At 39.6% G+C, this 72089-nt stretch overlaps 2 protein-coding genes and 1 pseudogene across 2 annotated transcripts; all 3 read right to left on the bottom strand.

Moving 5' to 3' along the window:
* Nucleotides 1-24055: 24055 nt before the first annotated feature.
* Nucleotides 24056-34775, bottom strand: OSTC (oligosaccharyltransferase complex non-catalytic subunit). The gene is made up of 4 exons (XM_041760163.1): nt 34569-34775; nt 30883-30976; nt 28688-28885; nt 24056-24620 (listed from the first exon to the last, which is right to left on the bottom strand). Exons 1-4 carry the CDS (start codon nt 34705-34707, stop codon nt 24602-24604), a joined length of 450 nt encoding a protein of 149 aa, XP_041616097.1. The 5' UTR covers nt 34708-34775; the 3' UTR covers nt 24056-24601.
* A 1549-nt stretch (nt 34776-36324) lies between these two features.
* LOC121494121 lies at nt 36325-36413 on the bottom strand (annotated as a pseudogene).
* A 21476-nt stretch (nt 36414-57889) lies between these two features.
* Nucleotides 57890-62466, bottom strand: RPL34 (ribosomal protein L34). Its single transcript, XM_041760044.1, has 5 exons — nt 62418-62466; nt 60774-60847; nt 60591-60690; nt 60188-60291; nt 57890-58025 (listed from the first exon to the last, which is right to left on the bottom strand). Exons 2-5 carry the CDS (start codon nt 60836-60838, stop codon nt 57941-57943), a joined length of 354 nt encoding a protein of 117 aa, XP_041615978.1. The 5' UTR covers nt 60839-60847; nt 62418-62466; the 3' UTR covers nt 57890-57940.
* Between the last annotated feature and the right edge of the window lie 9623 nt (nt 62467-72089).

Below are 72089 nucleotides of genomic sequence, written 5' to 3'. Positions count from 1 at the left end.
TAACTGAGTAATAATTATTTATTGAGTAACTGAGTACTAACAGAGACAGCTGTGACAAGATAGTTAAAAATATTAAGGGAGAGGCACCTGGGTGGCTCAGTGATTGAGCGTCTGCCTTAGGCTCAGGGTATGATCCTGGGGTCCTGGAATCGAGCCTGTGTGGGGCTCCCCGCAGGGAACCTGCTTCTCCCTCTGCCTGTGTCTCTGACTTTCTCTGTGTTTCTCATGAATAAATAAATAAAATCTTAAAAATATATATATAATAAGGGATACACTTGACATATCTGTGGGGCTTGTTTACCAGCTTTCTTCCTTTTTGACATGGAAGGGCTAAAACGAGAAACCCGGAAAGTTGGGGGGATAGCATTACAGAGGGGGCAGGGGAGGAGGCGGGGTGGATACATTCTCCTAGGAACCACCAGCCTGGCCCAGACAGGGGCCTCAGCAGCAGCAGAGGCATCCAGGCCCAGAGACAGTGCTCTGGAGCACGGAGGGCTTTCTTGTCCACACACCTACTCTATTTAACTTGACTTTGACACTTGTGAGTAAGACATCCATGAACACACACAAAATTGCAGAGGGGCAAGCTGACAAATTCAGATGGAATTTCAGCTCTGCTTAATAAATAGTACCTTCCAGCAAGAAGGATTCCACAGCTTAAACCAAAGGTCGTAGGCAAAGCGCGAGAACAAAATAGACTCGGAGACTAAATGACCCTTCCTGCACAAGCGGAAGAAAATCACTCTGCATTACATTCCACTGCCCCCAAAATCTCTGTGTTGAAAAAGCAATAGTTACCAAGCCCTAGCGGCACATAATATTTTATCCAACCACGTTCGTGGCCAATAAAGGGATCGGACAGCCCCTCGGAGTCCGTTCACTGCCAAGGGCAGGACTGTGTTGCAGGACTGACACAGGGCCAAGCCACATCGCTTCCTGCTCCTCCCCTCTCCGCGCTCCTCTGCCTCCCCAGAAATTGCCTGTCAAACCCAGTGAAAACAGCCGAACAGGGACTCGGAGATAAAACTTCAGTGAACATCTCCTCTTTCAACCAAATGTATTTGGACACAACTGGCCGAGGATGGACTTGCAATATGTGTTTGTTGAATGAATGAACAAGTGAAAGGATTCATTAACTTAAAAACAGCCTAGGAACTGATGTAAACAATGTGACATAACAGGAAAAAGACAAATGCTTGGTATTAACTCAGAAGTTCTGTAGTAGTTGCTCAATAAATGAGTGTGAAAAAAGTACTCTTCGAGACACTGATGACCAGGTGAAGGATATTTATTCAAAACCCCAGGGCCATGTTTCAAAATTGTGCCTAATACTAGGAAGCGTCTGGTGTTTTTATTAAAAATACAAATTCCCCGGGCTCCTGCCATGTAGATTCTATTTCTGCAGATCTACTGCAAGGTCTGGAAATGTAAAATTCCTGAATACCCCAGGGCCAAGGTGTTAAGGTAGTTTGCTATTTTTCTTCAATTTAGTGGAGTTTGACTGTCTCATTCATTCAGCAAACATTTATTGAGTTTCTACTGTATACCAGGCACAGAGTTAGGCGCTGGGCATATACAGCATGACCAAGATCCCCCTCCTTAGGGGGCTTACCCTAAGGGGGATCTGCAGCGCATTCGATGAAACAAGATAACAACTCAAGAATATCAGAGACTGATCCAGACACACAAAAACAGTCTGGTAGATGAGAAAAGGAGAAGGATAAACAGAAAGAAAACTCTCTAAAAAGGATTGAAATTCAAAGTTTAGGAAGATGCTGGAATTTGTGCAAATGCACCATCCTCAGCACCCGGGGTGGTAAGGCTGAGAAAGGCAGCATTCCCTGGTTTGCTCAGGGTCACTTCAGTGACAAGAAGTAACAGTGTGGCCATGGCTAACACTCTTGTCCCACATCCAGAACAGGAATGTGTCCCTCCCTGGGGCCTGTAGGATTTGACTTTAGAAGAGTTTTCAGAAAATAAATGTTGTAATTACTGCACCAGATGAGGGACGCTTTCTTTGCTTTCTGAAGAGCATTTGTTGCAAAGCTGCCCTCAGGGAGCCTGTGGAGAGCCTGGGGCCATGCATGTCTCCATCTGATCACCAGTAGAGAGTAAATGGGTCACAGGGCTGATGAAGGACCAAGCAGCACCCGTTTTGGACCTAGGGAGAATGAACTGGGACCCTGGCTTCTCCACTTATTTATTGCATTAGTCAAGGTTACTACAAGCCTGTTGTCTTGTCCCTCAGGATCACTGTGAACATGATATCACAAGATACATAAGAAGTGATTAACCCAGTTACTGGGCCATTGCTATTATTATTCTCATAGGTGTGCAAAAAGGATAACAAAGACCTATGTCTTTATGGATATCAGTTTTTGTGGCTTTTATCTTGACAAGTTCCCTACCTACTGAATCTTGGAGTTTCCATGCTTATCTTCCAGATTTTCTATACAGAAGGTATATATTAAAGCTTTCCTCATTCTGGGGCTGTGAGCTTGAGGATCTAGTGGCTTCCGTGCCAAAAGGAGGATCCCCAGGAAAGATCTAGCCAAAGATGAATTTCTAGAGACTCCACTTTGACCTCTCCTCCTTGCCAAGTGAGAATCATTTCTGGTGGGCAAATTTTGACCACAGGTGTTAAGGGTTCAAGTATTAACAGTATTGATTTTTTAGCTAAAATGGGACTAGAAAAAGAGTTGAGAGTAGCAGTGGATCATTGAATTTAAACTCTGAGAAAAAGATGGTTTCAGTGGGTGAAGGAAACACCTAAGGAGCCAGGGTCAGGATGAAAACAATGGGAATTGGGGTGAGAAGGATCCCAAGGAGGAAAACGTGGTCAAAGAGAGGCCAAAATATCTCAATTGCGACCTTGGGTATTTTGAGCCTTCACTGGGTATTACCTGAACCCTACCAGGTCATTTATTCACTGGTTTGTTCACTCACTTATTCATTCATTCATTCAACAGGTGTTTACTATGGGCCTAACATGTAGCTGCTCATCATAGCAGGTACAAAACAAATTCCTCAACAAGATTAACAGACTACTTCAGGTAATGATTGACGTTGGGCCAGTTACTCAATTTACTCATTGGTGAGATGAGTATAATAGTAGTACTTGCCTCATAGATATGTGGGGAGGAGTGAATTAATACGTGTAAAGTGCTTAGAAGACTACTTGGAAAATGGGAAATTCAGTAAATACTAGCTGCTGCTTAGTATTAACAGAAGGCCATTTGGGTGTCAAATTAGGAATTGTTATTTCTAGGAGATTATCAATTTTTCCATTCCCCAACCCCCCACACACACACACTCACACTGACACCCACACACCCACACACATACACACACACACACATACACACACTTTGGTCAGTGCAAAATTATAGGATTTAAAGTAGCTCAACTTTTCCAGACCTTAAAACTTCAGAGCCTTTTCCTTTTCCTTCCCTTATACATCTCACATAAGATTCTTTTGTTTCAGAAGATTCTCATTCATATTCCTTCCTTTAATTTTAGCAACTGTAGAGTTCCTGTATTTGTTCAGTCGTTTTATTCTCATACTTGTTGCTATCTCCTAGCACTTGCTTCTTTAACACCTACAACTGGAAACAGTTTAAAAGATGGAAATGCAAAGTCCTGGATAAAATTCTCCACCTTCTACCTTCACCATGTTTCCTAGCAAGACTTTCTATTCTTGAGATCTATGGTTTAAGTTAAAAATGACTGGCTCATCTTACGGTGATTAATAGACTTTAATTCATTCTTATGCCCCTAAACTGATGACTCTCACAGGACTCAATACAAGATTTACTTATATTTGAGCTATGTCTAGAATTTTCTTCAAATCTCCCTGTCTCATTTGCCCACTCTAGAGAATGGAAATCTCATCAAATTCCTCCCGACCCCACAAGGGTATTATAAAGGTTAATGAGGCAATTTCCCAGCAGTGCTTTGAGTGCTGAGAGTGTATGACCATTATTATTGCAAGATTATTGAGGACTTCCAGTGCTTATAAAATAGCACACATTCCCTTCAGGCTATTAGATAAAATTCTTAATTTTAATTTTTCAGATTTTAATAAATTCAAGGATTTTTTCATCTTTAGAGTTCTGTTAGGCATTTTACTGATATTTTGATGAGAAGGGATTCTGCAAGTCTTATGTAAATTAGAGTGTATACATAAGTACAAATACTTTTATGTATTTATACATATGCATAAATACTTACATTTCTATAGCACATCAGTGATTTTATGTATTATAACCAAAAAAAAAATCCTTCCAGACATAAGTTTCCAAAATAATAAGTATTAAGGGCTCAAAAAGGGAACATTTAACCCTTACTACATCCTCAATCTGATACTCGAATTCCCTCTAAGTCATCACTGGCAAATGTTCTCCAGTCTATGCTTAAATCTCTCCATTGACAACTGGTTGGGTTTTATAAACTTCTGAACATGTAGAGAATACCTGTTTTCTCCAGGAAAGAGCTGTTTCGTGTTGTCCCCTCTCCCCTGAAATCTCCAGTTCTCCCCGCCATCTCATCCAGTGGACAGGCTGGTTTCCCGCTTTGCTGAGGCAGCTGACGCCATCAGGAAAGCACTTGCACACACCCCCATCACCCGGCCCGTCTGCCTTCTCTCTGATTTCTGGGTGGGGATAAACTGTCTGTGCTCCTAGCTAAAGCCATCCCCTCTCACCTACTTTGGCACATTGCACCACCTTTCTCCTGTCTGTCATTTGCATCACCCACTTTTCTCTCTCGACCGAATTATTCCCATCAGCATGCAAGTAGATTGCTAACTTGCCCAACTTAATGTAACCTTTTAAACCCCACTTGACCATTCAGCTAATACTCATTTTTCCTCATCCTTTTTGGCAAAAGTCCTTGCAAGTATTACACGTACTGGTCCAATCTCTCTTCTCCCATTCCATTATAAACATCCCACCACATCTTTGAAACTGCTCTTCTCCATGTCACCAGTGACCTCCACACTGCTACACCCTCTGATCATCCCAGTGCTTACCTTACTTCACCCAGCAAGGGCATCTGACCCAGGGGATCACTTCTCCTTGAAATTCTTTCTTCACGTGGCTTGTGGGTTGCCTGCCATCTGGGCCGGATATTCCTCTCTTTTTTGTACCTGCTTATTCTCTATCTCTTCATTGGTTCTGCCTTTGACATATATCACTTCTAGGCCCTGCTAGCTGCCCTTTGTATAAGCTATCTCCATCACTTCTCACCTATGTTATTGCAACTTGCCTCCTAACTGATCTCCCTACAATGGCTCTTGCAGGATATTCTCATCACAGCAACCAAATTGATCCTGCTAAAATATTTCGAGTTGAATCATTCTTCTGCTCAAAACACTCCAATGGCCTCCCATCCCATTCAACATAAATGTCCTACCAGGCCCAACGTGATAAGATCCTATGTTATTTTTTCTAACCTCCCCTCTCCCACTGCTTTTCCCCTGAGCTCACTCTACTCCAGCCAAAGGAGGTTCTTCTTACTGATCCCCTGAACTCACTAGACCCACAATGACCATAGAGCCCCAAATTGCCTCATGGCTTCCTCACTTTCTTCATTTCCTCACCCAAGAATTACCTTCTAAGGAAAGCCTTCAATTGGCCATCCTATCAAAAATTGCCAGAACAACCCCCCGCCAGATTCATATCCCCCTTTTCTGCTTTACTTCTTCCTTAGTATTTCTCCTATCTACTCATATTGTACTCATTTGTTTATCCTGTTTTCCATGCTAGAATCTAAGCTCCAGGAGGATAGAGATGTCTTTATCTATTTTGTTTTCCATTTTATCCAATGTCTAGAGCAATGTCTAGGAAATAATAAGCATTCAATATAAATATTTGCTGAATAAGTTATGAATGAAACAAATTGATAAATCAGTTTATTATAATTGGTAAAGTGTTAGGAAAATATAAATCAAATATTGGCACCCAAGCACCTCTTCACTGTGGATTAAGCCATCTATGTGCCTGTGTGATCCTGGTGTTGATGACCTTCACCTCGACCCCACAGTAGCAGGGGCTGACAAGTCTTCCCTGCGGAAGCTCATCTTATCCTTAGAGAGGACTGGCTCTTCACCAGAAGAGGTTTGTCAAGCTCATGGTTATCAACTCATCAGCAGAGGCAAATAGGATTTTGTTCTTTCTCAATATGCTGTGAGGTTATCAGGCCTCAATCTTCTTGGCTTTTGCCTCTTAATTTTGTTCCCAAATGTAACTGGCAAAGATTCTATTCCGGCTTAATTAAACTCAGGGAACTGGCTCTATTATGATTCTCTGCTTCTATAGTCTGTCTCTCAGTGTCAGCCTGAGCATAAACATTTAAGTAAAATATCATTCATCATTCAACAAACATGGAGAGACTTTCAAGGTTCCAAGTACAGTATAATGGATGCAAAAATAAATAAGGCCCAGTCCTTGCCTTTGAGGAGATCAAAGTCTAAAGGGGGAGGGAGACTTTTAGACTAATTTAACAAGTGTAATAAGCCCAATAATGGAAAAAGGGTAACGGGAACAGGAGCAAGGAAGCCTGCGGGGACAAAGAAGCTTTGAAGGATGAGAAGGGGCTTGCTGGAAAGGGAAAATGCATTATATCAGAGTAATGACAAGAGATTTTTCCCCACCCACGGTGATCTCTGTTTCTCCCACTATGACACAAAACAAGTCACGTTCCTCTTTTCTAGAGGTCGAATGATGCTCCAGTTAAAAATGACTTGATTTATTACAAAATTTTATGGATCAAATTCATGTCATTTGATCCATCTCTAGCAATCCGCTGGGGTGATCATCAGGCTGAAGCAAGTGTCATAGGATAAAATAATCCCAGGAACCTAGTGGGTGGGTTTTCCACCTTGGGCTCACAGATTATTAGAGCTGTTACTTTAGAGACTAACTCTGCCCAAACTTGAGGCTCTCCACTGCTGAGGAAGCCAAGCCCTGAGATGGTGCTTGCTCTCACCAAGTGAGCGCAGTGAGTTAGGTCACCCTCTCTCTCAACAGGACCTAATTTGAACCCATATCAAGTAAATGAATCAGTTCTTGCAATTTACTTCCTGCATTTCCCAAGCCAGGCTTACTGCACTCCAAACCTAAAGTAGGCAGTATTCTCCTCCTATCCCGTCATTTTGGATACAAAGGGCCTATGTAGCCAGAAGAAGCTAGTGCCAAGAGCTCCAACCTTACCACTCTCCCACGTTGAAACAGTCCTTGCATGATGCCAAATTTTGCCTTTAAAAAAGCTTGAGTGGCTTTCAAGGGCTGTGAATCAAGCTCCAAAACTAGGTCTTTGTTGACCTATCACATCTAAAAAAAACAAAAACAAAAACAAAAAAACCTATCACTCTTGGCATTGAAGATTTTTTTCAGATTCCCCAGCAGATTCTCCAGAGTTTGTCCAGATCTAGAACAACAAGTGAGATGGAAAGAATGACATGTTCTCTGCTTAGTACTTTGTCTTCCCTGCCAGGCCATAGCTCCATAGAATAAATATTCGTAGCCACATATAGATGAGCATCAACCAGGGGCCATTTCGCTCTTTCAACTTCAGTTAAGTGGGAGTTATTGTAAAGTATCAGGGGTCAGTGAGAACCAGAAGCCTTCTTAGCAGGAAAACAATTGGCCTTGTGTACCCACTCAGGGTGCCACGAGGGACTGGCAGTCCACCAGGTCATTGTAGCACCTCTATTCTGTTACCTCGACCACTCCCCTCCTCTCTGCCTGGTTCTGTACCTTTTATCAAGGCTCTAGCTGCCTCTCCTGCTGCTATCAACTACCATTAAAAAATATTTGATTGCATCATTTCCACAATCTAATTTCATTTCTGTGAGTCTCCATATAGGCCACTAGTCAGTCTCTCTATAGCTGCTTTGGGCTTAGGATCATCTGCAGATAGGTTGAAATCAGGGCAACCAAAATATGGGATTCAGCACATGGAGGCCTGGGCATCAAGAACTGCCTGGAATCAGTTATCTCAGGGAAGGGGTGGTGTAAATGGCAGCCCAAATGTCCTATCCAGTACACATGGTTTCAAGCTCTTTGGTCTCTTTGGACCATTGCATGAAAAAGAGCATCCTTGATAAATATTACGTAGAAGAAACTACAAGAGCTCTGAACATGCATGAAGCAGGCAAAGAACTTCCTTGTCTTTTTCAGTTTTATCTTCTTAAAACATGGCTTTAAATCCAACTTACAGAACTGTTTGAGAGAGTTAAAAGTGCTAAACACAAGGCCAAAAGCATAATCAGAATTTGTCATGCATGATTATCCTCTTCCTCTGAAGCATACAAGCATACAAGTAAAGTCTTTGCTAAGTCATGGCTCTGGCCATTCCTTTGAACCTAGATTAAAGGAAGCAATAACACTTGGTGTTTTTTGAGAGCTTTCCCTGTATTGACACCTTTAACCTCCATACCCTTGCTCTGATTCATTTTTCTTCCTAACACTTGTCTACCTGATACTATTTATTTGTTTAAACATGTCTCCCCCTCTAGAATATAATCTTCATAAGGACAAGATCTTTATTTTGTTTAAATATTTGTTGAATAAGTAAATGTAATCCCCTCACATCCTATGATATAGGTAATATGATTACCTCTTATTTCAGGTAAGAAAATAAGCACTGAGAGGTCAAGTAAATTGGCCAAGATCCCCCAGTAAGTAGATGGTGGAGGCCAGATTGAAACTCAGATTGTGCCTACATCTCCAGGCTCTGCCTTGTGTTCTGCTGCCCCTCGGCGCTCTACCTGTGCATTCTGAGAAGAGAGCCTTCTTTTCAGTCCCTCCCTGTATGCAGTAGACTCAGATATGGTTTAAAAATAATAATAATAAAATAACTGCTCCCTTTGGAACTGATGTAATTTATCCTGAGAAGCAGCACAACTGCTTGAAGGGGGAATGGCATGGCAATCACTGCAGCCAGAAATATACCTGCTCAGAGGCCACTGCCACATCCAGAGAAGCAAGCCACCAGGGCTTGCTGAAAGGCTAGCTGAACTAATACCATAGCAGCCTCTCAGAAAGTGAAGGCGTGTGATCCCACACAGTGGTCACCCACTGGGCTGTAACCCTAACTATCAGAGAGGATCTTTTGACAGCGGATTCCTATTTTTCCAAAAGATGAACCATCAGCTCTTCATAATCAGTGAGGAAAAGTGTGCCCCACATGGATATCAGAGTGAAGAGTGTTAGTTCACTTCATTTGCAACCTGTTAGAACTTCATATGCCAAGACTGTCTCACAGGACAAAACCTTGAGTATGGTTCAGTCAACATGGAACCTGTAAGGACAGAAGTGGCTGGAGGCAAAAGTGTGATTGACAGGCAATAATAGTTGTGTCACAAGTAAACATGTCAAGAGAATAGTGTTAGAATTTAAATAGGATCCAAATTAGTGATTTGAAGCAAGACTTATATAATTCCGTGACTGATATTTACGGGAATCTGAAATGAATTCTGTAGTTCTGGTCTAACGGCTAATTTCTAATATATTTATATATTTGTAAAGATTGGTTTACAGATAAAAAGTTTATCTCCTTATCTGGAACTCACTTCAGATTAAGCTGGGGAGTGGAGCTAGGCACTGATGAATAAAACTGGCCATGGTGGGGGCACCTGGGTGGCTCAGTGGTAGAGCGTCCGCCTTGGCTCAGGTTGTGATCCCGGGGTCCTGGGATTAAGTGCTGCAGCAGGCTCCCTGCTGTCTATGTCTCTGCCTCTCTGTGCGTCTCTCATGAATAGATAAACAAAATATGTAAAAATACGTAAAAAAAAAAAAAAAAAAAAAAAAAGATTGGCCACAGGTTCCTAATAGATAAAGCTAAACAGTGAGGGAAGGGAGGCTTCAGTTTACTCTTCACTCTTCTTTGGCCTGTGTTTAGAGTTTCCATGATAAAAATGAAAAGATAAGCAAACAATGAAAACAATCTTTACACAAGACATATTGACCCATCCAATGTGCACAGTGCTATGTGATGTGCAGTAGGATGTGCCAGACCAGGTTCTGCCTCAAGGAGCTTAAAGTCCTAGCAAGGGTAATAGAGCCTATACTCCATTAACCCAAATCCTTAGTGGGGGTTGGTACCATAAGAGAGGGTGAGGGAAAATCCTAGAGGGTTCAAGTTCCAGTCTCCTGGCTAGTCCTGAGCTAATTGAAACAGCCCTGTTACCAAGATCCGAAATACTATTCCAACCTGCCCACACCTCTAGTCACATAGAAACAACATCTGTTATCTTGTGTGTCATGGGATATGGCAGAAAAATCGGGAAACTAATTTTCTTCCTGGACAGGACAAAGCTGTGCCCCAGCGTACTATTTTAAGTGAAATGCAAATATTTAGCTAGGAAAGAAGCTGGGGATTTTAGTGATGGACATAGTGGGTCCAGTCACAAAAGTGTCAGATGGAGAAGGTTTTACAGTGGTTAGGTGAGCCAAACAATGTCTCTCAAGAGTTTGAGGCACTTTTCTCCTTTATTGAAATCATCAGGCCAAACATGGAGATACTCAACTGGCTTGGAGGATTTTCTTTTTCATGGTCCGGGATGATCCTCCCCTATTTTTTCCTTATCCACCTGCCAACCAAACACATCACAAGGTGGACATCTTGACCACCTTGACTGGAGTTGGTGTTTCCAACCTTCAGTTCTATATTTAGAGTTTCCTGTTTTATGATCCAAGATGACAGACTACCTCCATTGAGGAAATCTTCTTTCAGCTTACTTAGAGTGCTCTTATTTTCCATTCTCCTAAGGTTTTAATAGCTCACCCCATTGCTGAAGCCATGAACCACCTACATGAGCAAATTCTTTTATTTGTTTTCTTCCCATGCCTGAACTTAGCAACACGAAATGCAGAAGCTATGTTATGAAAAGGAAGTAAGGGACGTACGTATAATCTGGTACATAGAATTTAACTAATACGCTTTCAAAGAAAAACTGTATTAAAAAATATACTTTTCTAAATCCCAGTGAAATGGAGGCTATGTTGAATATCTGTAAGTAGCAACAAGTGGAGCAGTATACATGGACTTTGTAAAATTTAAAGCATGCTCCATTATTTCTACCTAAGTCCCCTAACATAAATCAAGCTCCTGTTATTAGGAGTTAAATTCTGGGCATATTGCTTAGATGCAAATGAGCAAGATCAAACTGACAAAATGTAGCAAGTGCTACGGCAGGTGAATATGAATATAGAGCTAGAGCTGTAGTGCAGAAAATTGTGTAAAGAAGTAAACAAGAAACAGAATCAAATCCTGAACTCCAGCAATTTCTAAGCCAGTTGTCTCAATCACATTAAAAGTTTCCCTAATCCTTTGAGGCCAAATAAGGACGCATTCTCGGGGAACATTCCTTCATTGGGAGGCTCAGGAGCTGAGCTATAGATTCCCCCATCTGGTATCTGTGCAAACTATGGCAAGCGACTTGACCTGGCTGACCCTCAATTTCCTCATCTCCAAAATGGACGTAAATGGTTGACCTGCTGGCATTCCACAGATGCAAAGTTCATACATTGAAGGCTTGGAACAATGCCTGGGGCACAGCACGCTCTCAATAAATACTATTTTTAATACCTATACCTACTTGAACAACAAAGCTTTTGACAATAGAAGCAGATCCCCTCATGGACAAGAATTAGGTGTTTAAAGGGTTAAGAGCCCTAGAGAATCTAGTGCTGTGACTCTAGAACTAATGAATCAGCACTTTCCTCTCCCTTGCTTAGGCCCTGCGTGTTCAGAAACTGATTGACACACTCAGGGGAAGAGATCCAAAATGAATTTCAATGACAAGGAAAACAACAACCCTTGAAACAGGCAATTTCCTTGTTAAAACTTTACTTCAGTACAAGCAGGCTGTACCAGGGAGTTGGAGGGGAGGGCAAGAGAAAGAGAAAGCAGATCTGTATGCACCAGATCCAAAAGACCCAGAGATACAGTTTTAGTCTTCAGCCTTTTCTGGCACATATGTCTGTTCTGCTCAAAGTGCTGACCAGAGGACACCCACCCACGTGGTCCAGACAGATGACCAGCTTGTTGCAAAGACCTGCCCAGGTTGCACAACCTCTGGGTCCCTCGAGGAAGACGCCCTTGCAGGAAAGGGGAACGTGACCTTCCATGAAGGCACACATGGCCAAGCTTAGTAAGTAGAAGAACTAGTAGTAATTTGATCTAGCCTATTTAAATATTTGACAAATCTTTTATTTGATTGCTGACACAGTTTTAAGTGGTACTGCCAGCTGAGGTGCAGCTCCTGTCTCAAGAAATCTCTTACTTAGAAATGTTGAAATATAGTACAGTATAATCACCATGCTATAACTGAATGTGGCTGCTTATAAAGTAGTGATCATTGATGTTGGAAAGATATTGTAAGAGGGCTTTGAGAGAAAAAAAACAGTTTCAGAAACAGTTGGATTTTTATACTTTCTGTATTGAAACATTATTTAGTTGGTACCTAAAAAAAAAAAAGGATGGTATTAGCATCAGCATCAATTTATGAATAAAAGATACTAAGTGTTGAAAATGTATGTATAAATTGAAAATCGTCTTGAACTTTCTGTGGCTTCCGTATACTACATATGATCACAACAGCCTTGAGAAGATGTGGTTTCCAGCTCCTAGAAGGTGTTTGACATAACAGATCCATCACAAAGGAGTCACTGGACTCCTTAATTCTGGGCTTCAAATCAGGCACTTAAGCATTGTGAAAGGTCTCAATCCAACTTTCCACAGGGAGTTTTTTCCTTGGTAAAATAATATGTGTTTCTTTAAACCCTTACCACATGTAAAAACAATAATCTGAGATAGGCCTGATAGAGATAGAACATGATAATACAAATCTGAAACAGCAGCAGGATTGTGCTTATGCTGAGCCCTTGCACCGACGGCAGACAAGCAATAAACGCCTCTTCCTATTCGATTATCAAGAGCTCCATCTGCTGATCAAATGGAATTCCTTTGTAGGCCTGCAGATGCTGATTAGAATACCCATGTGTCCGAAAAGGAGAAAAGACAAAAAGAGCATCAAAAGTGAGCACTGGATGTTGTACTATATGCTAGCAAATAAAACTTCAATAAAATAAAATTAATTTAAAAATGTTTTTAATTTTTAAAAAAGTGAAAGAGGCTTTACAGTTCATCTGATCCAAACCCTTTTGCAAAGACACTAATTACAATACTGGCATATTCCTAATTAGAAGAAATGGGGAAAGTCAAATAATTTGTTGAAGTTATAGTTCACATATAGTCTAAAAATTCTTGACAGACAACAGGTATGACATTTGAAAAGGTGAAAGGAATCCACATTGTAGATGCTTTTGGTTTTAAATGGCTCCCCGATCTTCTCAGAGAAAAAAGTAAAAGAGGAGTTTGGACTTGGAGTCAAACTAATGTTCGAATTGAGGTTTCACCTCTACCAGCTGTGTCTTTGTGGAGATATTTAGCTCTCTGGTTTAAATATCATCCATAAATTGTAAGTCATAATACTCCATGAGGTGGATGAGGGATCACCTGTCTAAAGCATATCAGTGGGCACACAGCAGGAACCCCAAAACTGGAGAAGGAAGGATGGCTGTACTTGTTGCTTTTATTAACACCAAAGAGTAAGGGTAGCTTTCCCACATGCCTAACAGTGGGATTGTCAGTGGGATAGAAGAATGGATGAGAAAGCTCTTTGTACCTTGAAAATGTGCAGTACAGCTAAGAGACCTGATGTACTAGAAATTGCACTTTAATCATCAATTTAACACAAAACCTTTTAAAGAAGATAACCAAGGAACATTTCTTGGATAAACCATGTTTTAAAAACACAAGCTTTTGGAGCACCTGGGTGGCTCATCTGACTCTTGAGTTCAGCTTAGGTCATGATTTTAGGGTGGTAGAATCGAGCCCTGCATCAGGCTCTGCTCTGGGCGTGGAGCCTGCTTGGGATTCTCTCTCTCCCTCTCCCTCTGTACTCCCCTCCCTCTCTAAAAAATGAATAAATAAAAACACAAGCTTTTATTTGCTACCTGGAAAGACTCTTCTGGGCTCTCTATCGCTCTAAGCTGGGCTCAAAAAGAGAACAACTCCTCTGGTTTATCTCTCTCTTCCACATGTCATTATACACAGTTAGGAAGAAGCCAGTTGACACTTCCTACTTTCAGCCTGGAAATCTCCCATGGGATTCATGAGTGCATTAGGTGCCTTTTCTATTTTCCTTGTCAGTAAATTTTACGTAGCACACGTCCCTTTTCTTCAGTCACCAAGGTCATCATCTTCCTCACTGTCTTCAGCACCTCCAGCACTTCCCTGAGGACCTGCCAAGTGTCACTGATGGTATTCTCAAAACCCTCCCAGCTTGCATTCTCCATCTCCTTGAGACTCTGTCCGTTTCCACCCATCACTCAATCCCAAAGCCAATGCCACATTTCCATCCCAGTTATCTACTGCTGCACACAAGGCCACCTCAAAACTTTGTGCCTAAAAGCAACAGTTTATTAACATGTCCCAAGATTTTCTAGGCCACCTGGGCTCAGTGGGCAGTTCTTCCTTGCTGTGTCTCATTCAGATGTGCTTTCAGATGGTAGCTGGGGCTGATGGCCACAAGGGCTCACTCTCAAGATTGGCAGTTGATGGTGGTAGCTGGCTTAGAACTCAGGAATTGTAGAGAGGAGCAGCCACGCATGGTTTGACCATGTGGTTTGGGCTCCTTATGATCTTGCAGCTGGATTCCAAGAGGGCATACCCCAAATGTGAGCATAGTAAGAGGCAGGAACCAGAAGTTTCCAAGCCGATTATAAGTCATACCTGGCACAGGCACAGTCATTTCTGCCATGTTGTTGACCAAAGCAGTCACGGGGCTGGCAAATTTGCAAGAGCTGGAGACATCATCTCTACCATTTGATGGGAAGTGGCAAGGTCACTCTGTATAAAACAAGTGGGACAAGAGCATTGTTGCAGCCATCATTGGAAACTACAATATGCCATTTAAGGATCTAAAAAAAAAAAAAAACAAAAACTATCAGCTCAAGAAAGGTGAGAGAGGAAGAAAACAAAGCATTGAGAAATGAGACCAATAGAACAAGTGAAGAGACACAGAAAAGTTCAAATATGTAATTGTCACCATTCCTGAAAATAAATTAAACTCACTCATTAAAAGATTGTCAAACGAATAATCCTAAAATGTGTATAGAACCAGAAAGGAGGGCAGCCCGGGTGGCTCAGCAGTTTAGCGCCACCTTCGGCCCAGGGCCTGATCCTGGAGACCCAGGATGGAGTCCCAGATCGGGCTCCTTGCATGGACCTGCTTCTCCGTCTGCCTTTGTCTCTGCCTCTCTCTCTTTCTCTCTCTCTGTGTTGTGTCTCTCATGAATAAATAAATAAAATCTTAAAAAAAAAAAAAAAACAGAAAGGACCCTGAATAGTCAAAGGAATGTTGAAAAAGAAAAGCAAAGCTGGTGGCATCACATATGGGGACTTCAAGCTGTATTACAAAGCTATGATCATCAAGACAGTGTGGTACTGGCACAGAAACAGACACACAGATCAATGGAACACAATAGAGAACCCAGAAATGGACCCTCAACTCTGTGGCCAACTCGTCTTTGACAAAGCAGGAAAGAATATCCAATGGAAAAAAGACAGTCTCTTCAACAAATGGTGTTGGGAAAATTGGACAGCCACATGCAGAATGAAACTGGACCATTTCCTCACACCAAACAAAAATAGACTCAAAATGGATGAAAGACCTAAATGTGAGATAAGAGTCTGTCAAGATCCTAGAGGAGAACACAGGCAGCAACCTTTGTGACCTTGGCCACAGCAACTTCTTACTAGACACGTCTCCAGAGGCAAGGAAAACTAAGGCAAAAATGAACTACTAAGACTTCAAGATAAAAAGCTTTTGCATAGCAAAGGAAACAGTCAACAAAACCAAAAGACAACTGAAAGAATAGGAAAAGATATTTGCAAATGATTTATCAGATAAAGGGCTAGTATCCAAAATCTATAAAGAACTTATCAAACTCAACATCCAAAGAACAAATAATCCAATCAAGAAATGGGCAGAAGACATGAACAGACATTTCTCCAAAGAAGACATACAATGGCCAACTGACACATGAAAAAATGCTCAACATCACTCGGTATCAGGGAAATACAAGTCAAAACCACAATGAGATACCACTTCACACCAGTCAGAAAGGCTAAAATTAGCAAGTCAGGAAATGACAGGTGTTGGGAAAGATGCAGAGAAAGAAGAACCCTCATACATTGTTGGTAGGAATGCAAGCTGGTGTAGCCACTCCGGAAAACAGTAAATGGAGTTTCCTCAAAAAGTTGAAAATAGGAATGCCTGGGTGGCTCAGTGGTTGAACGTCTGCCTTTGGCTCAGGGCATGATCCCAGACCCAGGGCATGATCGAATCCCACGTCAGGTTCCCTGCATCGAGCCTGCTTCTCCCTCTGCCTGTGTCTCTGCCTCTCTGTGTGTGTCTCTCATGAATAAATAAATAAAATCTTTTTTTAAAAAAAGTTTAAAATAGAGCTACCCTATGACCTAGCAATGGCACTACTGGGTATTTACCAAAGAGACATCTGCACCTCGATGTTTATAGCAGCAATGTCCACAATAGCCAAACTGTGGAAAGAGCCCAGATGTCCATCGACAGATGAATGGATAAAAAAAAATATGGTAGGTATATACGATGGAATACTACTCAGCCATGAAAAATGAAATTTTGCCATTTACAACATGGATGGAACTTTATGCTAAGTAAAATAAGTCAATCGGAGAAAGACAATTATCATACGATCTCACTCATATGTGGAATTTAAGAAACAAAACAGGATCATAGGAGAAAAGAGTAAAAAAATAAAACAAGATAAAATCAGAAAGGGAGACAAACCAGAAGAGACTCTTAAAAAAAAAAAAAAAAGATTTATCTATATATTTGACAGAGAGAGAGAGAGAGAGAGAGCACAAGCAGGGGGAGTGGCAGGCAGAGGGAGAAAGAGAAGCAGGCTCCCGGCAGGGCAGGGAGCCCTACATGGGGCTTGATCCCAGTACCCTGGAATCATGACCTAAGCTGAAGGCAGACACTTAACTGAGTCTCCCAGGCACTCCAAACCAGAAGAGACTCTTAACCATAGGAAACAAACTGAGGGTCGCTGGATGGGAGAAGGTGGGCAGATGGGATAATGGACATGAAGGAGGGCATGTGCTGTAATGAGCACTGGGTGTTATAGAAGACTGATGAATCATTGACTGCTACCTCTGAAACTAATAATACATTATATGTTAATTGAATTTAAGTAAAATAAAAAATAATAAAATAAAAATAAGAAGATGGAGTAAAACACAAATACATAAAGTTTCATAACACGCATAGGAGACACATCTTAAACATATGTATGAACAAAGAAAGATTGAAAGAAAATTATAAAAAATAGGGGCACTTGGGTGGCTCAGGGGTTGAGCGTCTGCCTTTGGCTCAGGTTGTGATCCCGGGATCCTGGGATCAAGTCCCACATCAGGCTCTATCCTCAGGAAGCCTGCTTCTCCCTCTGGCTGTGTCTGCTTCTCTGTGTGTCTCTCATGAATAAATAAAATATTTTTAAAAATTATAGAAAAATATATGAGTTAGCTACATTAACATAAGACTATATAGATTTTTAGACAAAAAATCACTATCAAACATTTGTGTTTGGGTCAAATGGTCACTACATAATGATGGAAACTTCAATTCACCAGAAAGATCAGACAAATTTTATAAAATTAAAAATATTTTTAAAATTATGAACATAGCGAAAGATACCATACGTAATTTTAAACTATCTATATGATAAGCAGTAACCCAAGCGAGCAAGACTAAATGATATATTAAATAGTTACACAAATGTGTATTGTTTTTAAAGTAAAGAAGTGATAAACACAAAATTCAAAGCAATGGATACCTCTAGAGGGAAGGCACAGGATTGGATAAGGATAGAATACAAAGATAGACTCAGTGGTATTGGTAATAATTTAATGCTTATGTTGGGTTATGCATTCTCAGGACTTTGTTCATTTTATAATGCTGCTCAGTTTACATGTCTGTTTCATATATTCCTTTGATTATAGTATATATAATAAAATGTTAACATGAAAAATGACATGAATCAAGCTTTATGGGGGAAACAAAAAAATGTAAGATATCAAAACCACAACCTCATCAAATTAATGATCTGAGTGTTTTTCCATGGTCTAGTCCTTTTTGAAAGTTTCTTCCGTCATATTTTTTAACTTTCTGAAAGTTTTCTTAAATTTTTTTTTTTTTTTTTTTTTTTTTTTTTATGATAGTCACAGAGAGAGGCAGAGACACAAGCAGGCTCCATGCACCGGGAGCCCGATGTGGGATTCGATCCCGGGTCTCCAGGATCGCGCCCCGGGCCAAAGGCAGGCGCCAAACCGCTGCGCCACCCAGGGATCCCTCTTAAATTGGTTCTTAATCTATCTACAGGTTATGTACTTCAGGTTTATGAGCTTCCTGAAATAACAGGCAAAAGTGTGTGTGTGTGTGTGTGTGTGTGTGTGTGTTGGAGGGGGTGGGAGGGAGGAAAGAGTTCATTCTCTTGGCAAAACTATCTAGAGATAAGCAGTGTGCAGTAGGTAATGGAATGGATTTGGGAAGCAGGAAAACTTGGGTTCGAATGTTGGATTAAATATTCCTTAGTGTGTGATCTTGGTCTAGTTGCTTATATCTCTGAGATTTGATTCCCATATCTATAAAATGAGGATAATAATCCCCATCTCACAGTGTGTGGTACAAGTAAAACAGTATAAAGAGTTTGGCACAGTGCCTGATATAGAACGTATATGCTTTATTACTTTTTATTATAATTTTAATCTGATCCTCAACTGGTCCATGACCCAAAAGATTGAGCAGCATTCTTAGAAGAAATAATTTACCTTGATCCTGTATATTTAGCATTCACTTATCCATTATAAATGAGTAAAATGCACAGGAGCTAAATTTGTTCGCTGTAACAAACAAGCACAGTATTAGATTCTGGGGATAAGAGCTCGCTTTCAAAAGAACAACTAGATTTTAAAAACCTTTTTATCTAAATATAATGTTCATAAAGTACACAAATCCTAAGCGTACAGCTCAATTCATTTTCCCAAAGTGTCCACTCCCTACAACACGGGGCCCAGATCCAGAAATGACATTAGCAGCAACCCAGGCAGCTCCCCTTGCCTCCCCTCTGGTCACTACCCCACTTCTCTAGGCAACCTCTATTCTGACTTCTACCATCAGGGGAGACACTGACTTTTAAAATGAATTAGGAGTTCCTGGGTGGCTCAGTTGGTTAGCGTCTGCCTTTGGCTCAGGTCATGATCTCAGGGTCCTGGGATCGAGCCCCACATTGGGGTCCCTCAGCCAGCAGTTCCCCTGCTTGTTCTGCTGTCAAGTAAATAAATAATATATTTTTAAAAATAAAACAATGAATTAGAATATAGGATGAAATGTATAGGATGTCCTAATGGAAAGTATGTGAGATTTAGAGCTAGGCACACTTTAGTTCCATGCCAGCTGATCCCCGTGAAATGGAGACAGTACTATTTACTAGACTGAACTGCTGTAAGGATTGGGAATAATATGGATCAAAGACCCAGCATGGTAGCTCCCCTCGCTGACTCAGCCTATTTCTTCTTATGACACTAAAAGACCCAGAAGATAGTTGGGGTCCTCATTACCCCTTAAATGAGATAATAGATGCAAGGGCACTTTGAAAAGTTGAACTGTGTTATACAAATATAAAGTGTTATGTGAAAAGATACAGCATGACATGTGCTCTCTGGGCTTAAAGTTGTTAGATAATTTCCTGTCATCTCAGTTAAAATAGTACAACAGTTCTGGGGACTCGGAATTACAGCTGTTCCAACCTATTAACCTGGTCAGACCTTGAGTGCTCTGTTTAGACTGGCGCCCACACTCTGCTGTCAAGAGAAAACCCTTTTTTCTGAGGTGGAGTGACTGCCAACATAAGCACTTAATGGCATATATGAAGGTTCATCCTCATCAGGACATGCCTGAAGAAATGGACTTTATGAAGAGGCGACACCATCTATTAACCAAAGGCAGCTCCTTGGCCTTCAGTGGAGTAGTGGCGTCATGCTGCCTGCTGCGTGGAATTATTTCCACCCTGAAATGGATACAACGTAAGTTGTAAAAACAATTTTTTAAATGGACATAAAACTAAAAGCAGACATTCCATGCTTCAATTATATTTATCACACATGCCTATGTGTGCACATTTCCACCGCTCCTATCCCCAGGGAGGAGAATGCATAATCATGCATTAAATAAAACTACAGAGTGTGAAGGAAAAATAACTAAAGTACAGACCTAACATTTCTAGAGCACCTGATATGTTCCAGAGGCTGTGCATAATCTCATTTAATTCTCAGAACATTCCTGTAAGGGAGGTATTGCTATCTTTATTTTACTAAGAAGAAAATGAGGCTCAGAGACTCAGGTAACTTGTCCATGGTGACACAGCTGGTAACTGGCAGAGCAGAAATATGAATCCAAATCTGACTTGATCCCATGTCTGAGCTCCTAATAATTCATGGCATTGTCCATCAAGATCCATAGTAACCATTGTAGAAGCCCTGATAATTAACAAAACTTACGAGATGTAGCCACCAAAATGGCTATGTCAATCTAAGAACCCCAAAAGCTGTACATAATCTTTCAGAGAACTTATTTTTAAAGCAATATAAACAACTTAGAGTGTAATCAGAGAACAGTGATCCTAAAGGAACCAGATCCCATGTTTTTGAGCCTGAAAACTGGTAATGGTATACCTGAAAAATTGGAGGCTCCTAAGAGTTTTAATATTTGAACTGCTGGCTGTCATTATGTAGTACTGTTAGATATGCCTCGGTATGACACAAGCAGTAGACCTGAAACTAAAGCAAACCAGAAGATAGCTTTCTAAAAGACAGAGGTCTGAGGGTGGCTCCACTGGTTAAACATCTGACTCTTGATTTTGGTTCAGGTCATGACCTCAGGATTGTGGACAGAGTCCCATCCCAGGTTCATGCACTGGACTTGGAGCCTGCTTAAGATTTTCTCTCTTTCTCTCCCTCTGCCCCTTCCCATCCCCTCCCTCCATCTCCCTCTCTTTCCCTCTCTAAAAAAGAGAGATCTGAAAATGGAATGGGCTGCCTTGAGAGGTAAAAAGATTCCCATCAATGGCGGTTTCAACGTAAGTTATAGGACAACTCATCATGGATAATGAAATTAGACTTGAATTGCTTCACGTAACTTGTAACAAATTATATGAACTAAACTCCATAGATGTAGTAACAACTGGATTTTGGACAACCTTGCAAAGAGGCAGCTAGTCAACTGGGTGCCGTGGGGCTAGGACTAGGGCAGGGAGGACTGGCCAAAGATGAGGGAAGAGGTAGGGTTTCCATTGAAAGAGATGCCCTTAAAAAAAAAAAAAAAAAGATCACTGAATCAAGTAAATTCAATCAAGTAAATTTCCTCTAGCTGAAGCTAGTGTCATGATCAAGATAGGTTGGCAGGCAGGATTCCCACCACTTTGAACTAAAGTAATAGAAGTGACCGGTTTTATAGAGAAAAGCATGAAGCAGATACATCATGGAATATGTCAGAAATAAACAGGAGTCTTTATAGCAGTATATCCTCAATTCTGGTACACCTAATGCAAAGCAGTTTCCATGTCTCGAGTATCATGATACTCTAGCATCCTGACAAATTACTTTTGCTTCAAGTAGCCTGATTTTCTCTCACTTATAATTAAGAGTCTTAGTATGTACGTACTTAATATATTGTACATTAAACAAAACAAGGAAAAACAAATAGAAGAGGTTTGGGGAAAGTATTTGTATTTGAGACTTTTAGGCCCATTGTTCCAACAAATTAAGCCTTTCCTCATCCCAACTCTAGGTGTAACTGCTCATCCCATGTGCTCCTATTAGCAGAGAGAATTGGCCAACTTGTGTATGCTCACTAGATTATAAATTTCACATTAACAAAGCTTTTATTTTTTATTGAACCCCTCATTTTTTATATAACTCTTCGTTGAAGACACAGGCAGAGGGAGAAGCAGGCTCCATGCAGGGAGCCCGACATGAGAGTCGATCCCAGGTCTCCAGGATTACACCCTGGGCTGAAGGCTGCATTAAACCACTGAGCCGGGATCCCTAGGTGGCGCAGTGGTTTGGTGCCTGCCTTTGGCCCAGGGCGTGATCCTGGAGACCCGGGATCGAATCCCACGTCGGGCTCCCGGTGCATGGAGCCTGCTTCTCCCCTCTGCCTGTGTCTCTGCCTCTCTCTCTCTTTGTGTGACTATCATAAAAACAAAACAAAACAAAACAAAAAACGCTGAGCCATCCGGGCTGCCCTATACAGATCCCTTTGACCAACTCACTGCCCAGCTACAAGGTGTGGGGCTAGGTGACAGCCTCCAGTTGTTGGCTCTGTCAGGGTTCACATCTCAGCTTTCTAGCCAAGATCCTGCTAATCTCGAGGTGGCCTTGGGCCGAAGACCCGGCAGTGATACAAGGAGCTAGCCATTTCTACCTAACTCCTCCAACAGGCAGTCTCCACAGTCTCCACTCTGGAGTTCCCCATCAGACTGATAGCTACCTTGTCAGCTCTGCGCCACCAAACGCCAGCCTCCCCTGCGTATTAGCCTTGCATGCCTGCTTTACCCCTCATTGGACCATTCTGCACTTCTCCCTCCATGTTAGCATCAACTCCTGGAGAGCCCTGTGGTAAAATCAGACTATTTTGTTTCCAATTTAGCCTATTAATTTAGTTCTTTCTCATTTGCTTAACCTCTGCTGTTAATGATAATGCTTGAAAGGCTTTCCATCAGACTGTGCCATTTTAGTATTAGTGTCCCCAGAAGCACTTTAAGTCCAGGATAAGACAAGATTTTTTTCTTCACATAATACCATGCAACTTTACTAGCAGTTATTTAAATATATTTCATTGTATTTAGTAAATATGCATTTATTTTATTATAAAAACAAAACCTTTGGAGCAGAGACAAAAAAAAAAAAAAAAACCCAACCTTAATAGTGCCATCTTGTGGTATTTAGCAGGAACTGTTCACTACTCAATTGCTGAGGAACAGGGCTTTTGAAGTCTTAACACCTGTCCATCTAGTTTAACCAAGGTTTTAAAATACGGCCAAATAACAAAAAATACAATTAAATTTAAATCAAGCTTTTAAACTTGGTGAGAATATACAGGTTTTGTTTTCCTTTTTCAGAGCCTTTAGGTAGAACAACCTCCTCTCTCCACGTCTCTCATCACTGTAGTACAGACTATTAACTTACTTTTTGTTTGTGGTATTTATCAGCATCTAACATTTCATAACTGTTTTCTACCTTTTGTTTATCTAGCTTTCCTACAAGAACATAAGCTCTGTAAAAACAGAGCCTTTATCCGTCATAATCCTCAGTGCCACTTGGCATATAATAGGTACTTAAAACTTTTTGAATCAATCAATCTTCTTTCTAATAAGTGGACACATATAAATCAGCCTTGGAATTAGAAAAAAAAAAAAATCACCTGAGAGATAACTTTCCTGTAAACTTAAAGATTTTGGAATAAGAACTAACGGAGCCACCAGAGAAGTGATGTTCACAGCCAGTAAGGGAGATCTAAAAGGCCTGGTTAGAAGAAATCAGGCAAAACCAGACTGGTATAGAGAGATTTTTAGGTATGTGTTAATTACTGAAAATGAATGTCTGAAGGGAGTTTTCATCTCACATAACCACATTTCCAACAACTCTGACATAGATAGGCAGCCCGTGCTTGAATACTTACAGGGATACAGAATTGTGACCTCATAAGACCACCAGTCAACTACACTGTGAGACCTTAGACCTACTAACAGCAGCTTAAGAGTCACAAGAATGAATAATTATAGACCGAAGTTCCTATCACCAGTTAATTAAATCACATTTATAAGTGGCCTTCTTGGCGCAGTGGGTAGCATGTCAGTCTCATAAAAGACAAATATAAAAGATATTAATTAGAAAAATTATTTATTTCTGCTCCTTTCATACATCTTATTGTGCAGAAACAGTCTCACACATATCTGAATAATGTACTGTCACACTGTTTAAAGGCAAAGCACCATAGGTAAAGCTGATCAGAGTTCTCAGCTTATGGGATCTCGCTTCCTGATTTTACATTAATTTTTGAAAGTCAGAAATGTCATCTTCACAAAATGTTAAGGGGGCTGTAAGAAATAATCACTTTATTCAATATTATAGTTGTGGAAATGGGAGTATATTTTCTTTAAGAAATGAAAAACTAAGAAGAAAATGCCACTAAACATCATTGGTGTGTCAGTACAGGCCAGCAGGAGAAATACTGTGAGAAATTTGTCTCTTTGATACCAAGAAGACATTCTAGTTCAAGCTTTAATATGATTCCTATTTCTCACGAGATGCTTCTTTTCTGCTGCTTCACTCTTTTTCCATATTTCACATCAGAGGATTGGTACAGCCTTTAAAACTTCATTAACAGGAGCAAATCCAATATCCACGGATTTCTTGTCAAAAGGCATTTTTAACCCATCAGGTAGCCCCTGTAGGAATAAAATTCATAAACATAAAAAGTGAAAAGTAAGCAACATTTCAAAGCGCCCCAGTTTTATGATGAATCAAATGACAATCTGAAAATATAATTGTGTGATTTCTTATGGTTTTATTTCGTATCCTGCCTCCCTAATAAATATACACATTACTAGGCTTCAGTTCCATTCCCCCTTCCTTTTAAGGACAGAGTTACAAACCAACATGTCCCAAACCCACAAGTAGATGAAAAGAGACTCACAAATCAGCAAGGGCAGTTAAAAAGCTAAGCCATCAACCAGGATTTAAAGTGCAAGCACGCAGCTAGGTTATCTATTTCCTCAAATCACAGAATTAACAACAAAATGAAGAAGGGGAAGGAAAGAAAAGAACAACAGGCAAACGATATTAACAAGGAGAAATAGCAGGTGACACGAAGGAAATCAACTAAAAAACTGAAAAGCGTTGCTGTGTCTAATTAAGTACACATGTAAAAGGACCCTAAGTCAAGAAGGAAAAATCAGGCTTAATGTTCAGTGTCCAGCAATTAATAGTTATCAAATAATAAATATTTACTAAATACAAATGTAAATGTTACAGGAACAATAAAACAAACACTTTAAAAAGTGGCCTATCAAAAAGGATTAAGTTTTTTTAGTACATGTAGAATTTAATTTCAATTATACAGAAAAATCAGGTATTTGCATTCTCCTAGTCCCTATATGACATTAAGTAAAGTGTCATTATTTTCTTACATTTATTTTTCATTCCCCCCGCCCTTTAGAATTTCTTCTCTGAACTGATCCTATGATCTTAGGACCTATTCAGGAGCACCCTAGCTTTTCTCATCAAGTTTAATAAACACTACCTCAGACTGCTAAAAAGGCAATTTTTGCCACTCTGACTGAAACAGGCCTTTTGGGGGTGCCTGGCTGACTCAGTCAGTTAAGCATCCAGAAATTGGTTTCAGCTCAAGTCTTGATCTTAGGGTTGCGGGATTACCCTGAGTCTTGGGCTCACGCTCAGCATGGAATGTGCTTGAGAATCTCTCTCCTTCTCTGTCCTTCCCCCCACTCTCTCAAATGAATAAATAAATCTTTAAAAATAAATAAACAGAAAATAAAATAGGCCTTTTGTCCTCATTTGCATAATATCTATTCAACAGACTATTTATACAGCTTTATAACAGCCTTGCCTAAAAGTGGAAACCTATCCCTCCACTCCCAACCACTTTGCCTAGTTTTAGGACATCATATCACGACATAGCATGCCATCTTTAATTTCTTTAATTTTTACAATTCTGTGTTTAGATCAAAACTACCCTAATAGTGAAAAATAAAGAGAATCGAATGACCACATTTTTCAGAAGAACCAAGTACAAATTTGTACCAAAGTGCTCCACCCAGTATCCAAATGTTATTTCTTTAAACCTGTGCACATTTTTTAAAAAGATTTTTATTTATTTATTCATGAGAGACAGAGAGAGAGGCAGAGACACAGAGGGAGAAGCAGGCTCTTCGCAGGGAGCCCGATGTGGGACTCGATCTCGTGACCGGGATCATGCCCTGAGCCAAAGGCAGACACTCAACCGCTGAGCCACCCAGGTGTCCCAAACCTGTGCATATTTAAAAGGTACCTAACATACACACAATTCCACATAGATTATCTTATGAATTACATTAGAAAAATTTTATTTTCAAAATGAAAACTGCTTTTCTGTAACTTTGTATTAGTACCATAAAAATATTAGGCACTAAAATTTGATTTTTCATTTTAAATATACTGTCGTATATGCAAATAGTCAACGGTCATTCATTTTATTAGTGTCCATGATTCTACAAAAGATAAGGCATCAAATAAAGCCAGGCTTTGATTTGTAAAATTATATCTGTAGGGGAGACATTAGGTCTCTAAAAAAGCATAAATCAGAAAATATGAAACTGATAGTACCAATTCATTCCTATTGTTTCTTCCTTTTTAAAGATTCCTCTTATTTAAAGGTATCAAACTTTTTGTGAAAGACTTCAACCCTGGATGTTATCATGATGAAATCTCATAGCATAGCCACCCTTTATCTCCGATGCTAGCAACTTATTTGGTTTGAAAACACACTTTGTTACTGGTGTTTTTTAATGTCTTTTTGTTATTGTTGTTCCACTTATTATGCATCAAATTATTTATATATGTTGAAACATCAAAGATAACTTGTGTGCAAGAAGACAGACATATCCCCTTCTTGCTGGTGGTACTAACCACGGTCCTTTTGAGTGTAACACCAAGGCCCACAGACATGGGTCATCACCTTTTCTGGGGCTTGCAAATATTCCAGAAAATACAATACTGTTGCTTCCCTTTCTTTTCTAAAGTTGTCCATTGTTTCTTGCCACTCCACACCCAAAGTACCAGGCTTTAGGAGGTGCAGATGAGAAATCATATCAAACAAGAAACCGTAAGTTCCTTCCTCTTAAAAATTTAAATCCTAGATTTAGCTGCATGACAATTTACAGGAAGAAATAGTTACCTGTTTAGATCACTGTTCTGTTTGGATTACATCTAAATATAATTTACATCTGGGAGATTATATTAAAGGGGAATATACCCTATTTCCTAGTGTTCACTTAGTCAGCAATTTGTAGACGCTGGTCTACAAATGGGGACAAGAAGACAAATACTGACATAAATAATGGAAACCGTAAGATGGAGGCAATCCAGGGAGTTAAGCACTTTCTACATCTTCTAAAAGCAGTAGATAGCTCTATTATCCTACAAGTCAAATGCCTGAGCTATAAAGAAAAGCACTCATATGCCTAAGGAGAGGACCTAAAACCGTAAGGAAGAATGAGAAGCTTGGTAGAATAAAAATAAATCTGGTTCTATGGGCAAAACCAGCCCACTCCTGTTCTGCTCTATGCCTCCAAAGGGTCCATGTGTTTTGGTTAACTTGTAGTAGCCTTTTGAACTCTCTGGGAGCCTCCCCTTCTCTTGTTTTGCTATGGAAAATTTCAGCCTCTTCCACACCAATACACCTTTTCCAATAGGGGCAGAAAAAAAAGAGGAACAAAAAGAGGACACTGAAGTACCTAATTCTTCATACAATTTAGCCAAAGGCCAAAACTATTTTCCCCAGACAAAAATAAGAGCCACCAGTAAAGGAGTCTGAAGGAACATTACGGCCACAGATATTCAGCTGATAAAGAACACTGCTCTCTTTTCCCACCCTGCTAAGATGCAACCATTAACTGCAGGATAAGTACTTCTGACGTTCCAGGGGAAGTCTGCCCATTCCACTTCAGATGTGTTACAGACCAGACCATGGACACATGCAGCCACAGAACAGGTGAACTGTGAAACTCATACACATTCCTACATTCCCTTTTAATGTCTCTTATAATAAAATAGGGAGTATCAGTTCTAAGAAATCAGTATAGTTGACACTTGATGTTTAACATATTCCCTAAGAAATGAATTTACTAAGAGCCAATTTTTGTATGGTATGTCTGCCCAAAGTTCCTGCAGTTACTAATACATCCATAGGTGAAATCAGAATATAGGGAAATGTGATCAGACTTGTCCACATATCAAATTAACAATCTCAAATGGAATTATAAAAGTTGACATAAAATCGTATATTAGGCCTGGAAACATAAATTCCTTCCCTTAAAAATTTAAATCCTAGGATTAGATATATATATGAAATCCTTTTCCTGTATTTTTGGAGAGGTAGTAACTCCCTTCCTGTCCAAGGCTTAATGGGTTTTCCTCATATCAGTGTTCAAAGAGCACAAATAATTAATGCCTTGAAAATACTCCCTACTATCACTATTACTACTGGAATTCTGAATGTTATAGATTAACGAAACAATATCTCCAGTCAGTGGTCAGTGATATTATAGCAAAATAACAGTATGGAGATAATACTCAGAAAGAAATACCGGTCTCAATTTTACTATTAACCATAGCTATAACCTTGAGCAAGTCACAAATATTAAATCTCCCATGATTTCATGTGATCCAAGTAATTATTTTACCAACTTGCAATGGAAGTTAAATTACGGACTATACAAAGTTCTTAATAACTTACGGCAGTTTCATTCTCATGAATACTCTAGCCATGAAAAAACTCAATAGGACACAGACGAATCCAATGAATAGAAGAAGAAATCTATTGAGTTTTGGAATGTTTGGTGCATTCGATCGGTCCAGGATTATGAAACCTAAACCTCCCATTGTAAACAGGAAGCTGGATGCAAGTCCTTCCATAATATACTGTCCATTTACTCTGAAAAAGAAAGACCACAGCAAAACAATAAATGAAAATTCCCAGAAAAATAAAACTTGTTTTTAGATTGAAATTCCTATTTCTGCTAAAATATTTTGGTGCTAATTTTTTATTCTTACCCTTACAACTATTTAATCAAATTTCTGTGTATTTGTGTCAACAAAATTTATTGAGGGCCTATTACGTATCAAGCACTATTCTATGTCCTGGGGATGCAACAACGAAAGTCTGTGTCTTCATGGAGCTTTTGTTCAAAAAGTTTTAAAGCCTCAACTAATATAACTGTCTATGTAAAATTAATGCTGAGATTTTATTAGCTTAAAAAGCCAGTGTATGTGTATGAACCCTTTACCCAGAACTTTTGTTTAGCTTTTAAAAATTATGGTATTTAAATTTCCATTATCAATTTCATATTTTGAATTGGTTAGAAATTTTTTTTTCTTTTGGGTTAGAAATGTTTCTAGAAGTTTTATAAGAATTAATAAACTTGGGGCAGCCCCGGTGGCGCAGCGGTTTAGTGCCGCCTGCAGCCTGGGGTGTGATCCTGGAGACCCTGGATCGAGTCCCACGTCAGGCTCTCTGCATGGAGCCTGCTTCTCCCTCTGCCTGTGTCTCTGCCTCTCATTCTCTCTCTGTGTCTCTATGAATAAATAAATAAAATCTTTAAAAAAAAAAAATTATTAATAAACCTCTTGGGGTGCCTTGGTGGCTCAGCTGATTAAACATCCGACTCAGGTCATGATCTCATGAGTTATCTCGGATCGAGCCCTACATGGGGCCCCACACCCAGCAGAGTCTGCTTGAAGATTCTCTCCCTCTACCTGCCTCACTTACGTGTGTGCATGCACGCAAATATTGAAAAATCAATCAATAAAGGGAAAATTTTTAAAGTGCATACATGTGCTAAGATCGATACATAAATCTTTTTTAAAAAATAAATAAACCTCTTGTTTCAAAGAGAAAATTTTAAAAGCAAGCATTTTTACCTAGAGCTTCATGAATCCCACAAGGATCTCTAAAAATCTATAAATCATTAAAATTCTATATAAACTTTTTATATATATGTGTATCCAATTTTTCTGGGAATAGAGAGCTTTGAAAATTGTGAGCTCACGGATCCCCAAAGAGCAAATTCCTCTGTTAAAGGGATAATTTATACATAGGTATATGTAACAAAGGTATGTATTTTTTGTTAGCTAATTGCGTTAAGTGAAAACACAATATATGCACTAGGCTCAAAATCCCAACCGTGCCAACGATGGCACTATGGAGGGTTCCCCTACCAAGATCTCCTATCATCTAGATTCCCTATACTCCTGGAGAATCACAATAATCTTTTCAGGAAAATTCTACACATGGGATAGCATTAAAATAAGTGTAAATGCAAATATATAGCTATGTTTGGCAGGCAGTTACCAAGTGGATTTTAGAAAGCAATACGATAAGCACTGCTCTGATGAACCAAACCACACTGCAATGGTGTTTCGGTACTGAAATGAAACATCCAAGTCTCAAAAAGTTATTTTATCTAAGAATATAGCCTGGGGATCCACAGATTTTTTTTTTCTTAAATGGCCAGATAGTACATGTCTTAGGCTTGCAGGCCACATGGTTTGTGTCACACTTACTTACCACTGTAGCTTGAAAGCAGCCACAGACAGTATATATAAATAAATGGGCATGCCTCATTCCAATAAAACATTACTTACAAATAAACAGGTACACGCAGTTTGTTGATCCCCAGAACAGTCTAAATGTACTTATACCAACATCTTCCTTCAAATAAGTGATCGTGTAAATCACTGTCAAGTATTTTATTTCCTAATACAAGTAACATACTTGAAATCTTGCCCACTTCCTGCCATCTCTGAATCTAGCATTTTAAAACAGCTATTATCTAAATGCAGATGATCCATAGGTTTCACTGTATTTTTAAAAAACACTCATAGCCCAGCAACCTTCCTTCCCACCAAATCATTCAGAAAGGTAACTGTTACCTGTAGGCCAAGAAAGCTACTGGTCTCTGATGTCCATGTTCATCAGTCATAGAACCAACACTTGGAGGTTCAACAATAACATCATAAATTATTCCTACATGAAAGACAAGAGTATAGATGAGACTGGATTCCTAACTTTTAAAAAGGATCAGAATTTTCTGTTTTGTCTCTAAAGCTTCATTTATATTTAAATAGGACTGCTGTGATATACTATCATAATCAAGTGAAGCCCAGCTACTTTCCTAAACTTTAGCTAAACCATTCAAAAATTCAACTCACTATTTTAAAATATTATGTCTAAAAGAGATATTTCATAAAAGAAATTCATTCAGTAACTGTTTCTAATACTCAAGAATTACTCCACAATAAAGATTTAATATTAAAGGCTGTATTTTAGTTCAAGAAAATATTCCATATATGCTTGGATGTTTTTATCAATTGAGAGGTAACCAGAGAAATTTTCTTGCTTATATATAAAAGGAGACATTTTTCAATCATACCCATAGGCAGACAAGCAATTCTAGAGATTTGTGTTCATTAATGTTATGCCCATCACTTAAGTCACAATGTCACTATGATTATTAGTACTAATGTCCATCAACGTTGTTTTTCCAATCTCCCACAGCCAACATCTATTCTTCACCTTTTCTACCATTCTCCAAAACATCATTTCCAGCTTTTCTTAAGCATAGTAAGACTGTGTCTCCCTCACCTTTGGCTAACAAAGCAATCACATAGGAATTCCGACAAACTGGCATCTGCATCCATCCTTACCTTCCTTCCTTCCAGCTACAAAAAAGAGTCCCTCCTCCTATCAAAGTGGGATTCCTTCTGCAATTATCAGGACTCCTTACCCTACTGCCTTGTCAGAGATTTTGATCGTTGGCTACCTCCCTTCCTATATTTTCAATCTCTCCTTTCCCACATCCTCCTTCCCTTGACCCCAGACCCTCCTAGTTAACATCCTATTTCTATGCTTCCTTTTTGAAACAAAGTCAGACTTCCTTCTGTGAAAAAAAAAAAAAGCAAACTTTTCTCCCCTTCTTCACTTAGCCTTCATTCTTCAGCTCACTCCAACCTAGCATCAGCTGCCACTGATCTTACTCTTACTAAAGTTGCCAATAATCTCTATGTTGCCAAATTCAACAGACATTTTTCAGTTATCTTAGGAGGCTTCCCAGTGCCACTAAATCCAGTTTACTAAATCCATTTTTTTTGGGGGGGGGGGTGGACTGGTTTTTGTGACACTCCTATCCATGTTTTGTTACATCTCTAGCAGGGTCTCCTCTCCACTAAACACTGGGCGTGCCTCAGGGTTGATCCACTGTCCTTTTTCTACATTCTCTCCCGAATTGAACTTAGCCCTTTCCAGGGTTTTCAATTCCATGTGCTAATGATTAATGATGGCCAATGTGCCAATATCTATCAAATAACATTAGCATCAGTAGAATTAGATGTAAGCTAAGAACAGGGACTTCCTCTATATTCTTCAATATCTGGCTTATGAGAGGATTTCAAAAAATATGTTACTAACCAACTTTCAGCAAGCCTTCTTTTCTCAATTCCAGACTCATTATCTGCAAACTTGACATATCCCAAAGTGACCTCTTGTTCACCAATCCCCATCAAAAAACCCTACATATCTTCAATCTCAAAAAACGACCCTTCCAATCTACTCAGATGCTAAAAGATTCCTTCACGCTTCATTCTCCCCAATCAATCCATACATCCAATCAATGTATCAAGACCCACCGAATCTACTTCCCAACTATCTTTCATATTTTCCTTCATCTCTGCTGCCACCAACATAGTTGTCTCAATTAACTACAAAAACCCACCTAATTGGTCTCTTGGTTCCATATTTGTCCATTCTTTTCCCTCTCCCTAGTATTTCCTTTCCACCAATCCCAACTCCCACTATCTTCTCGTAACTTCTTGTTCTTTCCCTCCAACGAATGGAATTAATTTCTATTAATTTGTAATGGAAAAAATAATGGAGCGGAAAAAAGACTTCTGTGACATTTAACGTGTCTCACCCAGAACATTACAAGCTTCAGGAGGGCAGCGTCTTTATGTTTCGTTGACTAGTCCCCAATACCTAGTGCCCGGAACTTAACAGGTGCTCAATGCAGTTTGCTGAATATTTCTCAACAATAAATATTATTTATTTATAGATGTACACCCACAGTTTCTAGAAGAGACTCCTTTCCAGTGGCAAAACCGATTCTTTCTATGAGATAATTCATGGCCTTAGCCACTAAAAGGTGTCCTTTGCAATCTGCCCCTGGGGTTGGAGCGGAGAATCTCCCCATTACAACAATCAACAAGAATTAAGTGGACAAAAGGAAAACTGTGAGGCTTCTGACAAAGACTCAGGCTCCAAGGGGAGGTAAGGGTTAGGAGAAAGAGACTAGCAGATGATCAAAGCAGAGGAAGCCTCTATTATTATTTTTTTAAATCACATGTATTTTAAATTTCATTTGTTCAATACAGTACCTATTAATGTGCCAAGCAAGTGTTAATATTAATGCTAGGATCTATCTTACCAATATAAAAAATATTTAAAATATATCTTATTTAAATGAGTACAGATTAACTATCATTATTCTAGATTGGAGGTTAGGTGGTGGATTCAAAGATGCATTTTAGTCCCAAGCTCTTATAGTTTCGGTCTTCCCTCTTCGGTACCAACTCTTTTCACATCTACGAAAATAAAGTGTCTGTGGCTATTCCCTTAAACACGGAACCCCATCTCTGGCTGTCCCTAATCTGTAAAGTCTCCATTTTATAACTTCCAGATTAAGTACTCTGAACTTTAAGTACTTCCGAAAATCTGAAAAGTACAGAAGAACCGACTTGAGTATACGGTGAAATCTGCGGGGCTTTGAAAGGGTGCTGGCTGGAAGACTGTGGCCGGATTGCCAACTCATCACTATACAAAACAACGCCCTCTTTTGCAACTTTTTATTTTGGGGGGGGGAGAAAAAATTTAAAGAAATTAAAACAGGGTAAGACATTCTGGAGTGTTTAATGGAACTGCTATTTTCCTCTAATTCTTTACATTCTCGACTTCTGCCTTTTGAAACGCAAATACCTTCTGCGAATCTAACTCCAATCTCAAATAGTGATCAAAACCGTGGACTCGGAAGATTCCATTGATATTTATTGTTGATGGGGGGGGGGTAAAAGCAACACCTGGTCCTTAGGTGTGAGCCAACGAACCTGAGGATGCCAAGTCTCTTCCAACGTTCCAGGGACTGTGGACAAAGATAAGGTAAAAGTCCCTAGCCCCTTTTGACCAACCATGGAAGTAGAACGGACAAGACTAGTCTCCTCCAGGATCTTGGTTAAGAACAACTTACGGCGGGCGATAACGAGAGCGACGATCTGGGCTTTAAACTACTTAATCGATTCGGATCCCTAGGCTCAGAGGCTCGAGGTGCGGAAAGGCAACGGGCGTGAGAACCGTGAGAACGAGGGGCCTCTCGGCATACACAACGGGGCGTGAGGGCAAATAAAACCCTTGGGCCGTTAATACTTGAGACCCCAGAAGTTCCCTCCACCCTCCGAAAAGATCGAGAGCACAGTGATGCTTCCCCCGGGGCTGAGAGCGGGACAGACTCCCTCCGGGGCGGGCCGGCTCTCCGCGTCTCAGCGCCTCTCGGGCCCGAGCCAGCCCGAGTTACCTCCGGTGATGAGGAAGTAAGACACCACCACCAGAGCGTACACCGTCATGGCCGACGGCATGTGCACCCAGGGCGGCTTCTTCAGCTTCAGGTTGGGGCATTCGAGCACTAAGAACGGGACGCGGTACAAGGTCTCCATGTTGGTGGCGGCAGGGGTTTCTCTCCCGACCTCAAGCCCCACGCGCCGCCCGGAAACAGGCCCGCCCCTCCCGGTCGACGGCGCGTGCGCGGGGAAGAGGCTGGCAGGTCCGCAACTCTAGAAGGCAGTTTTGTCTAACTATCAGAAAAAGAAGAAACTATGAAGAACAGATAAGCAACGGGATTTTAAGCTATGTGTTCTTAAGCTCTGCGGAACATGAATTTGAATAAGGAGCTCAAGCCTTGCCAACGATTAGGAGGATGATTTATGTACCTTCCAGGACCTGCGGGGCGTCAGACGTGGCCAAGCGGGAGAAGCAGAGGGGAGCGAATCTCTCTGAGCCCCGCCCACTCGCCGGTGCTGGAAGCTGATTGGGCGCGGGCGCTCTAGGTTCCCAGAGCAGGAGGATGAATGGGAACGTTTGGAAGGGTCTGCCTTTTCTCTTTTCTTTCTTTCTTTTTCTTTTCTTTTTTTTTCTTTTCTTTTCTTTTCTTTTCTTTTCTTTTCTTTTCTTTTCTTTTCTTTTCTTTTCTTTTCTTTCCTTTCCTTTCCTTTCCGTCTTTTCTTCCTTTCTTTCCTTTCTTTCATTTATTTATTTATTTATTTATTTTATTTATTGGGGGGGGGGGTCTGCATTTTCTATTAGCGGTTTTTTCAAGAGCCCGAGAAAGCCCTAGTTGCTAAACTTTTACTTCCCGATGTAGTTGTGGAGACAGTAAAAATAACGATTGCTATTAATAATTACTGAAACAATATCAAGAATTTTGAGATATCAAGTCCAGATGCGTCAAAAACCTCGAGGACGTCTCCCCGGCACGCCTAAAGCTGATACGCTTTGACGTGACCAAAATACTATTTTAAATAATACGTGTTCTTCCCTCCACTTTGCTTCTCCCACAGTCATCCCTATCTTCATAAATGGTAAAATCTTTGTGACCGAAAATCTTGAAATCATCCTGGTTTCTTTCTCTCTTAAAACTCCCATCTCCAAAATATGAGCAATAATGAAGTGGGTTTACAGCTGAACCAGTATTTATACACAGAAAGTTTCTCTGGGTATTGCAAAGCAGAATATTTCTGACGTTCCCATAATTGTATAGGTAAGAAAAACTTTAGAACAATTAAAAATAGGTTGCCTTGAAAAAATAAGGAAAAACATAGAAATGAAAAGTTTTAAGCTCTCTTTATAGCTTCAGGAGGGAAACTAACATTAATTAACCCCTGCTTGGCATATACTGTGTTAAATGATCTACACTGGTTCTTATTTTTTTTTTTTTATTTTTTATTTATGATAGTCACAGAGAGAGAGAGAGGCAGAGACACAGGCAGAGGGAGAAGCAGGCTCCATGCACCGGGAGCCTGGTGTGGGATTCGATCCCGGGTCTCCAGGATCGCGCCCTGGGCCAAAGGCAGGCGCCAAACCGCTGCGCCACCCAGGGATCCCTACACTGGTTCTTATTTAATCTTCATGACACCTCTATTAGGTAAATACTATTAAATACTATTATTAGCATTTTACATATGACAAAACTGAAGCTTGAGAAATGAGACTTAAGAAGTATAGTATAGTCTGTGATGGGATGAGACCTGAAGGCACTTGCTGTGAATGGAAATATGACTGGAGATGTTTAAGAGGAGAAGGCTACACATTCAGACAAACTTCTCTAGTAACAAACTATAGAAAGGATCCCTGAAAGTATAATCTTGAGATGTTTAAGATGGGACAAGTTTAACCTTCTTCCTTTGTATTTTAGGACCAAATAATCCTATATGTGTTGTGGGGAAAAAACCTAAAAACTTTAAACATATACATTTTGTAGTAAAGAATAAAACCACCTAGTCAGAGCTTCACATTCATCTCTGTATTGAATTATTACTGTCGTATTTTTACTCTGTTCCAAAATGTGAGTTTGTTTCAGAAGCCAATTCATTATTATTTTTAACATCTTAAAACCTGAAATATGTTCCAACTTGGATTTGTAATATTCTATAAGCCAAGTATTTTTTTTTTAAATTTTTTTTATTTATTTATGATAGTCACAGAGAGAGAGAGAGAGGGGCAGAGACACAGGCGGAGGGAGAAGCAGGCTCCATGCACCGGGAGCCCGATGTGGGATTCGATCTCGGGTCTCCAGGATCGCGCCCTGGGCCAAAGGCAGGCGCCAAACCACTGCGCCACCCAGGGATCCCAATAAGCCAAGTATTTTTTTAAAAAAAACCTTTTATGAATAAAAATGTATATGTTTTCATCTGTATTTCATCTGTATTTCATCTGTTTTCATCTGTATTTCTGCAGAATATGTTTTGGTGAAACACAACATAAACTCTGTAGCTGAAAACCAAGGAAATAATTAACATAACCATGGACATTAGAGCATGATGATGTTATATATATATATATAGATGTTCTATATTATATACAAGGAGAAGGACAAATGTTGGAAGAAACATAGATTTAAACATTATATACTGTAGAGTCTATCATTTTAAGCTATTTATACATAAAAGCAAAAATGAGTAATTCTTACTATGCACAAGCAAATCTACACTCAAGGAAGAAAAGAACATAAAACTGATATCTGCAAAGATTTTCATGTTTAATGTAGAAATATTAATGAAAAGCCTTAAAGTCAAGGAATGGCTTAGAGTCAAAGGAATGGCTCTGCTGGTCAATAGAAGGAAAATCCCACAAATATGTTTTTAACCAAATTTTTAAAAATTAGACCTACCAAGACTATTAATTCCACTGACTTTAGTTTTTTTTTTTTTTTTTTTTGCACATGTATTAGGGGGGAAATTAGTAGCTTTGGGTTTTTTTTTAAATCAGATAATAATATATACTTTCAGCCCAGATTCATTTACAAGGACATTTTGCAGTTCTGTTGAGGGTCTTGTGAACTATGCTCTTTCCCTCTGGGTTCTGTATAAGCATGAGTATGGTTGTTTCCCCAAGTACTTATTGAGTGGCAACTCTGTGCCAGGCAGATCTATGCCCTACATTCTAGTAAACTCTTTCTAATGCAATATTAGATTGTGAATTTTGTTGTTATCATTGTCATTATTTAAAATTTTGAAAATTAAAATTCATAATTTTAATATGAATTTATATGAAATATTAATATGAAACATAGGCACCTGCCCATAGTAGCACCAGAGATGCATGGAATAAGTTTCCTTTTATCACTGCTTTCATTGCCTCCTTCCAGAGGCAGTGAGAATGCTGGGATTAATTCTGAAATGTACAGTTGGAATAAACATACTCGGATATGGAAGATCCCCACATTGGTTTCCTGACCCATTGAGTGAGCGCTCTTATGGTAGGAAAGACTAAGTGGAACCAGTAGAACTACGTTTACATACCAAAACAAAAACAGGTGACTGCAGAGATTGATGCCACCATCAAAGATATGAAAGATGTAGAGTGGCAATTCCTACCACATCGCAATGAGTTAGCTAATTCAGTCCTTCTAAAAGAAATATGGATCTTGGAGAACAACATAATATTAAAATAAGTTTAATCATGTAGTGACTTCATCAGTCATGTTATTCCAATTTATTTAATGAGTAATCCAATAAACCACTAGTTATGAGGGGCACCCAGAATAAGCAAAGCCTCTGCAACAAATCCAGCCTGCTGAGCTAACTGCTCTGTCACTTGGGCCATATGACTCAGCAGATCCAATGTCACTTGTAATGTCTGTGGCAGATAGGGTTGCTCTGTGGAGCTTTTGACAAGCCCCTTTAGATGACTCATAGCACAAAGCCCTAGAGGTTTGCAGCAAACCTATGCCATCCTCTGCAGATAAATATTGCCACTGAGAAGTAGCTTCTGGCTTGCCATTGGACCTTAGCGGACACTATGCTATTAACCAATGTCAACAAGGTACCTTCCATCACCAATTTAGCATTGTCTGACCTATTAGCCCATAAATATGGGTGTCCACAGCAGCATTCCATCATCAAATGAAAGAGTTATAGAGGGCAGCCCCGGTGGCCCAGCGGTTTAGTGCCGCCTTCAGCCCGGGTGTGACCCTGGTGACCCGGGATCGAGTCCCACATCAGGCTCCCTGCATGGAGCCTGCTTCTCCCTCTGCCTATGTCTCTGCCTCTCTCTGTGTGTCTGTCATGAATAAATAAATAAAATCTTAAAAAAAAAAAGAAAGTTATAGAGATCAGGCTCATGTAGATCTTGAAAAATACGTTTAAGTTGCATGAGAAATAATCCAAATGCACATGACCCACTCCGTGTCACATTGACTTTCCTAACCTACACCTGTGACATTGTGGAAAATGGCCTATGACCAGTTAACTGAAGGAGAAAGGGGGAGGGGTTGTTTTACAGGTGGTTCTGCAAATGTGCTTAACAGTACCTGAAAGTAAATGACTTTGCACAACAGCCTCACATAGAGGGATCCTCATTTGAAGGAAGTAATGAGGGAAAATCCTCCAATGGGCAGAATGTTAAAGTCTACCTGGTGTTCATTTTGCCTGGAAGGAGCCATGGCCAGAGTTGCAGGTCTATAGCGATTCATGGGCAATGGATAATTATTTGGCAGGATGGATGGCCAGGGTATTAGAAGTAACACAATGGGAAAATTGTTGAGGAGGTCTGGAGATAAACCTATCTTTAAATTTCAAAGTGTGGGGACGCCTGGGTGGCCCAGTGGTTGAGTGTCTGCCTTCGGCTCAGGGCGTGATCCCAGGGTCCCGGGATTGAGTCCCACATCGGGCTCCCTGCATGGAGCCTGCTTCTCCCTCTGCCTGTGTCTCTGCCTCTCTCTGTGTGCCTCTCATGAATAAATGAATAAAAATCTCATAAATTTCAAAGTGCAAAGGTATTTGTGCCCCATCTGCATACTCACCAAAGAACAACACATGTAAAGAAGGATATTTGTAATCAAGTGGATAGGATGATCTATTCTGTGGACATCAGTGATCCTCTTTTTCCAGTCACTCCTATCTTTGCCCAGTGAGCCCACAAACAAAGTGGCCATGGCAGCAGGGTTAGGGGTTATATGTGGACTCTCACTCATCAAGGTTGATCTGGCTAGAGCCACTGTTGAGTGTCCAAACTGCCAATAGTAGAAATCAACAATGAGCCCACAAAATGGCACCATTCTCCAGAAAGCTGAGCCACCCACTTGATGTAGGTTAATTACATCAGACCACTTCCAATAGGCCCTTGGTTCTTACTAAAATAGGCACTTACAGTGGATATGAATTTTTCTTCCTTGCCTGCCATGCTGCTACAAAAATCATCATTGTGTGGACTTAAGGAATGCCTTACTCATCATCATAGTATATTACACAGCATTGCTTTGGCCAAGGAGCCTACTTGACAACAAATGAATTGTAGCTCATGTTCATGGAATTCACTGGTCTTAGCATGTTCCGCATCACCTTGAAGCAGCTGTGTGGAATGGTGGGGTGGCCTTTTGAAAACTCAGTTATGATGCCAGCTGAATGTCAATGCCTCTTGGAACTAAAACAATGTCTCCCAAGATGCAGCATGTGCTATAAATCAGTAATCAATATATGTGCCTGTTTCTCTTAGAACTAGAATTCACAAGTCCAGGAGTCAAGTATAGAAAATGGGAGCTGTTCCTCTCACTGTTACTTCTAGTGATGCACTAGTGAGGTTTTTGCTTCCCATTCCCTACCACTTTGGGCTTTGCTGGTCCAGAAGTTTTAGTGCCAGGAAAGGAATAATTCCACCAAGGGACACATTAATGTTTCCATTCAACAGAGATGAGACCATCACCTCACCTCTTCTGTGCCCTCATGCCAGTGAACCAAAAAGCAAGTAAGGAGTGCTATATTGACTAGGGGGTTTGAGCCTGACATTCATGGGAAAATTTGGTTGCCACTACAAAATGGCACTAAGGAGGAATATGTCTAGGATACAGGAGATCCCCCAAGGTGCCTCTTAGTGCCCCCATATTCTATTATTAAAATCCATGGAAAACAACAACTCAGTAAGGGCAGGACCAGTAATGGCTCAGACCTTCTAGGAATTAAGTTTTAGGTCACTCTGGCAGACAAAGAACTACAACCAAATATAGTTTTCGCTGAGTGTGAGAGGAGTATGGAATCAATAGTGGAAAATTGCAACTATAAATACCAGCTGCAACGATGTGTGCAGTTGTAGAAAAAAGCACTGTGATAGTTACGAGTATTTCTTCCTTGTTTAAATATGAATATATTTGTATGTATGTTAGCCAATATTTTTTCTTTCTGTTTTCCATTCTCCTACCACATATAGTAGAAAATTTGTTGATAATATTTTAACTTCTCACTATTTAAATTACTGGACATCAAAGAAGGGATATTCTCTTCTCTAGAAGAGGGTTGATTCTCACCCAAAAATAAACAAAAGGACTTTGTTTTCTCTTTGGAGAGAGCAGGTTACAGTTGTCTGAGGAATAGTTGCATTATGTTAGGAGAAAGCATATTGTTGCTATTGCCCTTATTTGAAACGTAAGTTAAACATAGTTCAAAAACTGGGATCCCTGGGTGGCTCAGTGGTTTAGCTCCTGCCTTCAGCCCAGGGCGTGATCCTGGAGTCCCGGAATCGAGTCCCACATCGGGCTCCCTGCATGGAGCCTGCTTCTCCCTCTGCCTGTGTCTCTACCTCTCTCTCTCTCTGTGTCTCTCATGGATAAATAAATAAAATCTTTAATATATATATATATATATTTCAAAAATTGTATGTGGATACCATACTGATAAGGGATAGACTGTGGTGGATTTGTATTGTGTCAATTTAGGTATGCTGAAACTATATTTCCCAGAATCTCTCACTGTGAAGTTCTCAATTAGTGTGAGCCTCAAAACATATTATTATTTTTAAGAGACATTATTTTTTAAGCTAGTGAAATAAATTTGCACCTGATCATTAGTTACTTCTGAAGCATTAAAATTAGTGGATTAATTAAGTGAATTATGAAACATCCATGTAGTAGAATACTTATGCAACCATGAAAAATGATACTGTAGCCATTTATTTTCTGAAATGGAAGATGTTCCAAATAGGTTTAAAGTAATGAAAATCAGTCCACAAAATTGTCTGTATAAATTGGCCCATCTGTTACTGTATGCATTTTCTAGACACTGTGCATTGAAAAAGTCTAAGGGACATAAACGTGATTAATATTCATATGATGAGGATACAGATTTTTTTCTTCTTTGAGACTGCATGTGTTTCCCACTTCTCAACAATAAACACATAGTACTTTTGTTATTAAAATAAAGTTTTAAAAATAGTATTATGGGGGCACCTGGGTGGCTTCCTCTTGATTTCAGCTCAGACTGTGATCTCAAGGCCGTGAGATCCAACAGACTCTGTACTCAGCAGGGAGTCTGTTTCTCTCCTCCCTCTGCCCTTCCTGCCGCACGCGATCTCTCTCTTTCTAAAATAAATAATTCTTGTTTTAAAAAAAAAGCTTTAAAATAAATAAATAAAAATAATATTATGTTGGAACATAGCAGATATATTCTTTCTGGTCTTTCATGAGTATATTTTGCCTTTACGCAGGTATTGTTCACTGTATTCTATAAGGGATAAATAATAAACTTCCCAAAATTGTTTCCATTCTAAGTAAGAGTATTTGGACGATCATAACTATGCACCAGCAGACAGCCAAGCCATCTATGGTATCAGAAACTCAGTGTCTTCAAGTCAGGGACAGTATTTTCACCACAGAATTCCTTGCACCTCCACAGTGCTGGCACATGGAGGACTCCTTGAATATTAGTTGAATGAACCAATGAATGAATTGTTGGCTCTTCAATCTCTTTTCATGTTTCATTGTATCCCCTTAACAATTGTACTTCTTTGAAGTTTCTTTAGTTTTGTTCCCTCTCTTCCAACTCCACTATCACTTTTTAGTCGAGACCCAACCATCTCCTGGCCCAGTTCTCTCCACATTACAGCCAAGGTACTCTTTTTAAAAAAAATTTGTTTAAGATTGATTGATTGATTGATTGATTGATTTTAGAGAGAGAGAGAGAAAGCACAGCATGAGGGGCAGAGGGAGAAGGAGAGAGAATCTTATGCCAACTCCCCACTGAGTGTGGAGCCCCATGTGGGGCTCCATCTCATGACTCTGAGATCATGACTTGAGACAAAATCAAGAGTCGGACACTTAACTGACAGAGCCACCCACACACCCTTCCAAGGTGCTCTAAGAGACTGAACAAATCTCAGGATGCTAATCAAGATGCTATCCTTACTGCTAACTAGAGAGAAGTAAGTAACTGGATAAAAAGTAAAATTTAGTTTGTTTTTGTTCATTATTACCTTCTTTTTTTTTTTCTATCTCAAAGATCCTTTCCATATTTTAATATCTGTTTTGTGGAAATTGTGGGTGTACTCTGAAAGCATCGGCCTAATCTCACTTCTTCCCTTTCCTCAGGAGAAATGGGAAGTGCTGGTGATGATAATGTGTTCATCATTCATTTCTTCCTTCATTCATCAAGCATTTACAGGAATGTAGCAGAAACAAGTTCGGTTTTAGGAGCTGGGGTGGGTGTGGAGGAGGTACAAGATAACTAGTGCCTGATTCCTGCCCCAAGAAACTGTCATTCTGATCATGAGAAACACACACACACACACACACACACACACGCACACACACATGCACATGCACACACACACACACAATCGATGCAGGGCTGTCTGAGAAGTGCATGTTTATTGGAGTTCTGGACCAATTTCTTAGAGAGTCCTGAAGTAGGATTTACTCATTCTTGCAGGTAGGAAACTGCAGGCTCACAGAAGAGCTCACATTTGAGCTGAGCATTGGAGGAGCTACATTACCCAAGGGTCTGGCTTTTCAGGCATGAGGACCAGGCTGAACAAAGGCAGAGAGGTGGAGAAGTCCAAAGGAAGATGAGTGGCTTGATATGACAGAAGAAATGGCTGGGGATATGACTCTAGAAGGAAGGAAGGAACCTGATGATAGAGGGTCTTTTGATGCCATGATACACTTAGATTTTCTCTAAAATGACAGATTAATAACATTGAAGGATTTTTGAAATTGAGATGATCAGTTGTATGTTTGAAAGATGGAGGGGAGAGCAGAAAGATATGAAGTGAAGAGACCTTTCAGGACCTCATTGGAAAAGACCAGGTGAGGGATGACGAGGGCATGGGATAGGCTGTGGGAATACACAGAAGGGGGAGGGATGGTAATGTAAAGACTATAAAAATATTTCACAGGTTGAATCAAGTGAATATGATCAATAAGTGGATATGAGACTTGGGCACTCTGGAAAGAAAGCGCTCTGATGAAAGTGAGATGTGTAATAATGGTCCCAGGCAACTCTGTTACTGAATCCAAGAGCTAGACTGAAGAAGAAGGCTTCTCCTGGAGCTGGAGGAGAAGACTGGGGAAATGGCCAAGATCAAGCTGTTCTTCCATGGATAGCAAGAGCCAGGGTAGAGCACAGCTGCCTCCTCCCAAGGACTCTGATTATATGTGCTTGACTCCATCATCACCAACCCACTCAATGCCTCTCATGGAGCTTAAGGCTGAGGTCCTGCCATCAGCCTGATGAGAACTATTGTTCTAGAACACTCCAGGAGGGGACCTTGGTCAGTGGAGAAAAAGGCCAAGGTTAAAATAGGAATTTTAAAAATAATAGTAGTGAAGGAACATAGGACTTATTCCTTCTAACATAACTGGGTAGGAAAGGAAGAGGACAGCTAAGGTGGTAGCAGAGAAGGACTTTTAAGGATGGTGGGACTTGGGCACATTTGCATAAGATAAGGGAAGAAAATTCTGTAGAGAGTGGGACAGAAGGTGGCAGAGGAGGGGAAGGTGTTAAGGAGCAAAGCAAAGTCGGGGTCATGGCTCAAGTGGGTGGATTGAGCCCACCAGTGAAGTAGTTTTCCTTGGAAAAGATTTGAGCCATCTTCCAAATAAAAAGAGCAGAAGATTAGAGGCATAAGGCAACCAACATTTAGTGTGTACTATACACAGGAGATGTATTAGGTTGTCTTATTTAATCCATTCAATAGGTGTTGTTGATTCCATCTTTAGATGAGGAAACTGAGGCTTACAGAGATTAGGCAAAATGCTCAAGTTACCATAGTCAGAAAGTGGCAGATCACTGGCCTGCTAATTCCAAGGCCCACACCTTTATGTACATTAAAGCTTTGTGCCAAAGGATGGTTTTTGTATGTTCAGATATTATTAGGCCACCCGGAGTGAGGGTTGGACTGGAGACAGAAGTAAATACTTTCAGGGGTCCCTAGGTGTCTTAAGTGATTGAGCGTTGGACTCTTGGTTTTGGCTCAGGTCGTGATCTCAGGTCATGATCTCAGATCGTGATCTCGGGTAGTGATCTCAGGGTCGTGGGATCAAGTCTTGGATCAGATTCCATGCTCAGCATGTCCCTCTCCCTCTACTCCTTCCTACACCCACCCCACCTCTAGAATAAATAAATAAATAAAATCTTTTTTCAAAAAGAAGAAGCAAGTACTTTCAGCCACTCTGAAGAATGCATGCAGCATTAGAGGTCCAGATTTTTTAAAAATTATATACATATATATTTAAAATTATATATATATTTAAAATTATACCTTTACATGTAATATATATGCAATATTTTGTAATATATGTAATATATTTTTTACATTAAATTTTTTAGAATAATAACTGTAAGCTTGAACATTTTTTACCTTTTCCTGCAAAGCTGTTGGAATTCAACAAGTAACAGTATGTTTTTCTGACAGCTGCCCACATGTAATTTCTTCCTGTGGCCACAGCAGGGCAGGAGTTCTCTTTTACAGGAATCACAGTACTTTGCCAAAATGTATTTTTGATACCTTGAGATTTGCAAGCATAGTAAAAAGGCAAACTTATTTGAAAAAAAACTTGTCTTAATGCTGTGATCAAATAAACTCAAGGAAACATTATACAAATGAAAAAGGCTGCTTCCCACGGCAATCAAGCATATCTTTAAAATGCAAATGGTTTACTCTTTTAATGATGAAAGAAAAATCTTGTGAAAGCAACATTTTCAGATGAATAAAATATCAAACCCAGGATACTTTCTTTTACATCTAGTTGCCTTGCAAATCATATAGACTTATAAAAGAAATGTGTATTTGTCTAGCAAGTTTGAGTTATTAAATCTTAAGAAAAAAATGAAAGAATAATTTCCAATTAAGCTTTTTAAAGTAAACTTATTAGATTTCATTTTTCAATGCAGAAATTTATAAAGAATAAATAGCAAAAAGTGGACTGAAACACCATCAGACAGATGGTCCCTGTTTTTTTTAAAAATAAGATTACATGTTCAGAATTATAAAATTCAGAAGGTACAAAGGATAAAAATATGAAAATTGAATGCCATTTTCTCCTCAAAGTTTCCCGTCCCTATTTCTTCTTCCTGAAAATAACCGCTATTAATAGATTCTTATGATGAAGACTATTTTGCAAGGGATGTTTCACCCCAAGATTAGGAAGAGCATTTCAAACAAGAGACTTCAGGGGTGCCTGGATGGCTCAGTCAGTTAAGTGTCAGACTCTTGGTTTTGGCTCAGGTCATTATCTTTCAGTGGTGGGAATTGAGTCTAGCACTGGGCAGAGTCAGCTTCAGATTCTCTCTCCTTCTCCCTCCTGTGCTCCTCTCTCACAAATACATACATACATACATAAAATCTTTAAAAACAATCAAAAAAGACTTCATTTTTATCTATTTTGAATTAAAACCCAGATTGAGGGCAGCCCAGGTGGCTCAGCGGTTTAGCGCTGCCTTCAGCCCAGGGCGTGATCCTGGAGTCCCAGGATGAGTCCCACATAGGGCTCCCTGCATGGGGCCTGCTTCTCCCTTTGCCTGTGTCTCTGCCTCTCTCTCTCTCTCTCTCTCTCTTTCTTTCTCTCTCTCTCTCTCCCTGTCTCTTCTGAATAAATAAATAAAATCTTAAAAAAAAAAAAACCCAGATTGCAACTTTGTTAAACTTGTGAAATGTTGCAGGGGCCTCAAAAGCTAAGGCCTATGTAAATGGCTGATCATACCTCTGCCATCACCACCAACATCTTTCAGAGTGAACGAGAAATCAAAGCGTCTTATCCACCTCCATAAATGATCCTCCCAGAGGTAAGGTATTTGGGGTAGGTTTGAACAGCAGCTGCCCCTACTTCCTGCCAGGAGCGTGGAGAAAAGACCAGGGTCTCCAGGGCTGTCAGTCTGGCCCTTTCATACTCACTGAAGTCTATTGAACAAAACAAAACAAAATAAAACAAATCTATCTTAGAAATGACAAGGGACTCTTTAAGACATTGATTTATCCATATTTGCACACATCGAAGAGAAAAGTATGTTTTATATATATACTGAATAAAATATCTAACTTTTTAAGAATGTTGTAAAATATTTCCATATGTACATTATATCAAAGTACTTTCCCCCCAAGTTCGGTTGAAAGGAAATACCCAGAGCATTAGGCCCATCAAAATAGATGTCTCCAGTTGTGGTTTTCAGATGCCCTAATGTGCTTCTGCCCAGAACTAATCAAATGCAGCTTTGCATTTTCAGGCTGTGTGTGTGTGTGTGTGTGTGTGTTTGTGTAATTCCTTACAAAGAGAAAAAAATTAGGGATAAAACATGATAGAGGAGGATAAGGTATCATTCAACTTTTTGGTGTATTTCCAACATTATTGCTTGATTTTAATCATTCAAATAAGAAGACTGCATCATGACCATCTTGATGGTCTTCTCCATAAATATATAAGAAGGCAATTCCATACTAGAAGCAGGAAAGAATCATGCATTCTGTGGTGTGGATAACATAGGATATTTAATTGAGCACTCAAAACATCTCAAGTTATATTACCTTCATTTTATAGGTGTGGTGACTAAGATTTAGAGAGGGCAAGAAACTTGTTCAAAGTTACCTGACTGGAGACTAATTGGTGGACTTACAATTTAAACCCATATTTGTATAACACCAAATTGTATGTACTTTCTGCCATATGTTGTGAAAAGGCAGTTCAAGATCCATCTCTTTGAGAATCAGCTAGGAGATTTTGTTAAAGTGCAGGTTCTTGGCTGGACTTTCAGAGATTCTGAGAAAGTCTTAGATGGGGCTTAGGAATCTGAGGAGCAGATTCTTCAGTGAATCTAAAGTGTAGGAAAATTTGTCCATATCATAATGCTGTTTTTCAAAACAGAAAGGGAAATTTCATACAACAAACCTCATCTGAGACCCTGACATCTGTTTGTAAAAAGGTGGCAATCCCAGTGTGTGCTTCTTTACCGTTGACCATGTCCCTGGCATTACCTGCAGGTTTTGTATTTATATTTAATAGAATGATCCTTGACTTCCAGCAAATTGAATCACCAGCTTCACCTGCTCGAAATTCTTTTGGCAGAAGTCAGCCTTTCAGCTCAACCTCAGGAATTATGAAGCTAAGATGTAAATAGGCTTAAAGGGAACACATTGACTCATATTCACACTGTGGCTGATGGCAGATGTATTGGGTTTTGAGGAGAGATGGAAAGGGACCAGCACTAATATTAAGAACCTACAAGGTGCCAGGCACACTTAATCTTTATAACAATCTTGGAAGGTAGGTATTCTTATACCCATGTTTGGGGTTCGTAAAACAGAGACCTGGAGAATTTAAGTAATTTCTCAAGGTAATATAACTAAGTAGTGGAGACTATGCTTTGTCCTTTACACCAAGCCATATTCCTGTGGGTATGGAAATAGGGGCCAAAGAAGGAAGATAGGAGATTCTGTATACTCCAGAAATGCTCCCCAGGGGCAGTACCAGCATAGTGCGTGGCATAAACTCAGTGCAAAGTCAATATCTGTCAAATGAACTGATGTGAATTCTTCTCTCTGTGAATGCCATTAAAATGTTCTAAACACTAATATACTTAAAGCCCTGTGGTAGCTCCCAATTGCCCACAGCAGTAATTCTCTAACTTGTTCAGAAAGCAAAGCACTTAGAAATCATTGTCCTCTTTTAAGAACATGATAGATTTATATACAATGCCACGAATTAATTTAGTGTTAATCAGATTTTATGCGGTCAATATCCAGCATCGATTTAATAAAAAATGTAAATCAACACATTGATCCATATATTTATAGGTTTTTTTCCCTAAAAACTGGGAATCTTGGGTTACCTTGCAGAAAATAAAAATTTTATGGTTTGTTATTTCTTTTTTCCAAAGTGTTGAATTTCTCCTGATAATGTTTAGAAGAAGAATCTAATCTCCCTTGGTTTTACATAGCACACTCCTGGAAAATTCAGTATTTATTAAAAACCTTGCAAAAATGCTTTTCTGTTTATATTTAAATGGAGCTTACCATGGCTTAGATGATCATAAATGGGTTTCCTACCTACATGAAAAATCTGATTGGATATTGCAAAGTCATATAGGACTCAAGGCAATTTGTGGAGCAGGACCATCTTATACATTACAGAATTCATAGCATCAGTCCCCAAACACATTTCCAACATGCCTCATAAGTGCTGTCAGAATTCAAACCATTGATTTAAACTGATCTACCAAGAGCCATAAGCACCTGAATTAAACAACTAGACTATGAGGTCTTGGAGGGCACTGAGATATCATAGTCACCCTCAAAGCCCTATCCAGTTCCTGAAACATGAATGTCCAATTCATTACCAAGGCAATGAAATTAATTAATACATCCATGAATGGGAGATTTTGGAGATCACCAATCCAGCCTTCCAGAACAGGGAAGTGACTTGCCATGATAACAGAAGTAGCTAGTAGCAGAACCAGTGCCATAGTCCAGGCCTCTTTGCTTCTAGTATAAACACTCTTTCTACTATATCAGGGATCTTCAAATTGTGGTACTTCACACCTTAATCTCAGAGTTACCTGAAGACATTCCAAGGGGAATTGGGGCATCCCCGGTTTTAAGGAAAACAATTTCTAGATTATCGGTTTCTGTATGTACTCTTTCCTAAAACTGATCTCCCCAGGAAGGTGTCACAGCGATTTTCCCTCTCATCCCCTCTTGTACAATCATTTTTCTCCCATTTTACAAAAGAAAGGGTGGTGTTCCATGATGTATTGACTGGAGGCATATAAAATTTGAGGGTAGTAAATAGGCAATTATAAATACTGGGACCAGCACAGCTTTCTTCAAACAAAAAGCCTTTGGTGGTTTCCCATTCATTCAAGAGCTAAAGAGCCAGACCTGACCACACGTTTCACAGGACTAGGCACAAGAGTACAAATAAATGTGTAATATCACGGTGAATATCACATATAAACACCAGGAAAGTGTAAATCGAGCCAACAAGTGATACAACAAGGTAAGTTCTAGCCTCTCCTTTGACAAACATACCTTCCTTCAAAGGGTCTTAAAGGCCAGGCCCAATATTATAATTCTAGAACTTGTCAGGGCTCTCTGTCTGAACATGGTGGCATAGAAGTAGCCTGTTCCCTGCCCAGTACCATCTTTTCCAGACCTCTGACCCTACCTGCCTCTATGGGCCTCATGTGCAGCTGTGTGAACAGCTCAGCTCACATGTCCAAGCTCCTTGCACAGTCCCTGCAAATACCCTTGGGCTTCCGAGGAGCACCCCAGGGGCACGGTTCTCCTTGAGAGATAGAGAGAAGAGCTCAGGCTGGGGGAGGGGGATTGGGATGCCTTGGACAGGGGTATCTGAGGCCATGCATACCCTTGGGGGTGGGGGTGGGGGTTCATATGCTCAGAGGTCATATACCCTCAGTCCTCTGGATCCTTTGTGGGGTGGAATACTGGCAGGGGGAAGCCAGAGCAGGGGCCCCTTGCCCATCTCTGAGGGCTCTAGTGGTCGGAATAGTGAGCTATAAGAACAGGTATAACCTGGCACCTTATGAACTTCCTAACCTCATCTCTCCTCGTATTTCCCTCCATTCCAGCCACATGGCACCCTCTGGCTTCCAGGCTGTTCTCTATTTGGCATGCTTTTTTGCAAATACTCTGTTTTCAGCCTTCTCAGAGTAGCCTTCCATCGCAGCACTGTTTAAATTGTAAGCCTCTGCTTCCCCCTACATTCTGTCCTTTTTTCCTGCTTTACTTCTCTCTATAGACCAGTAATATTGTATATTCCATGTATTCACTCACTCGTTCCTTCATTTGTTTGTTTGTTCATTCTTTCATTGTATGTCTCCCCTCATTAGAATATAATTTCCATTAAGGCAGGGATTTTTGTCTACTTTGTTTATCCTCCTATCCAGAACACTGCCTCATAACTAATAAATGAATTATAAACAATGCTTGATTGATTGATGTTCAAGAAATAAAAGATCAGTGACAGGATTTTGTGTATTCCTCTGACTTACATGTAAGGGAAATGCTAGACATTGGAGCAGTCCATCCTGGCCTGCATTGGGATGACCTGATCTCAGATGAAATGCAGAATGATGAGGAATGACAATTTTCATTTACCATCCTCCCCTCTTTCATCTCCTCCAAATTGTCAAAGAATAGGTAATTCCAGTGAGAATCCCATGAAAGAGAAGCAAAAACAACACAGATGAAAGGGCAGTGATGTCTTATCTTATCCAGAGGGCAAATGGGCAGCAAGACTCCATGCCTCTCTCTTTTGTTTTTCCTTTTTAGAAACACAATTGTGGAAATAACCAATCAGGAATAGACTTTCAACATAAAAACAGTGTAAAATCCCACTGAGGAAATGGAATTACATCATGAGTCAAGAAGAAATATGAAGAATATAAAATATTCAACTGTTAACAGAATCTATTCCTGTCTTTTTTCCTAAGGTTGCTATGTAGCTTCAATCTTATATATTTAAAAGGTGATTTTTAAAAATTATTCACTTCTTTACTGTGCTAGAAATTATATCCTTTGCAATGACTTAAATTTATCATGAAAAGTTTTAGATAATGATCTAAAAATGTGAAAAGGTCTACGAAGTCTTTCAAAAATTTTTAAAGGATATGCAAACAAAATATTAGTTTTTTAAAAGGTTTATTTACTTATTTTAGAGAAAAAGAGAGAGAGAGAGAGAGAGCACAGACAGGAGTGGCAGAGGGAGGGGGAGAGAGAATCCCCAGATTTCGTGGAGGGTGGGGAGCCTGGTGGGGTGTGATCTTGTGACTCCAAGATTACGACCTGAGCTGAAACCAAGCATCCAACACTCAACCAGCTGTGCCACCCAGGAGCAAAATCATATTTAAAGACCATTAGGGATCCCTGGGTGGCGCAGCGGTTTGGCGCCTGCCTTTGGCCCAGGGCGCGATCCTGGAGACCCGGGATCGAATCCCACATCAGGCTCCCAGTGCATGGAGCCTGCTTCTCCCTCTGCCTGTGTCTCTGCCTCTCTCTCTCTCTCTCTCTTTCTCTCTCTGTGACTATCATAAATAAATAAAAATTAAAAAAAAAAAGACCATTGTACCATACGACTGTTTTAATGGTATATTGCTATAAAGGAGATTACCTCAAAATTTAATGGGATAAAAACAACTATTTTATTTTTTCTCATCATCCTTTGGGTTAATTACTCAACAAGGCCATTTTCTGTTGGTGTTTCTTGAGGTTTCTTGTGCATTTGCAATAAGATGGCAGCTGCAGCTGGAAGCAGGTGTCATCTAGAGAGGGGAGGGCCCATGAACTTCAACCTGTGGCCAAATTTATTCCAACAGCAGTTTTTGTAGATAAAGCTACTGGAGCACAGCCATGAGTGCTCGCTCATTCAGGTATTGTCTAGGGCTACTTCCGCACTGCTGGTAGGATTGAGTAGTTTCATCAAAGACTATATAGCTAACAAAGTCTTTATACAATGTATACTAAGATGCAGTAAACTGAATTTTCTTTAAGGCCATTTGTTCTTTGGGAATGTCAAGCTGTAAGCTTATTCTCAACTTGAGAGAGAAAAAAGCAAGCATGCATGTGAGCAAGTAAAACCCTCAGAGTATTTGCACAGTCTAAGGAATACAGAGGCTGAGTGAATATTAGGGGAATTCAGTCAATAATTCTGATCCCTCTCCTCTTTAATAGTAGGTTGATGCCTAAATTATCTAGGGGATTGCATAATTTAAATACCCTGTAATGCAGAAGAGAGTGTCTTTGCTCCTAACTAGTTTAGGAAAGCTTTTCTTTCACTGGCCTCCCTTAAGAAGGAAAGGAGGCACACACCTCTTGGCTCTGGGCCCAGGTAGGTGGACCAAAAGCTATGTGCAAGCAGGGATGTTCCCCCTTAGTGATTAACAATTTGTTCATACATATCCAATTTATTCAGCTACAAATATTGAGAGTGAATCGGGCTGCATGAATTTTACTTCTTTATACAATCTCTTTCTTGTCAAGGCATTTGCATGCTGGTTCTTATGTTTGGAATGTTCTCTCTACTTGTCACCCAGCTAAAATCTATTTATCCTTGCCATGATATTAAATATCACTTCCTCAGAAAAGCCTACTTCACCATCTTGTGAGGTTTATTTCTTGCCCTGTTTCACAACGTTGTAGTTTCCCTTTATAACTCTTATCCCAAAGTGTGCAATTAAAAATGTGTTGGGGGTAGCCCTGGTGGCGCAGCGGTTTAGCACTGCCTGCAGCCCGGGGTGTGATCCTGGAGACCCAGGATCGAGTCCCACATCGGGCTTCCTGCATGGAGCCTGCTTCTCCCTCTGCCTGTGTCTCAGCCTCTCTCTCGCTCTCTCTGAATGAATAAATAAATCTTTAAAAAAATATATTTATAAAAAAAAAATGTGTTGGTTTCCTCATTTAACATGGTCTCCCCTATGTGCCGTGAGAGCAGGGAAGAGTCTGCTTTGTTGACTATTGTATACTATTTGCCCACAGCACAATTTCTGGAACATAGTAGTTTCTAATAAATGTTTGCTGAGGTAACCAATGAAAGTGAAAGCAAACTGTAACAATATAAACATAGTGGCAAAAACATTTATGTAATCCTTCAAATTAACCAGAAATATTTAAGATTTACTCAAAATTATTGTATTATTTTGGAAACCAGAAAGCATCTTTTGATCTAGAATTATTGTGCATCTTATCATTTAGAAATTCATGAAGGCTCTTTTCTACTCCTGGTTTAGAATACAGTGTTTATCACATCTAGTTTTCATTGTTTAAAGAGATGGAACTTATACTTTTCCAAGTTTTTACATTGTTTTCCTCTACATTCACACAGCCAGATTCAATAAAACCTTTGTTTTGTATTTTATAAAATCAAATCCCAGCATATTCACAGAATTAAAACACATTTATTACAATTTTCAAATATAAGTGATTATCAAATATGTCCCAGATATACATAGAGCTCTTGAAACCAAGAGCATCATATTTAAGTTGTGATGATAGACTATAACTTGAGTAACAGCCAGTGGTTTGTTGGAAATATTTAATAACCAGCTCCCAAGGAGGGAAAAGAGTTTTTGTACCATTTGCTGATTTCCCAGGTATAAATACTCCCACCATGACAATTTCAGGGTACCGATCTGAAAACAGAGCTGGGAAGAGATGTGCACAATTGACGCTTGCAGCTGGAATGATCTGGCTTTACACACCACCAGTTCTATTGGTAATACCTAACAACTATAAACTCTTATCAAACTCTTATAAACTAAGTAATCCACACCAGAGAAAGACTATAGTATTCAGCCCTGCTTAGCAACCTTACTCCATAAGAATAGTATATGATTTTAATTGGTGTGATAAGAAATAGTTTATATTTAAAGCTGGACATAGTTCTGACTATCAAGATTCTGGGAACCCAAGCTCCAAATCATCAGGGTAAAAATTTTAAGTATGTTATTATACTGCTGAAAGTAAACTTAACTTACTTAAACATATGGAGATATTCTGCTTTTAAGGGTGGAAGACCCCCTTCCCTCATCCTTCTAATAGAATTTATAAGCAATTCAATGGAAGAAGAAATACTAGACTTTAAAAAGAAACCACTGACTACATTCACATGTCTTTTTAGGAACCTGTCAAGAATACTTAAGTCACACACACAGAACTGGATTCAATAAAAGCTTCATTTTGCTTTTTACAAAATCAAAAAGCAGAACAGTGCAGAATTCACTTTGGTCAGTTGGGCAGAGTTGGTATTATGTTCATACCCATCTATGCTCTTCTCGATCTACACACTACAGGATGAATTCTGCACTGCTATGAGTGCTGGGGTGGGAGGGGGAAGCTGGACTGAAGTGTGGGGGGAAGAGGTTAAGAGGAGAGGCATTAGCTAGACAGCTGAAGAAGTGTGGCCTGTGGTCAAGAACTTTGGTGGCTAAACTAAACAGGAGAAGAAATGGCTCACTGATTAGGCACAGTTCACTCATATCATTAATGTTATGGAAATTAGCATGCCTGTGTCTCCCCTCAAAATTGCAAAGTTGAAACCCTAATCCTCACTGTGATGGCATAAATAACGGGGGAGCCTTGGGAAGTAATTAAATCTTGAGGGTGAAGCCCTCTTAATGGCATCAGTGCCTGTGTAAGAGACACAAAAGAGCTTGCTTCTCTGCTTTGGACCTGAGAATACAAGGAGACAGTGCTTTGTTAACCAGCAAGAGGGCCCTAAGAACTCAATCTGCCAGCACCTTGATCTTAGCCCTACCAGTCTGCAGAACTGTGAGATATTTGTAGTTTAAACCACGGTCTCTGGTAATTAGTTACAGTGGCCTGAGCAGACTAAGACACTCAGAAGCAATACCGCAACCCCAGTAACTAAACTTAATTAATTATTTAAGTACCATATTTCAGTGCCAGCTTATGAATTTAGAAACAATCAGCATGAATCAAACGATCAAATATGTAAAAATGCTCTCAAGGATTAAAAAAGAAAAAAAAATGGAAATAACCTAAATGTTCAAAAGAAAGGAAATAAATGCCAAATATGCAGATGCAGCCATCAAAAGCTGTAAAGTGTAAAGCTGGTCACATGTCTTTGGGTTAAGTGGGTTGAAAATTTACATGCCTCCAATTTTGATTTAAAAAATCTCTCCTATGCCTAGGAAGCAAAATGGGAAGATCTCAAACTGTTAAATGATAACCTGCATACTAAAATTAAAGGGGATGTTTTTCAATCAATTTTTCCATATTATTTTTTAAGATTTTATTTATTTATTCATAAGAGACACAGAGAAAGAGGCAGAGACATTAGGCAGAGGGAGGAGCAGTCTCCCTGCAGGGAGCCTGATGCTGGACTTGATCCCCAAGACCTCTCCAGGACCCCGGGGATCACCCCTGGAACTGAAGGCAGATGCTCAATCACTGAGCTACCCAGGTGTCCCTATTTTTCCATACATTTCAAATTGTCTGCAAAGATGATTTTATAAAAGTAGAATGTTCCCAATTTTTAAAGGTTAAGCCATTTAATAGTCTGAAAAGTATGTAGCTTTCATATTTTAGCTTTCTCAAATTTGTTAACTGACTCATTTTGCTGAAACTTAGTAGTACTCACCAGTTAGACTGCGTTCAATCAGTCCTGCAGCACTGGGTGGGAGGGAAGCGCCCAGACAGGCAAGGACTCGTGCTGAGCTGGCAAATGGAGGCTGTCCCCTCCACAGCTAACATTGAACAATTATCTCAAGCCTTTTCAAAACTAGATTAGTCTACCAGGCAAGCAAATAACTCTATTAAATGTTAAGGCATTGTTTTTTTATTGTATTTTGAAAGTACTAATTTTTGCATTCTTCTACTCAATACATCCAGGATCACCAAACTTGTCCCTGTAGTATGCATCAACCTGTCATGGTGAAATGAGAGGTTAATCTACCTCAGAATCCAATATTTTAGTTATATCTCCAGTAGAAATCTTGTATCATGATTAAACATCACAGGAAGTAATTGTATTACTCTTGCTGCTTAACAAGCCTTAGGATTGGCAGGTGTCTGGGGAAACCTAGTGGAACTCAATTGTCTTGAGACTATGTTGACAATAGGAGCCTCAGCTATTATTTATCAGGCATGGCAGTCATTCGAGTTCAACCACTTATGCATATCATTTGTAAAAATCCTAAAAACAAATGACTCTGGGTACTATCACACCCAGATATTTCCTATTTCCTTAGGGAAATGTGTGCTTATTTCCTTATTTGTAAACTAGGGATAACAGGTGTCACAGGGTTCTTAAAGGGATTCAGTGAAGATGTTAAGTACTTTGAAGTGTCAGGCACATGGCAAACCCAATGCTAGCCATCACGAAAATGTTATCAAGTACTGTTGTTAAATAAAGTTTTACTGTTTGAATTCCTGTGTCAGCTTTCCTCTTCTGTAATGTCTATAAACTATCAGTAAGTTAGCTGGCAGTGTGGCACAAATGAGTATTTGGAGGTCAGAAAGATTTTTTTCCTTCCTAAAAGCAGTCATTTTTGTAAGAGGAAAACAGCCCTCTGCCCAAGACACCTAAGTTGCATCACATCAATGAGAGGAACATCTAGACTAAGACAAAAGGTAAAAATACATAGAATTCTTGACTTCTAGATTTCTTGGCTTGTACCAATAATCTGGGGAGCTCTGGTCTTGACTCTCCTTTGAAATCCAAAATAAGTTTGATGTGATCTGAAAAAAATGGTCTTGGAAGCCAATTTAAATGAAATTATGTATGTAGAGTATCAGAAAATACTTGGTACAGTCTAAGAACTGTAAGAATGAGCTATTATTACTATCTTTACATACTTCTATATTACTAAGAGTCATTAGAAACAATATTACATGGCTCTCAAGAATAAATTAAGGCCCATTATTTTAATTTTCTGAACGATTATAAATTCAACATCAATCAGAATTTGAATTTCACTAGATGCATGACATGAAGTTTTATATATAAGGGGAGCTTGCTATTTGCTGAATACAGAGTTGAGTTCTCCAAAATAGACCATTTTGAAATGAAGTCAACTAAGGAAATGGGAGTTTAAATATGATGTAAAAAAGATTCCATTCCAAATAACTCATTGAACACTGTGATTTCTGTCCTATCAATGTTAGTACTGAAGGAGATTCAATGGAAATGATTAATTGGAATTAAAAGGACCGTCTGGATATAAGGGCCACTTTTCTCAAACCGTCCCAAGTCTTCAAGAGCTGTCATCAAAAATTTTTATCACTGACTTCCAATTCCTGTCTTTCAGAAAAAGTAATCAACTAAAAATCATGAAATCCCCAGACACCACACAGAAACCAAACATGTATACTAACAAATTACAATAGCAATAACAGATCAAGCTTTTTGATTTTTATTACTCAAAAAAAATCCTCATTTTTTTATTTAGCTTTCTGACTCTGTGCTTGTGCCTTCAACACTTTCACAACGATTTTCTGCTCCTCAATAAGGAAAGCACGCTTGATCCTAGGAAAAAAAAAAAAAAGTTAAATGAATACTGGATGAAACCCAGCATAGACTAAACACTCAGGAACTAAAACTAAATGGCCAGACCCATTCAGCTGAAGGTCTCCCTCCTACACTGGAATATAAAAGCAGGATAATCCCTCAATTCTATGCTAATTGCACCTGCCACCTTCTTCTGAGTCAAGAAGGAATTACAGGTGTGGAACCACATCGGTTAAAAGATACCAGCAAGAGGTACTTTCTCAGGTGTAAAGGTTCTACAGCCTGTCTGGGGCCAACTGTGCCACTTACTAGCTGTGTGATCTTGGGCAAGTTACCTTCTCTGTCCTAAGGTACAGCAGTAAGTTCATACCCACTTTACAAGACTTTTATGAAGATTCAACTTGGAAGGAGTTGTAATTTGTGTTTTAAACATCCCTTTAGAGAGGAAGTGTATTTTATTATTACAGTGCATAGGACCTGACAAGCAACAGGTGTTCACTACCATTTGTTAAAAGCAAAGTTACCTCTAGAGAGAAACGTACTCATTTAACTGCCACAAAAACCTGTCCCACCTATGCTCTTTATTGGCACCCCTGGTTATCTAATGACCCAGCCTAAAATCCCTGGGATTTTGGACTCCTTCAAATCTTCTCAATGTAATTACGTTACAGAAACACAACTAATGGGATCCCTGGGTGGCTCAGCGGTTTAGCACCTGCCTTCAGCCCAGGGCGTGATCCCGGAGTCCCAGGATCGAATCCCACATCAGGCTCCCTGCATGGAGCCTGCTTCTCCTTCTGCCTGTGTCTCTGCCTCTCCCTCTCTTTAAAAAAAAAAAAAAGAAAAAAAAGAAACACAACTAATGCCACTCTTATTCAGGACCCTTAAAAATTTCCTAAACTTACTCAAAGACAATACTCCTCTCAGACTCACAACTAATACTAACCTAAGGACCACCAGCAGGTCTACATCCAAATCTCTAAGAAGTAGGCTTGAAAATTTTATTTTTAATAAATGCACCCATGATTATGTTTAGCAAACCAAACACTGGTAAGAAGCCAAACTCCTCTAGCTTAGACCTAACTCATGACCCTTCATCTCCAACACGCTGTTACAATCTCATTTCTCATTCCTTGCCTCAATGCCCTTTCAATCAACCTCTTGACCAACATTTAAACCTAACATTCAGATACTACCTCAAATACCCATTGCAGAGTCCCAGCTACCTTGAAAGTTGTTCTCCTCTAACTTCATAGTTCAGATTTCTTTTATTTCATGCAAGTTACATTTACCTTTATTTGTATTACTATAACATGCCTTACCATCCCCTTACAAATCAACTCCTGAAAGGCAGAGTGAACTTGCAAAGTTTAAGTGCCAGATTTGGTTTAGAAACTTAGCTCAACCACTTTATATAACTAGCTGAATAAACTGGAGGAAACCCACTTTCTGAACCAGTTCCTTAACTTGTGAAGACCAACCACCTCACAAATCCTTCCACTTAGTCTTTAGAGGCAATGAGATTAATAAAAAAGCCAGGGTCTCAATAAAACCTAGAATGAATCCCAGTGCTGTCCCTTACTGGCTATATGAATTTAAACAAATGTTGGTTTATTCTCAGAACAGAAAAACCCTTCCCTGCTAGGTTTGTAACACGTTTATCATAAAAAACAGGCAATAAATGTTACCATTATAAACTCCGTTGCTTCCTCTCCTACCTGTGCCGCTACCAATCTTTCCACATAACCAAAAGGCCCAGTCCTCTACCTGGAATACTCTCATCTTCCAGAACCCTCCTCCCCAACCAGCTTTTAGATCTTAATGTGGCTCTAGCCACACTACAACTACATGTAGTTATTTTGTTCCCACACTTTTAAGATCTTCTACTCTCCATCTACCGGACCAGTAACTAATAGTTTACCTGCCTCTCCCACAAAAACCAAGGTCATTTTAATTTCTACGTCTAGCATAAGGATGCCCCCAAATCCTAAATGAATTAATTTGAACCAGTATCATTTATCAGTCTGCACAGGACCAACTATCCCTAATCAAGGAAGGCATCTAAAATATACAACTTTCTTTTAAATTTCACCAGACTAACAATGATTAGCATGCAATGGAACAGACACATGCACACACACGTTTAAGAAAAAGAAAGCTCATTAAAGAGTTATATTTACCTGTCACGAACACACTTAGCACACATGGAACCACCATAGGCCCTGCTGACATGTTTTTTCGTTTTAGACAATCTCATAAGGACTTTAGGTCTCACCGCACGAACCTGCACAAAGTCAATGTTGAGATTATTTTGTGATGCTTTCAAAGAAACGGTCCTGGATTAGATATGTGACAAGTATAAACAGTAAACAAGGTCACAACAGGAAATGCTATTACTGATTTATCTGAAAGGCATTTCACCGTATCTGTCATATAGGCTTTAAAAGTTTGTGTTCTTGACAGATTCAGATCATAGATGCTTAGTACTTTTCAATCTTCCTAGTGGTGACCTCTCATTCATTCTCTTACAAGTGTATTAGTGCTCACTAGTTCTTGTTATTCACAGCAAAAGGATAAACTTACTCCTCGAAGTCGGCCAGGACACACGCCACATGCAGACTTTGGTGCTTTCCCAACCTTCTTGGTATAAAGGTAAACGATTCTATTGCCAGGAGTTCGGGACCTAGGAAGTGAGAGGATAGGGAAGAGCTCAGCATTCTGCAGAGTAAAACAACAATATGTATTTTAAATTTTAGAAATACTTACAGCCTAGTTTTGTTAGAGGCTGTATTGTAGGACAGCCTACGACGGTATGTCAAACGCTGAACCATTCTGAACGCCTAGATTAAGAATGGAATAAAACTGCATTGTAGAAATAATTCAAACCTTACAACAAAAACAATATCACATAATTCATACATCCCATACGTATACTTTTTTATACAATAATCCTTAAAGTATCTGATGAAGAGAATTCCATTATTTTAAAACGATATACTTAACAGTGATTAGTTAAGAATGCTAGGAGGCCCACGTTTGTTTTCCTGACAGTAATCAATGATGGCACTTGGCTAAAATTTGCCAGACTTATCCCTCAAAAAAGCCCGATTCTGTCTGGAGTGGTGTCTAGAAAAATGCTACAGGCACGATTTGAATTTTTTAAAGGAACACTAAATTCAATCCTCAACTTATGCCATCCACCCGAATCTACTGCACAAAGAGCTAGCTTGCTTCCCGGTCTCTAAAAGTTTTTACTGAGTTCACAGGGCTGTCATTAGGATTAAACGACAGAAACTAACCTGCTCAACCTATTGCAGTGACAGTCACACAAAAGATGCTTAGGGCTCAGCGTCTTGCCCCAAAGTGGCATGCGGGACAAGTCAAGAGCCAACTAATACTTATTTTAGTATCAAAGTGTGAATTAGGGGATCCCTGGGTGGCTCAGCGGTTTAGCGCCGCCTTCAGCCCGGGGCGTGATCCTGGAGACCCCGGGATCGAGTCCCGCGTAGGGCTCCCTGCATGGAGCCTGCTTCTTCCTCTGCCTGTGTCTCTGCCTCTCTCTCTCTCTCTCTGTGTCTTTCATGAATAAATAAATAAAATCTTAAAAAAAAAAAAAGCGTGAATCATGACATCTGGTTTTGTTTTGTTTTTTTATCAGCTGGAATTAATACTGAGCAGTATCACTTAGCAAACTGGATGTGCAAGCCGGCATATGAACGGCTCTGGACTACCACTCCAAGTAACATGAAACCGTCAACAAGACCCGCTGTATCCCTAACGTCGGGATCGCTCCGTCACATACGATGGAAGAGAAACTAGCCGGCATTTGATGTCAGCTCCTTCCTAACGTTACACTAAAACAGAACCGTCAAGACACCAAAATCGACGCCGAGGGCCAACGCGAGAGCTCCAAGGAGCCACCATTCCGCTCACAGCTTCAAAACCAAGACAGAATACTCCCTATTAACACTTTTATCTTCCTCGCTATCGGCCTTGGAAGAGAAAACATCTTGAAACGACCCGAACGTGCTGGTCGTCCGCCCTCGCACAGCCGGAGAACGTCTACGAGAGCAATGCTAAGAGGTGGGCGTAAGAGAGGGAACCGTTCTGCGATCCCGCAGGGTCTCAACGAGCCGAACCACAACTTGTACGTCTCCAAACACGCCTCTGAAGGCGGCCAAGCCCGAGGGATGAGCTCCGGCTATTCCCGGCCCGGGAGGGGGGGTCCGGGTCGGTGGCCGTCTGAAGCTAAAAAGCCAGGGACCTGCTCACCACCAGCTTTCCTCCCGAACTCTTATTCCCAGGCCAGCTCCAAGGGCTGCGCTGCGCAGATCCTGGCTCCCCCACCTCCCCGGATGGCGGCCGATTGCAGACCAAGGAGCGATGGGGAAAAAGAAAGAGCAGCCATACCTATGGACGCCGTCCCCGGAAGAGGAAAAAGGAAGCGCTTGCAAGTTTAAAGGTTAACTGTGACTGCGTCGGACCGGAAATTACGTCAGACCCAGCACCGCCATGTTGTACGGACACCACCCAGCTCCTTTCCATGGGCGGGGATGCCTGGCGCCGCCACGTTGTACGGCAGCTGACGTGCCGCCCCTGCCTGCGGGCCTGGATGCGCGTGAGCGATCCACGGCAGCGCCGCGCGAAGCCCTTGGGAATCGTTGTAGAAACAAATGCAAATAACAGAGGGAGCTTCGAAGAGCGGGAGTGGGACAAAGTCAATTTTTTCCCTTCTGAGAAGTGTTACGACACATTTAACCTAAAGAGCACCAGCTTGGTAGGTAGTCGTAGGTTTAGATCCCAGTTCTGACACTTGTTAGATGACCTTCGAGGAGTTGACTCTGTAACCTTCCCTTCCTTTTGCTCGTCATTCATTCAAAGCACAAGCTTAACAATTTAAATCCAGTATCTGCTAATTATTAACTGTGTTACAGTGAACAAAGCTTTAAATGAGTTATGCCATGATCAAAGGCACAATAAAATTAAAGCACTTAGCATGGGGTCTTGTCCAAAGTAAGTGCTCAATTAATGGTGGCTAATCTTATGATTATGTACAGAACTTCACATTTCACATGGGTAATAAAGTTTGTGCTGAGCCTTAAAAATGAGGAGGAAGGGAGGGGAGCCCTCTAAAATAGCATGTAAAAGTTTACATTAAGTGCTTATGTGTGTGTGTGTGTGTGTGTGTGTGTGTATGTATATATATGTGTATATGTATGTATTTTGAGATAAGAGTCCTTAGCTTTCATTATATTGTCAAAGAGTATCATGACCTCCAAAAAAGTAAAGAGCACTTTGCGCCCTAAGGAAAAAATGCTACAAAGGGCCTTTAAATTTTTATCTAAGGTTAGGCTCCCTGCAAACATGAGAGAGGGAGTTGCATGCCTGTGTGTTGGGGAATGCCCTTAAAAAATACACCCCTAAGGAAATGAGGAAGGTAGGAGTGGAGATCCACAGCCGATGCCTCAGCTGTTCCAATAAAGAGCTCTGGAGTTAGGATGGCTCTTCATAGCTGTCCCAAACGGCAGAGGGAGCCAGGCTTTTGCACTCCCACATCTGTCAGTCCTGAGCCTGGATGCCCTCTGACCATGGGTGAGGCAGTTTCTTGAAGCTGCAAGCAATGTTTAGTGACAGAAGCAGCTGTGAGCCTCTGCATTGGCCCAGATGAGGGAATTTGAGTAGAGCATCCTTGTATCCATTCAAGTTCCCTTTTGGTTTTCCCAGCCTGACTGATGAGGAAAGAAAGGAGGCAAATGACTGAGGGCAGATGCCCTGATCATATTAGAGATCTGTCTTGGATGGCAAGTCCTGTTAATTACATCATGCCTCATGTCTTTGTCCTCACAGCAAATGGAAGGCTCTGGTTGTAGCCTTCCCATTGTGGACTCTCAAATAGCTGCTTCTCCCCTGACCCAGTCATAAGTTACTTTCCTCCATCCCAGTCCTTGACTTTTTTGTCCTTATGGAATTCTTTCATCCCTGTACCAGACATCAGGCAGAGAGTAACATGTGGTTTTTGAATGAGTGAACAAATGAATGCATTTACTTGAAATATATTGTCTCTCTAGAGAGACTGGGCTGGACAGATGAGTACAGTGACAGGAGATGGGAAATCTGATGGGAAACCACTTTAGTATTATTTACTAATCTTTCCATGAGCTGCTCTTCCCCAAGAGAAAAGAACAGTGGTCTCACTATCCTAGTTTTCCCTGATTATACTTTACCCAGTCCTAGAATGTTTTAAAATGTGAACTGGGTGAAGTACAATTTAATATTTGATAAATTTTCACAAATTGAACAGGCCTAGATCAAGACAATATTATCAGCACTGCAAATATTATCAACCTCTCTGTGTACTTCCATTCTTTTCTCCATTTTCCAAGGATCATGACCATTCTGACTTCTACGCCATAGATAAGTTTTACCAATTTTTGTTTTTTCTAGAAATGAACAGTATTCTTTGTATCTGGCTTCTATTGTTCAATCTTATGTTTATAAAATTCATCTATATATTTTTAAAATTCTCACTGTTATGTAGAATTCCACTGAGTAAACATACTACTATTCTTCTGTTGAAAGGTGTTGGGTAGTTTCCAAGTTCAGGCTATCATAAACTGCTGCTTCTACAGTACAAATATTTTGGTGAATACATTTCAGTTGAGTATAACCCTAGAAATGGAATTGGTGGGTCACAGAGTATGTGTGGTGGGCAGAAGGCTAAGAATTCTAGGATGGCCCCAGTGACTTCTGTCCCATGGTGATATTCTTGTAATTATGCTATATTATGTGGCAAAAGGAATTTTGAAGATGTAATTTAGGTTACTAATCAGTTGACCACAGATAAAACCAAAATTAGAAGTGGGCTGAAGGAATATAGTGCAGGACACCAACAGTTTCTGCTATACTAAATAAGAATTCAAGTTTGGTGGGTTTTTTTCCTTTCAGTTCTTTGAAAATATTAGTCTGTTTTTTGGTTTCTGTGATCCGTTGAGAAGTCAAATTATTCTTATTTTTTCTTCTTTAAAAGTAATTTGTCTGCTTTTTTTTTTCCTGGCTATTTTTGGGAACATTTTCTCTTTGGGTTTGGTTTTGATTGGTTTTACTATGATGTGCTTAGGTAAGCTTTTCTTTATTCTGTGAGGTTTGTAGGGTCTTTTATATATGTATCTTAGTATCTTTCATGAATTTTAAGAAATTCTCAGCCATTATCTGTTCAAACATTGCTTCTGCCCCACTCTCTTTCCTCCTGGTACTCCAGCTACACACTGTATTCTTATCACTGTATCTCTAGAAGTTGCATGGCCTTTTACGACCTAGCCGTGAAAAGGCACATAACATCACTTCCATCATATTCTATTAGTCAAAGCTGTCACAAGCTCAAGGTTCTGGTCACTAATTCCAGCATGGGAGAGATGGAGAGAGGAAGGAGTTTCCCTACACCACCAATCAAGTCTCTGACACCAGCCAGATGTCCTACAATTCAACTCAATTCCAGTAGTGTCTACCTGGAGATAGCATCAGATCCCACAGGTTTAGAACAGTTCCACAAACTGCTTTTCACTTTAGATGGCACTCCTGAGTCCAGGTTGTTACCTCTGCTTCTGACCAACTGGCTGTAAAGCAGAAGTTCCCATTACTCCCTCCTTGGGGAGGGATTAATTTGCTAGAGTGGCTCATAGACCTCAGGGAAATCCATTTTCTCACTAGATTACCAATTTATTACAAAAGATATTAAAGGGTACAAATCAGCAACTAGATGAAGACATACATAGGGCAAGGTCCCCAAAAAAGGATCTTTTGTTCCCATGGAATTTAAGCCTGGCACAGTGGCACATGGAAGTGTTATGATTCCCTAACCAATTCTGTATTTACATGGTTGGTTCTTTGGGCAACCAGCCCCTAGCTTTAGATGAAGTCCAAACATCACTGTGTTAATACAACAAACGAATTTCCAGTTCTTATCATTTAGAAAATTCTAAGAGTTTTTGGAGTTATGTGTCAGAACAAGACCAAATATATATTCCCTATTTTATTTTATTAAAGATGTATTTATTTATTTGAGAGATAGAGAGAGAGAGAGAGAGAAAGTATGGGGAACAGAGGGAGAGGGAAAGGGAAAGAATCTCAAGCAGACTGCCTGCTGAGCACAGAGCCCAACTCAGGGCTTGATCTCACCACCCTGAGATCATGACCTCAGCTGAAATCAAGAGTCAGATGTTTAACGGACTGAGCCAGTCAAGCACCCTTACATCTCCTTTTTCAATTCATAAAATATCACAAACCAACCTAAGTTCAAAGGCAGTGGACTTAATATCTTCACCTCTTGATGGATAGTGTCAGTAATTTTAGGATTATATTTTAAAGCCACCACAATTTCCCACCCTCTCTTTAGTATTTACTGTTGTTTTGTTTTTCAACAATTCACTTTATTTTCTTTCAGCCCATCTTCTACTTCATTAATTCTCTCTTCAGTATATTTAATACACTATTAAATGTATTGAATAACTTTTTAATTTCAGTTATTATATTTTTTAGTTCTAATTTTCCCTTCAATTCTCATTTTATGCTTCTTATTATATGCTGAATTTTTCAATCTTGACTTCTATTACCTTGAGTGCTTGAATGTATTGAGCATAATTATTTTAATGTTTTATGACTGATAACTCCATTACCTGAATTCCCCACAGATGGCTTTCTTTTGTCTGATATTTCTCATGGCTTTTGTTGTTTTCTCATGTGCCTGATTGCTTTGTATAGATTTCAAGATATTGTACCTGTATCATTAAAAAAAATTTTAAATTCTGCATATCAACTCACATGCAAATTTTAGAATCACTTATTTAGCTCCAAGCAAAAACTTGGTTAGCATTTGTATTTTTCTATATTTATATAGTTATATATTCATTGACTTCCTTACGATGTTGAGTCATTGTATCCAAGAACATGGGATATCTCTCAATTTATTCATCTCTATTTTTAAAGTTTTATTCATATAGGTTTTAGATATTTCTCAATGTAAACATTTCATTTGTAGGTATTTTAATTGTTTCATTGCTAATGTAAATGGCATCCTCTTTTCTATTACTCCATTTAACTATTTTCTTTTTATTGAAGACTGTGATTTTTGTTTATTAATTTATATCAGGCTGCCTTACTAAATTCTCATATTATTGGTATTTAATTTTTTTATTAATTTTTGGGTGGTTTCCAGGTATATTATCTAGGCATATTCTTTCTTCCTTTCTAGTTCTATGCCCCTTGTCCAGTTCCATTGGTTGATACTTCAAACACAATATTAAATAGTAGTGTAGATATAGGCATTTTTGTTTTGATCTTGACATTAGCAGGAAAGCATCTACTAAGTCTTATGTTAAGAAAATAGCCACTGAAGGACACCTAGGTGGCTCAGCAGTTGAATGTCTGTCTTCAGCTCAGGGCATGATCTTGGGATCTGCAATCGAGTCCAGAATTGGCTTCCTGTGGGGAGCCTGCTTCTCCCTCTGCCTGTGTCTCTGTCTCTCTTTCTGTGTCTCTCCTGAATAAATCTTAAAAAAAAAAAAAAAAAGCCATTGATTACTATTTAACTGTTTTTTTTTTGTCAATGGATGTTGAATTTGTTAATTTCCTTCTCAATATCTGTTAAGATACTATTAAGTATTACGATCTATTAAATATCTATTAAGATGATAATTTAAAATTTTTCCTCAGATCAATTAATGTACTCAATAATATTGGGCAATGGCATTTGTAGAAAGGTATCATAGTGTTCCTGTTTCATTGGCTCTTTTTCTGCATAGACTGCTCTTCCCCCAGATATCTACATGGCTTATTCTTACTTTCTCTACTTTTTTGCTCAAGGTCCCTTTTTTGGTGAGCCCTATCCTAACTCCCATTTAAATTACTCATTTCTGTCCTTCATTGCCCCCTCAAACTCCCTCACCCCTGTGTTCTGTTTTTTTTTTTCCTGCACTTACCACTTTCTAACATAATATATATATATATATATATATATATATATATATAGTAATTTGAGGATTATATTTTATGTATTATATAAATTATATATATAATATATTATAATATATTATATATATTTGTGTGTGCGTATTTATTATACTTTTTCTCTATTAGATGTATGTTGCATGAGTAGGGAAATTTTTTTTAAAACAGTTACCCATCAAGGAACTTTTATTTTTTTTTAAAGATTATTTATTTATTCATAGAGACACACAGAGAGAGAGAAAGGCAGAGAGAGAATCAGGCTCCATGCAGAGAGCCTGACGTGGGACTTGATCCAGAGTTGCTAAACCGCTGCACCACCGGGGCTGCTGGAGTAGGGAAATTTTGAGCTTTAAAAAACATTTTTTGATGGATATACTTTCAATACCTAGGGTGGTACTTGAAACATAGTAAGCACTCAAAACTATTTTTTTAAGTGAATGAATGAGATTGGAGATTATCAAAGAATAGTGAGAAGGAGCATTTGGACTTGAGCTTTCTATTCATGTAGAGCTTGAACTTAAGAATTTCAACATTATTTCTGGATGAAGTTATATTGGTCATTGAGATACAGGACAGAAATAGAAAGACTTTCATTGCAGAACTTGTACACTTTGACCCATTACTGGCTGTCACACACTGTAGAACTCCATGAATTAATTCATTTTATTAATCCTGTGATTAGTTGTGAAGAAATGGATTATATTACATTGTATTTTGTGTATTAAAAACTTTAACTGGTTCAATGTAAACATTTTTTTAAGATTTTATTTATTTATTTGAGAGATTGATAGTGAGAGAGAGCACAAGTGGGGGTGGAGGCAGAGGGAGAAGCAGACTCTCCACTGAGCAAGGAGCCTATGTGGGACTTGATCCCAGGATCCTGGGATCATGATCAGAGCTGAAGGCAGATACTTAACTGACTGAGCCACCTACATGCCCCTCAATGTAAGCATTTCAAATATGTCATGATTTTGGTGACCTTGCTTTGGTGTGTCTTCACTTTAAATTTTTTTTTAAAGACTTATTTCTTTATTTTAGAGAGAGAGAGAGAGTGAGCATGAGCAGGAGAAGGGGCAAAGGAAGAGGGAGAAAAGAGAATCTCAAACAGATTCCTTGCTGAGCATGGAGCCTGACTCAGGGCTCTATCTCATGATCCTAAGAACATGACCTAAACCAAAGTCAAGAGTCAAACACCTAACCAGCTGAGCCACTCAGGTACCCCTCATTTTAAATTTATACATATCTTCCTTGACTTACATTTATTGGGTTGCATCCCAATAAACTCGTGGTATGCTGAAGGTGTAAGTCAGAAATACATTTAATATACCTAACAATATATGAACATCAAAGCTTAGCCTAGCCTACCTTAAATGTGCTCAGAGCATTCACATTAGCCTACAGTTGAGCAAAACCATCTACCACAAAGCCTATTTTTTTCAGAGTGTTGAATATCTCATGTGATTTATGGAATGCTGTACTGGAAGTGAAAAACAGAGTGGTTGCCTGGGTACAGAATGGTTGTATCAGTTGTTCACCCTCGTGATCATGCAGCTGACTGGGAGCTGCAGCTGCTGCTCCCACCCAGCATCATGAAAGAGTGCCCTACTATATGTTGCCAGCCGGGGGAAAAGATCCAAATTCTAAATTCGACAGTGGTTTCTAGTGAGTGCGTATCACTTTTGCACCATTGTCAAGTAGAACCATTGTAAGTTGGGGGTATTCTGTACTGGGAACCTCAAGAGAAGTCCAAGCTTTCCTGGCTCTGAAAGGCCCTGCCAGAGACCTTTAACTCACCTGACATTGGAGTTTGTGTCTTCTGAACTCCTATGCAGCCTTTGTGCTAATTGTATCACCTGCATCTTTAATTGCTTTGCCATTTGAGCTATAATTTAGAGATGATTTTTGCTACAAAGAGTTAAAATACCAGAGTAATTTAACCACTCTAAAATTTAGAAATAGGAATTTGAGACAAATTGGATTTTTCTAATAGAAATGTTCTGAGCCTAATGCCCTAAAGGGGAGTAAGGAAACCAATTAACTTTAATTTAAATAATCATGTCTTAAGTAGCAAATGAACCAAGTTCTATTGTTAAAGAACAACTGTATTAAATCCCTGAAAGGTTAGCTTCAAAATAGCATTAATGCAGTGGTTTCGTGTCTTACTAATGAAGTAAGTTTCCATTGGTCACTGTAACTTCTGTTTGTTGTCTTGCTGGGCATTGTTACTGAGAGTAGAGGAGGGGAAAGCTTGAGAACAAGGATAGAATAATTGTGTGAAATTGCCAGTGATGTTCTTGCTAGTAACTTTTTTTTAAGTGACACAGAGAAAAGCTAATAATTTTGTTCCTGGGAAAAAAAATAGCATAAGAAAATGTAAGAAAAGCTTGTTTTCTTATTCTGAAAGTCATGTATATGGCATATGATTTTCTGTTTGCAGATGCTATTTAAAAATAATGTGTTTAGGGGTGCCTGGGTGGCTCAGTGGTTGAGTGTCTGCCTTCAGCCCAGGGTGTGATCCCTGAGTCCTGGGATCAAGTACTGTATCAGGCTCCCCAGAGGGAGCCTGCTTCTCTCTCTACCTAAGTCTCTGCCTCTCTCTCTGTGTCTCTCATGAATAAATAAATAAAATCTTTTAAAAAATGTGTTTATGATGACTGAGATCCCTGTTTATAACTACAGTGACTTATAAATATTAAGGCAACCATCAACAATGTATTAATAGGGTATATATTATACTAAAATCTGGCAATGAGTTAATGCTGAAGATGCATTTTTTAAAAAAGATTTATTTATTTATTGTAGGAGGTGGTGGGTAGAGAGGCACAGGGAGAAAGGAGAGAGTCTTAACCAGACTCCCCACTGAGCACAGAGCTGGACTTGAGGTTGGATCTCACCACCCTGAGATCACTGAAATCTAGAGTCTGTTGCTTAACCAACTGCCCCACCCAGGCACCCCTGAAGATGCATTTTGGATGAGCTTATGTAATTGAGTAGAAGGACCATGAATTTGGCAGACAGACAGTTTAAAGCTAGATCATAGAAGGCTTTAAAGGCTGTGCTCCAAGGGTTGAAACTGTATTCTTATGCTTTTTCTGTTTCTTCCCTCCCAGGCGCTGCCCTTGTGACCTTAGGAAAGCAGGATAACCTCCCTGAGACTATCTCTTTATCCATAACATGGGGGTAATAAGCCTATGTAATGAGTTTGCTGGGAGAATTAACAGAGGTAAAGTTTGTGACTAAGAACTTGAGCTTGAGACTGGCACACAGTGGAAGCTTAATAAATAGTGGCCTTACTATTGTTCCCTAGGAATGAAATACTGCTTTCTGCTCCTCTTTATTAGCCAGTTTTGTGTATCACACATTGGTATCACATCTTGTGCTCCACAACCGTTTGCTGTGTTCTTGAGGGAGTTTTTTAATTTTCCTGGTGGTATTTTGTAGAAGTCTAAAGAGGCCACTGCAGGATTCACCAACATGGAGAATACCATGGCTTGACAGAAAAGGGCAAAAGATCTTAAAGGCTTGGGTCACCAAAGCCTTGATTTTTCTGGAGATACTTTTTTCCTTCAAAAGAGTCACTGCCTTGGCTGGCAACACAACCTGTGTCTTGATCTAATTATTTATGCAAATCAAGACAATTTCTCTTTTTCCTGTGAAGGGCTTGGTGAAATGATGCTACAGAAAAATCCAGTGCATTTCCATTATTGCTTGCTCCACAGCAATACTCTTTTGTAGCAAGAGGAAAATGATTTAGTAGAATGCTCCTCTACCCTCACATAGAAAGTACATAATATCATGTTTGTGTTGAAACTTTTGCTTCCAAAAATGTCATAACCCCACACGAAAGAGAATTAAAATCCTGTTATTTTAATTTACATCTAGCCACAAGATAAGTAAAGTTATCATTGAAATTCTAATTAAATGGGATGATTGACTAAGGTAGCACATCAAAGAAGAGAAGTGAATATGATAAGTCGAAGACTTATTAATTAGTCTGCGTGGAAGAAATTCCAGGGATGTCAAGCTGAGCCTGCTGCAAGGAGAAAAAAAGCAGACAAGAAAACGTTCGTTTCTTTGAAG

The sequence above is a fragment of the Vulpes lagopus genome, chromosome 6, assembly GCF_018345385.1.
Source record: "Vulpes lagopus strain Blue_001 chromosome 6, ASM1834538v1, whole genome shotgun sequence".
In the NCBI taxonomy this organism is placed as follows: Eukaryota; Metazoa; Chordata; class Mammalia; order Carnivora; family Canidae; genus Vulpes; species Vulpes lagopus.
Note: the sequence above shows the minus strand (reverse complement) of the source record. Positions and strands in the feature narration are given on the sequence as shown.

What these genes read in the sequence shown, in the direction of transcription:
- OSTC (XM_041760163.1), bottom strand. Translation starts at nt 34,707, where the DNA reads ATGGAGACCTTGTACCGCGTCCCGTTCTTAGTGCTCGAATGCCCCAAC. An exon ending in TTACTTCCTCATCACCGGAG is followed by an intron (nt 30,977 to 34,568) that starts GTAACTCGGGCT and finishes TCTTTCATGTAG; the next exon opens with GAATAATTTATGATGTTATT. An exon ending in GTAGCTTTCTTGGCCTACAG is followed by an intron (nt 28,886 to 30,882) that starts GTAACAGTTACC and finishes TTTCTTTTTCAG; the next exon opens with AGTAAATGGACAGTATATTA.
- RPL34 (XM_041760044.1), bottom strand. Translation starts at nt 60,838, where the DNA reads ATGGTTCAGCGTTTGACATACCGTCGTAGGCTGTCCTACAATACAGCC. An exon ending in GCCTCTAACAAAACTAGGCT is followed by an intron (nt 60,691 to 60,773) that starts GTAAGTATTTCT and finishes CTCACTTCCTAG; the next exon opens with GTCCCGAACTCCTGGCAATA. An exon ending in GTCCTGGCCGACTTCGAGGA is followed by an intron (nt 60,292 to 60,590) that starts GTAAGTTTATCC and finishes GACTTTGTGCAG; the next exon opens with GTTCGTGCGGTGAGACCTAA.